The sequence below is a fragment of the Lactuca serriola genome, chromosome 6 (genome assembly GCF_051521515.1).
Source record: "Lactuca serriola cultivar US96UC23 chromosome 6, Lser_US96UC23_V15, whole genome shotgun sequence".
In the NCBI taxonomy this organism is placed as follows: Eukaryota; Viridiplantae; Streptophyta; class Magnoliopsida; order Asterales; family Asteraceae; genus Lactuca; species Lactuca serriola.
In genome coordinates, this window is record NC_136413.1 from 176,561,331 (window position 1) to 176,627,564 (window position 66,234).

The following is a 66,234-nucleotide window of genomic DNA, read 5'->3' on the forward strand; positions in this document are numbered from 1 at the left end:
TCCCAAAGGCCATTAAAAGAAGTCCATGACTTTCTATGAAATATTGAGTGTAAAATCGTATGTAATTAATAAATTGGTTTTCGACAGAGTTGATCTACCAAATAGTTAATAGAAATTTATATTTTGTTACTATTATTTAATTTATTAGTAATCTTGTGATAATGATAGGTAATAATAATATACTTCAAAAAAATAAAAGACGACAACAAAAAAAAACATAACGAACTAAAAACAACAAAAAAAAAAAACAATTCTTTTTAACAAAATAACAAAAAAAAAACATAAAAAACTCTCCTATTTGATTTCTCTTTTAATATTAGATCTCCTCGAAACTAACACATTTAATATAAAAATATTTCTCTAAAGTATCCAAATCATTATATTCAATTGAATCCCATCATCACAAAACATTAAAACTATTTCGTTATACCACTAACAATCATCATCAAGGTCTATCAAATAATCTTCTAAAAGATACCCACTTGTTACCCATATCGATCTATCTTTATGCCCACGAATCACCAATATCTGCTTGTCATACATATCAAACTGTGGTAATTTGGTAGATATTGATTTGCCTAATGTTACATAACTGAATGTCATTGTAGTGATGACTATTGCGAGTTGCCACAACTTGGAGAGGTTATGCCTTAATCTGTGTAAGTTGTTGAATGATATCGAGATATAGTGGATTGCAATTAGGTGCCTAAATTTGAGGGTTTTATGTTGAAAGCTTTGTTGTGGTGTTGGTGATGTAATCATGTCTTTGAGTTATAGCACATGCAAGTAGATAATGAGCTTGGATCTTTCTTACTTTTTGATATATGACAAGTCTCCTCTTTTTTATCTTACTGGGTTACATTTTTTGTTATATTTCTTATGGTTCATGCATTTTATAGTTATATTTTCTTCTAGTTCATGTATTTTTGTATCTTTTTGTGAAGTATTTCTTCTAGTTTGTTTTATCTTGTCAAATGAAACATTTTCTTATTTGCATTGACATAATGTAAAGGTTCTTTATAGATTTTAATATTTAGTTAATTAAAAACACACCTTGAATCTAAATTTCATTTTGTTTTATGATGTGTGAGAAGAAATGAGAATGCATCTTTGAGTTCCATGTTATTAAGGAATTGATATGCTACCTATAAAGTGGAAAATGATTTGTAGTTATGGGTCTCTTGTACTTACTTATGGTTCCCTTAGAGAATAACAAAGTTGATTCCTTGATGATATCTTTGTAGAAAATTCCAGGGGTTATGACTTATGAGAGTTTCCTTGGTGAATACTTGTCATGTGATGCTCAAAATTAACCTTTTCAATAAGAATACACTTTCTTTTATTATGATTTGTGGTTGTTTGATACAACAATAAATTATCATTTTTTCTTGTTTGTACAAATCTTCTACATATCACCAAAATATGTTTACCTTTGCTTTTGAAATTACGATACCTCAATTATTTGGTTTTATAAGGAAGCTCTGCTATCAATAATGAAAGTATGGTATCCCCCAGACAAGGGTGGACGTCACTTAAGGTATTTATTCTCAAGAAAATATGGACTTTTTTAACTCATTCAAGAAACTAGTAAATACATGTGTTGTGTATACTCATGAAAAATGTTAAAAATTTCGTATTATGAGAATGTTACCCATGTAGGAGTGTCTTCATTAACAACCAACACAAGTTGTGTATACATCATTAACTTAACATACGAGTCAACATTAATTTCTGCACTAATTTATTTAGGGTTATCTCATACATTCCACTAAAAATAACACTTCAACTATATGTCAAGTCAAAGACATACATAGGGAGTAATGACAATGAATTTTTGTATACAAGTGTAACTTCTTTTAAGAAACTTAGGCCCATATTTCTTTTTTTTTTCTCTCTCATAAACTAATTTCTAGATTAATCTGCAAAAGCATCAATTCCTTTTCAACTCGTTCTTTTAGCATAAGTAGAAAAGTAACACACATATATAGCTTAACAATAAGTAATGTTCGCATTGAATCAAACAAATTCTAACATGTGGGCCATGTAACTTTTTTTTTCTTTTTTAAAGACTACAAAAGCTTTCTCAATTGCAATCCATCCAGTTAGATGGTTTCTAGGTCACATGTTCGTGACTCAAAAGCATTGGAAATTGGTATGTATCACTTAAGGAGTTAAGCTTAAGTAAGTGTTTGGGGGTGATAGCCAATGATCTTTCATCAATTGTAATGAAACCTGCCGATCTGAAAAGATAGACACCACACGCTGTAGAAAGAAACATTTATCATGTTCTGATTGCCCACATCACAAAATCATGCAAGTCCCTCGTTTATTTGAATATGGGGTCGTGCACCCTTGTTCCCTCACAAGCTTTCTTTCTGATAAGGCAAAGTTTTTTTTTCAGGAGCTTGACATTACAATTAATGTAGTTGATGACAAAGGTATGTTTTTTTCATCCTCTTCCATTAATCAAATTGATAAGAGTGTTGTATGTATAAATGATGTTGAAAGATATTTGAGAAAATAACTGAAATGGGGAAAGCGAAATGGAATGAGGGAATTTTTTTGAGGAAAGTATGTTTTTTTACTAGATAAATGATGTTTAAAAACATATTTAGGAAAAATAATGACACATTTACGAAAAATAAAATGGAATGAAGGAAATTTTATTAGAAGTTAGGACTCTAAGAGGAAAGCCTCATATTACTGACATACTTTTTCTATTTGAATAAAAATGTAAATACCATATGTAGCTTAAGATATTTAGTCTGTCCCCATTAAGTTAAAAGGAATCAACTTAATAGTTGCTTTTGGTTGCTCCACCCTTGAAATGATCAATATTTCATATTGTGAAAACATTACAAATAGCTCGTTGATATTTTTGTGCAACTATTGGAAGCTAAGTATGAATGTATGTCGAGGATGTTTTCGTACTAAATCTTTAGGGCTAAAGGCCATTTCCATTGGATGCAAGAAAATCACAGAGATAGACATCAATCAATGTTGCAATGTAGATAACTCTTGTATGGTTCCACATGCTTGTTTTTCACAAAACCTAATAGGTAACCAAATTAGCCCTCACATACTTGTATATATCATGCACATTGTGATTGATTCATACAAGTATCATTTATGTTGTTCCTAATGCATACTTGCATATTTGGTCATTTTGGTGTTATCCATATTCATTTTTTGTATACCTTAGTGCAGAAGTTGGGCTGACATACATCGGTAGCTTCCAGAGTTTACAATTATAAAGATTTTTCATATTGAAAGGTTGACTCCGGTTGGACTTGTGTTTGTATTGTAGATCTATAGAAACCTAGTGGATGTGGAGCTTCAACATTGGTTTGAAACTCTGCTATTGAGATCAGCTCTTAAGATCTTAGAAGTCCGTGTTTGTGTTATTCAATGGAAACATCAAGTCTATGATAACTCATTTTCATCCACAATTTCTTTCATCAAGAACAAAAAGCATGTTTTAAAATTCATTTGATGACATATGCTTAGGTGTTGTTTCTTTCATCACTTAACGAACTTAATGGGGTTGAAAGTATAAAATAAACCTATTCCAATCTTAAAACTTGAAGAAGAAAAAGTAGGTTGCTGTACTAAAATAACCTGCTTTGTGCAGGATAAATTTATACATGTCTGTAGCCTAATTTATATTGCGAATCCATTTTGTAAGTTGCATAATCCTTTGGAAAAAATTTATTTTAACTTCTTTTTCTTGTATTTATATTTTTAAAGGAAATTTCCATCAAACATTTAACCATGTTTTTTAATACGTGAAGGTCTTTTTTGCTAATATGAATTATATAAACAATCACATATGGCCTTGTTTCCTTTTTCCATATTTTTTTTTCATTTGTTCCATAGTCAGTTATTTTTTCAGGGAGTGCAGAGATTTCAAGAACATCTTTCTCCTTCAAGGTTGTCATGAACTTTGTCTCACTATTCTTGAGACTTTTTTTAAGTTTCAAAGTTGTAGGATTTGGGACCTAATTCTATTTATCTCCAAGGGTACATTGTGGATTATTGAACCCTTAGTGATATGCATGGTATTATCTCTCTCAAATGACTAAGTTCATACATTTTCTATGAAATTCCTATAAAGTTTTCTTACATAGAGCGTTTCCTCTTCACTATTCAACGTGATGCCTCCCATATGCTTAGCCATAGCTTCTTGGTTGGCCACCAAATTCTCAAACTCTAGAAGAGATCGACGAACCATACTTGACAAAGTTTCTATATTTTAGCCTCTATCTGTGGATGTTGATCCTCTCAATTCAAGCTTTTACAATGAGGGATTTTGCATCTAGTTCATTGATCTTCTGACATATCGACTTGACCTAGTGGAAATATCGAGAAATTGTCATGTCACATTGTAACATTGACAGTAACTCATTCTCCAAAAGTTGTAGTCGCGAATCATTTTTCTTTGAGAAAATTGTCTTAAACGTGTCCTAAGCTTCTTTTGCTGTCATCTCACCTTGAATATGCTCTAATATCTCTTCTTCAACTGTGGTATTCTAGAAAAACATCAATTTGCTTGTTGTGATTCTCCATTTACACAAGAGGCCACTAACATCTTCCTATGGTGGCATAGTTTTGCTTCGGTCAATGACCTCTCATAGGTCTTATCCTTGTATGTAGGACATCACACATGTTGCCCACGTATCTTCGTTGTTGTTGAGTTTCTTGATCTTTCTGATGACTTGGAAATCACTCGTCGTGTTGGTCGTACCTCAGTAATACCAAACAAGTTGGTTTCGACACAAACTTGAAGAATCACAAGCTACTCACGATACAAATATAATCACTCATTAACACAATCAAGAAACCTTATGCTACTGCTAGATTGTTAAGCATAACTCTTTATGCTGGAAACACTAATACTTTTTATTAAGACCACTTAAGAAGACCATACACTTTGAGAGACTACTACACTTTTCTTTCTCGAGGTGTTTCTTGGATAGTTTGGAGCAAATGAGCTCCACACCTATTATAGGTGTTTCTATCTACTATTGGGAAGTTTCTAGATACTACTATACACTTACTACTTACAAGATACCTCTAGAAATTTATATTATGTCGTAGAGAAGTCTATGATGTTTCCATGCCTTCAAAAATCTTCTTCCATGCTACTCTAAAATATTTTAGATTCTCTTGGTATGTTCTGGAATCCATAGTCTTTCACAATGTTCTAAAATTTTCCATTGCATTTTATTAGGCTAGCGATGATCCTTCAACTGAACGCGACTTCAAATTGGTATTCAATTACTAAATGATTAAGATTAAAGAATCTCTCAACTATGCTTACCCATTCTGGATCCTTACCATCGAAGGTCGACATTACTAATTTTCTACCTTTAATTGCAAAAAATCAAGTAGGATCTGCATTACCTTTACCGATTGATTAATCTTTGAAGTTACGACTTTCTGCTACACCAACACTAGTTGGAGTCTTGATTATTTTATATATTAAAACAAATTGGCTTGTGAAAAGTGTAGTTTTATCGTTTTAAACTTTGGCCACAAAAGTTTCTTATCTTAAATTTTGGCTATAAAGTATAGTTTTAAGGTTTTAGACTTTGGCAACAAAAGTTTGTTATTTTAGACATTGATCACAACTGACCTTAAAATTTGGCCACAAAAATTTCTTATTTTAAACTTTGGCCACAAAACTTTCTTATGTTGATAGATGTGGTCCTTAGTCTTTTATAGGTTCATATTTCCCACGCTTTTAGTTTGTAGAATGCCACTTTTCACCACTACTTTGTACAATGTCACTTTTACCCCTAAAAGTTCAACATCGACGTTTTCCATCCCTTTACCTTTCGTATATTTGAATGTTTGCAGGTTTGACATACAAGAACATTCCTTGTAATTTAAGGAATAGGTCCATGTGTAGAATTATATTTACAAGAATGATGCATATGTTTTAAAAAAACTACATAAGTGCCCCTTCTCAATAACAAATTTACAAAAGCTAGGTTTGGTCCCTACTTAGAAAATAAAATATCACAAATGGTCCTTATAATTTACAGTAAAGGTCCATGTGTAGTTTTTTTTTATAGAAAAGGTCCATGTGCTTAAGAATTTTGTATGTTGATAGGTTTGGTCCCTATGTAGAAAATAAATTACAAAAATTGTCCCTATAATTTACAGAAAAGGTCCCTATTCATATTGTTTTAAAAAAAAATGGTCCATGTGTTTAAAAAAATTACAAAAATAGTTCCATTCTAATACAAAATTTACAGATTACACCCCCACAAGGCGGAGGCAATATCGCTATAACTATTGACTATTGGAGGTAATTCAATTATTTTATTTAGTAATTGTTCCACCGCCTTCTTTAAGGATCCAATTTACGCATGATATGTTACCAATTTTTGACTGCAAACTTCCTCTTAGTGGACATATCTCCAGTTGTAACGATCACAATATGTTTGGTTCCATGTCATTAACACAATAAATTTTGCTCAGATGTAGAATACATTGTCACCATTGAGAGAAACTAAACTTACGTTGGTATCAATTTGCTATAATCTAGAGTGTTATAATAGGAATTGACTAGCTAATAGTCGAATGATTATGAATCAAAGGATTACATAGTGACTTCTAATCACCAAAGTCCAGTCAACAAGAATTAGCTACTCATAACTAACTCATAAACTATTTTGAACAGGGTTAGCTAAAAATATATAACATTTTATCAAATAGACACCCTGATTAGTTATTCATTTTTTTATTGGATGAAATTGCATTACTTTCCGAAAAAACTAATTATTAGTAGTTAATCATAGCCTGAATTTTGATAAAGGATGCCCATGAAGTATCTATTTAGCAACAATTACAATCACTAATTTGGGAGAAGTCGAAGGGTCTCCGTCGCCGAAACCCATCACAAGAATGACATGAGGTTAGAAACAAAAAGAAACCTAATGGTGGTAAACTTATAGACAATGCTACAACCTTCTTCATCTCTAATCTTCTACAAGTATGTTCAAACTCATTGCTTTGGAAGGTTTTTAGGTCATTTGGAACCTTAGTAGATGCCTATGTTGCTTTAAAGAAAGATAGGGTTGGGCACAAATTTGCTTCCATCCTTTTTTTAAATGCGAAAGAAAAGAAGTCATTGGAGGAAAAACTTTGCAATGTCAGGACTGATGGTGCGAAGATTACTGCTACTGTAGCCAAATTTGGTAGGAACAAGAAGATGATTCAACCCAACCAAAGGGATAGCAAGTTGGTGGTGTATGATTTTAACAGTGCAGGTGGAAGTTATCTCCCTCCTTGCTCCCACCGGGCAAACTCCAACATATCTTTTAAGGATGTTACTGCTGGTAAAAAATCTCAGTCTACTGAGATTAAGTTTAACATCCCAGCAATAAGGTATTTCCAAAATTAACTCTTAAGTATGAAGGTTTATGATTTTTAGCCCTTGGGTATGAGAAAGTTTGCTAAATGGTCCATAGTGGCATTTTCGTAAAATGAAGCCAGGGATTGGTACGTTGGGCGTACGTTGTTTACGTTGGGTGTACGTTGTATACAATGGGGCATATGCGCGTGGGCCTTAGTATGTTGGGTGTACACCAGAGTAAGGGGTGGCGAAAGTAACAGTGTTTGTGGATGGAGTCATGTGTGAAGTTGCGCCAGAGTCCATATACCAATCTGGATTGCCTTGCATAACATGACACTGGGAGTGAAATGCTTGTGCCAAGTTTGCATCAGTAGTGTTGGAGTTTGTAGCATAGGTGTGAAGATTAGGACAATAGGAGGCGTAATGGCCATTAGTGCGACATAACTGACAGTTTGGAGGACGACGACCCCTACGACCACGACCACCACCTCTTGAACTACCCCCTCCTCGAGAAAAGGAGCGTCCCTTGCCTTGAGTACTACCGTGAGAACGATTCTGTGAAAAGAAGGAAGCAGGCGGAGTGGCAGCACCATGGAGAGATTTTAGAAACAGTTCATGACTCTCTGCTTGTGACAAGAGATCATGAAAAGTAGGGGAGGATTTGTTGGTACGAATAGTTGTGGAGAAGGTCTCAAACGATGGACCTAAGCCACAGAGAAACCAGTGAATCTTGTCCATGTCATCCACTGGTTGGCCGATTGCAGCCAGTTGATCACATACACCTTTAAAAATTCGACCATATTCAGAGATGGTGGAGGTATCTTTTGACATGGTGCGGAGAGAGTGAACTCGTTCAATGGACGAGTTGCTGTAAGCACTTTCAAGAGCAATCCATATGGATCGAGCGGTAGTGAGACCAAGCACTTTAGAAGCGGCTTCTTCTGTTAAAGATGAATTGAGAAGGATTAAGGCCTTCTGATCAAGATCGAGCCAGGTGGTATACAGTGGATTTGTGGTCATCTTGTTATCAACCTCAATAGTCTCGGATGGCTTTTTAAAGGTACCATCAATATGAGAAGATAACTTTTGATATGAGACGAGAGGGAGCATCTGGTTTCTCCAGAGAAAATAATTGGTGGAACTCAGTTTGATTGGGATCATATGAAGAAGGGTATTCATAGGGAAGGTTCCATCATTAGAGGTGGACATCGTGTAGGTACCAGGAAAGAAAACAAAGCAGAGGTTCTATAGGGTTTTAGAGAAGAGAACGAGAGAAATAGAGGGAGGAAAATGAGATTCGAAATTTTAGGCTGATACCATGTGCGAATGATATTGAATGAACCACAAAATAATGATGTGTGTTGTGTATATTTTTATTAAAAGATTACAATTGTATCTCCTAAAATAATGAAGAGATAATACACAATAATACATTTGAATATAATTCTAGATTATTATCTAATAGGATGTATCAATTCGATTCGATCCTTTTCAAGTGAATCCAAATTAATTTTGGTTTTCAAAACATGAATCTAAATAGTCCGATCTAAACATAACATTGTTTATTAGGATGAAAGGTATATCTTTTTCATTCATCCTAATCAATTTGTCACATTCTCATCCCACAAGATATCCAAACCTATATTTCTCATCCCTCAAAATGCAATCATTTTATTTTATTATTTATTTTTTTCAAAATTAACTTTTACTAATTTAAAATTAAAAATATTAAAATAAAATTAAAAATAACATTTAATTAAAAAAAAACACACTACAACAAAAAGTAAGGTAAATCCTAAAATGAAAAATAAATGAAAAGAGGTACTTTGAACATGCTAAACAACAAAATCAAATCTAACTACAATCACTATTTTTTTTTAAACATAGGGTGATTTTTTAAAATATTCTAGATCACCTTGTAACAAAAATCGTTAATGCTATAGTATTTGTGACACTCATTTTTTGTTGCGTTTAAAACTTATTCGTCGAAAACGATGAGCTCCCGGGTAATCATCTTGTGAGTGAAAATAACATTAAACTCCTTAGTTTTTTCTTGCATATTCCATTTGATGTGTTGTACGATCTAAACCCTCAAATTGTTGTGCAAAATGATCCCTATATGTTCCAAAAAAATGACAATCTTTATGGATTTATCTGGTTATTTTCAAAATTGTCGATGTAAGCTTTCGTCAACGCCCCTTGTTATTGTTCATACCATTCTATGCATCTTTCGACCTATGAATAACATTTGTTTCAAATCAAATTTAATTGAAATTGGAGAAAGTGAGAAAAATTTAAGATAATTGGAATTGAATGGAAGAGGTGTGGTTTTGAAATGATATAAATTTCTTTCAGTTAACTATTTTAATTCTTTTTTTGGGATTAATTCTTTTTTATTGGAATATTACTTTTAATTTATTGTTTTATATAATAAATTATAACCAAACTTCTAATGGCCATATCCAAGTCCAAGAAGGTGCTCTTAACCATAAAGTTTCCAACTTTATGGTTATGCCTGCATCATTAAGACCCAAAACCAACTTCCTCGTTGGTCTTAACCATTAAGGACCTCCACACTTTGCATCCAAGCACTAAATAAGTCAAGAAAAGCATTTTTTATGACTTAACACAACTCAAATCTTCTGAAAAGTTAGCTCTTTTGTCTTAGAGCAACATTTACTCATTAAGACCAAGAAAAGGGGACAAACCTCATAAAACTCCATATGGCTAGATCTCTAAGGAATACAAGTAAAGTTCAAGACTTTATACCTTCTGGAGCTTCCCAAAGAGACGAAGATCTCAGATCTACAAGCTTGAATCCCACACCAAAGCTTCTCAAAGAATCCTTTCTTCTTTCTTCAACACTAAGAACACACACATACACACACACACACTCAAGCTCAATACACACAAGGACTAGGGCTTGCAAAATCGACTCAAAGAGGGTGGAGGTTGAAAGGGTGAGGGAAATAAGGTTATAAGGGGGATTATATAGGGCTCAACCCTAAGAATTAGGGTTTTCAATGTCTGATGAGTATGCCCCGCGTACGTATACGTACGCCCCACGTACTAGGGCGCGCCCTAGTACGCTAAGCGTACACACGTACGCATGGCGTACTCTCATTCCTTCCAAATTATGATTTTGCCATTAGGGCTTCTCTTATAGGGACCAAAACGACATAAATTAAAACCATAAGGATAAATTTGAAAGTACCTAAATACCGGGTTGTTACATTGATACAGTTGAATATTTATTAGAAATTAATTTTAATAATTATTCATAAACTCTTATAATTAATTGAAAATTATTTATTTGATGGAAATAAAAATTTTCAATGGCAAGTAAAATAATATATATTATTTATTAGAAATTGATTTTAATAAATATTCCTTCTAAAAACCGTAGACATGTTAGAGGAGTTGGGATGACCTTTTGATTTGTCTAATAAAAAACATGCCTCTTGAAAGCATGCTTGGACCATATGATGGAGTATGAGTGACTAGGGACATGGTAGGTCTTAAAGTGCTAAGATCTTATGGTTAATAAGATTAGCTTAAAGACTTAGATAAGGCTTTCATTCATTCACTCTTGCATGCTCAAAACTATAGACTTTCTTCCTCACTCTCTCATTCCTCTCTTGCATGAAGTGTTAGAGCTTTGGTTAGTTGCTTTTGCTCTCTTTGAGTCATACTTGGGTTTGACTTAAAGCTTAAGAGTTTACAAGACTAACATCTTCTTCAAGTTGGCTTCTTATCGACGTCCACTAAGGAAATGATTTTATCCATATTCTTCTACAGCTTTCATGCCTCCCCTTGAGGAACCAAAGAACTACAAAGGTTGCTATTTTCTTATAACTTCTATGGTGGTTGTTTTTCTTTCTCTTCCTTGCAAGATGATCCTTGGTGGGTGTAAACTTGTTTATGTTTATTTTGAAATTTCAAGTCTTTTGTTGTTATTATCTTGAGTTTTTAAAACTATTTTTAAATAAAAACCCAACAGGACCATCTAAAAAGAGAGGGGATAAAAGAGATATATAGTAGACAATACGAAATCGGAGAAAAAATGGATGACAGTAGAGAGGATGAGATGGGAGAGAAGAGAATATTAATGAAGCGATGGAATCAAGAAGATTATTAAAGCAATCCAAGCAGAGTGATCATAAATTTTGAGGAGTCGCTAGCGGAGGCGTGACAACCGGTGGTGGCGGAGGCGTGATGTGTCGTCGACGAATGTGGAGGAAAGGCTGGCAAGGTGGTGTGTAGAAGCTAAAGTCGTGATGAGTGAAAGGATTAAAGGTGTTTTTTTTTTAAATTTAGAAAATTCCTGCTAAATTTATAAGTGATTTTCTATTTATTCTATAAGAAAAGGACATCCAAACCTTTTTAGGTTTGTAATTCTTTTTTAAACAAACAGTTTTGATTAAAAGGTTTGTCCTCCCTACAAAGAGTAGACCTGACAATTTGATATACGACACGATTAACACAACACGAACACGATACGAGTTTTCCGTGTATGTGTTTTAGAAATTTGTGTTTCGTGTCTTACACGAGTCAAACACGAATTTACCTATTTAAACACATACAAGACACGATATAAATTCGTGTTGACACGTGAGACGTACAAACACGTATATACACATATATACTTTAGGGTTGAATTTTATATTTATAATATATTAGGGACCAATTTCGTAAAAGTCAATAATTAGTTTATAGCACTAGCTTAAAAAAATTAAATACATGTCTATTCAAGTTTTTTCGTGTTTTCGTATAACACGGCTAAAAAATGTGTCTATTTGTGTCGTGTCACGTGTCACACGAATTTTTTACGTGTCGTTTTCGTGTTTGATACCCCAAACACGTTTTATAATTTGTGTCGTATTCGTATTTAAATAATACGTGTCGTATAAATTCGTGTCTAACATGAATACACGACACGCATACATGGATTGTTAGGTCTAACAAAGAGGTTAAAAAGAGATTTTGAAAAAAAAAAAACACCAACATGATGAGGGAGATAGAGGTGGAGGCATATATTTGTTTTTTAATATTATAAATAATAAACCTAGAATAAATTAATTTAAATTAATGTCTTAAGGGTAAATAGTATTTTTCATATATGATTGGAGAGTTGATCTATACACAACAAATTTTCTTCATACACAACAATTGATGTTTTAAAATGTTGTATTGTATAACTATATAATGCATGAATTGTTGTGTATGACAAAATTCTGTTGTGTACGAATCACTTCCCGTATGATTGAGATAAAAAAGAAACGCAATAAAAACAAACAATACGAATGATGTTAAAATAGTTTAGTAACCAAATACATATATTATCAAAAACAACAAGGAACATTTGTGTAATTTACTTAAAAAAATGGGGAAAAGGTATTGATTTTCCTTTTATAAAATTAACCACAAGAACAATAACTTAGTAAATATATTACTTTTATGAAAAATGAATAAATCATTCTTAATAAATGAAGATTTTTTTTTGTCACATGTCAATCTCTCATGAGTTTTGACACTTATTATTTTGTGGTATTTTTGAAATAAATATTTTGCATTTGTCAATTTTTGATTTGTTTCAATTTTTAAAATTATAGTCATATATTCATATATACAAAGTATTAAATATCATATATATATATATATACATATATATATATATACATATATATATATATATATATATATGATATTAAATTGCAATAAATATATTTTTCCTTTTTTATTTTAAAATTGTTCATTAAAAAATATTTTATGTTTACATTTTAATTTAATGTTTAATTTTCTTTTTAAATCAACCCGTATAATACACGGTTCTCACACCTACTTCTAGATATTAAAAAATAAAAAAAATAAAAAAAAAACTTTTACTTAATTTAATGGAGTAAAAACGGATAGATATACGATTTTTGAATTTTGATTAAGCCCTATGATTTTCGTACGGAAAAAATGGATTTACAATTTATATTTGACCTTACCGTTTACAAAATTTGCGTGTTGCACAAACCAAACCTTATTCTTATATATTTAGTACAGCCGCATACAAACCTTGGCTCTCAAGTTTCAACCCTCGTTTCAGTGAGTCACTGAGTCAGTCCCAAGTTTTGGTTATCGATCGTCGCTGTCTTCCCACACCGTAGAGAAACCATCAATATCTTCTTGGTTCTCCATAGTGGCTGCTGTCCTTCGCCTCAGAAAGAGATATATAGAGATGGCAGAGAGAAAGGTTTTGAATAAATACTATCCGGCTGATTTTGATCCTGCGAAGATTCCGAGAAGGAGAATTCCGATTAACCAACAAATTAATGTTAGAATGATGCTTCCGATGAGCATTCAGTGCAAGAATTGTGGGAACTACATGTCCAGAGGCACCAAGTTCAACTCGCGTAAAGAAGAAGTCAAAGGAGAGACGTATCTTGGGATGAAGATATTCAGATTGTATTTCAAGTGCTCCAAATGCTCAGCCGAGATTACGATAAAGACAGACCCACAAAACTCAGATTATTTTGTGGAGTCTGGAGCCCATAGAAATTTTGAGCCAATTGAGAAGAAGCAACAATGCACCAAGTCCTTGGAGAATAAAAGGCAGATGGAGATTCTCTCTGGACTTGAGGAAATGAAGTCACTGAAGTCAAGACATGCAAGTGTGAGTGTAGATGCAATGCTTGAAGCTTTGCAACAACGATCAACTCCTATGGTACAGCAGGAGGAAAAGCTTGAAGAGGAGGTTATTAAATCCATCTTTCAAAAGAGGAGGAAGGTTTCTCAACATGTTTCTGATCATAGCCCAACCTTCCAGTACTTTAAAAAATCGAAAACAAAAACAAAAACAGTGTCGGATAGTAGAGTTGATGTTCCCAAGTCTTTGACCATGAAGTTGTTGTGTTTCTGGAACAAGCAATCAGAGGCTGACTATGATCAAGGGACCAGTAATGGATTACAAGTGTTATGCCAACACTATGACAATGGACAAGAAGAAGAAGAAAAAGAGTAATCGTATCGGGTTCAAAGTTGAAAACTAATACTACTATTTTATTATACTTTTATCCCTAGTAGATTAATGTATGTATATATAATTGATTGTTATTGATTTTAGAGTTGGGAAGACAAATCTACTATGGTTTGTGAACACATATACATCTCATTTAGGGCTGCATGTTTGTTTGGAATTGGATGGAATGAATTGCAATGTAGTTAGTTGTGTTCTTGATCGGTTTTTGCTTTTAATTACTTTTTCAATTTATTATTTTGTTTTTGGGTTTTTAAAGGTTTAAAGAAAGCAAGGGTGTGTGGTGCAGTTTGGTGCGGTTTAGAGTCAAAACCACAAACAACACCGGTTTGATAATTTTACCAGGGGTGTCAATTTATGACACGATACGGCAAAAATATACGGCACGAAACGAAATTGGGACGAAATCAAAATACGAATTCGTTTTCGTGTCATGTTCGTGTCAAGTATAAAAAACACGATGTCGTGTTCGTGTTTACAAATCCACACGATTGAGCATGTGTTTGTCGTGTTTTTCGTGTTTTTCGTTTTTATCGTGTTATATATGATTAAATATGAATTAAATAAACTAATAGTTATGTAATATTATCTTTGTCGTGTCGTGTCGTATTGTCGTTTTTTAATTGGTTCGTTTTTGTGTTAGTGAAAAAAACACGACATCGTGTCATGTCGTGTTCGTGTTACAAAAATCATTGTCGTATCGTGTTGTGTCAGACAAAAACACGACACGACGGTCCGATTTGACAGGTCTAAATTTTACTTTCATTGTGTATTTGGCTATGGCATTTAGTTTCTTGTGATATTATCACCGGCATGCATCAAAGCATAATTATTAAAAAAAAAAAAAAAAAAAAAAAAAAAAAAGCAACTATCATACTTGAAAAAATTAAAACAATTGAAATAGATGTTGAAACTATTTGAAAAACAAGTAAAAGAATAATAGATTAAATAAATGGTGCAATAACGACTATAGTTGAAATTTTAACTGGTATTTGATAGTTTTTATTGGATTTACTATATGGCAATGTTTATTTTTATCATAAAAATGTTATACATATAATTAATTAACCAATATTAATATCCCGTCTGACAACGCTCCAGTATTTATGGGTAGAAATGTAAATTGGTCCGGAACCGGAATCGAAAAAACCGAAACCGATTAAGTCGTAAACTAAGAATCGAAAATTAGATCAAATATCACTAACCAGTAATCAATTCTAGTTCTGGTATGGTACCAATTGGGTTCGGTTCTACTAAAAAATGTGCTATCTAAGAAGGTGTTTGGAATTGGAACTAACCCGATCAGGATCGAAACCAAAAAATCGAAAATCAAATAAGCCGTAAACTAAAAACCGATAATCAGACCTCATACCATCAACCGATTCCAACTGGTTCCGGATGATATTATGTGATTATGTGTCAAAAGATTGTATTTGGTTTATGTAGCAACAATGGCAATAGAAATACCCTAATTTTAACCGTGTGTAACATTAGTCCGGAATGACCGTACATTCCAGACAAAGATTCGAAATACAGTTTTCCAGTTCGAAATGTACGAGTCAGATTCCAGACAAATCTTCTACCAACCACCGCCTACTCCGAAATGACCATGGTCGTGTTCGGCACGGAGCGTTACTCTCAAACGCTCCGTTTTGAACAGAAAACCTCGTTTGACACTACAAGCTGTTAACGTTTAGTTTAAACAAAACGCTCCAAATCTAAATGCTACTTTACGTGACATTTAACAAAACGCTACCAGCTACAAACTACCGGTAGCTAGGTTTGCCGAACATGCCCCATAACTACTCCTGAATACGGCATTCCGGATTAAGTGGTCATTTTTCAAAAACTTTAAAAAGGTGATTATTTTCTTCAAATACTTCACTTATAATGGTTAGTTTAATAAATTTCTCTTATAAATATTATTTTTTAAAGTTTCTTGATACTATGCGAACTGCAAAATGTATATTAATATCACCTTTGCATAGTATTAATACCAATATTAATGTGCCTAATGAAATCCTCATCTAGTACACTTAGATAACCCATAAAATATTTTGATGATATGATAATGATGGGTCTCCTATTAATTGTACCTCTTAAAGTTTTAAGAATGGTCATCTTTGTCCAAACTCTTGCTAAACTTTAGAGAAGACTTTGCAAAGTGCGGTGACTTGATAAGATAAAAAAAAAATTGAAAAATATAAAAAGTTCAATTTTCTTGTTTCATGCAGAACTACATGTATATAATAGCTAGTCAAAGAATTAGAAGCACCCAAACCATCTCTTTAGTTGTGCCCCATTGTGGTAAACATAACAACCCAACACGACAGTTGCAACAAATGTCGGACACGCATTTTCAGGAATGAAGTTGATAAAGACCGATGTGTGTAACAAAATAGATGATCAACTTTTAAGTAATAGTTTAGTGTCATATATTAAAATAAACGTTTTCTATCGATAATTGATACAATTATTAAAATATTTCATGATAAAAATCACACCGGGTACAATTGTAAAAACTTTAATATAACTATTGAAAAATAAGAGATGGAAATACAAAAAGGAAAACAGTGAAATACCGGATTTGAGAGGTGAAATGAAAAAATTCATAGTAAGTTTATAAAACAAAATGGAAAAAATCAGAGTTTTGAGCAAAAAAGATGGGTCGTAAGAAGAAAGATAATTAAGTCATTTTGAAAGTTTAAAACACTTTCATACTTTTCTTGTTTCCCCTAATTTGATTTAGCTTATTCCATCCTAACTTTTCAATTTAATTTTATTCTTTGAGTTTGATCCACTAAAAGTCTATAATATATAACATATTTATAAAATATATATATATATATATATATATATATATATATATATATATATATATATATATATATATATATATATATATTAAACGGGTCATATTTGAGTCATCTTCGAGTTGAAAGTCTTGACCAAGGTTGTAAACGAACTGAAAGTTCAACGAACTGTTCGTGAACCGTTCGACGAGATGTTCATTTATTTAATAAATGAACGCACATGAACACATTTTCACGTTCGTTTAGTTAAACGAACGAACGTGAGACGTTCAGTTATGTTGGTGAACGTTCGTTTATGTTGTTCGTTTAAGTTCATTTTATGTTCGTAGGTTTTCAATTTTATTTGATTATATTACTATATTATATGTTCATTTATATTCATATATGTTCAGTTATGTTTGTTTATCCCCGTTCATTTATGTTCGTTTAGGTTGTTCATGAACAAACCCTCAATCGTGTTCGTCGGCCTTAGTATCGACCCTAACCCAACCCGTTTAATTTTTGTGTTATGTCGTGTCAGCCCGTTACTTAAACGTGTTGAAATCATTTATCCAAACCCGTTAATTTCGTGTCGGGTTGTCATGTCATGTTATATCATGTTTTGTCACGTCTAATATAAACCGACCCGCCATTAGTATTTTTTGCTTTTTTTTAGTTTCAGTTAAATAGAAAACACATGATTTTTTGTTCTAAATTTGTCATTACATTCTTTCTGGATTTGCTCCAAGAATTACGAATACAGATAGATACAAGAATTTTTTTGATATAACTTGCAAGGAGCACTACCTTTTATTCTTTTCAGAGGTCAATATTAGGTTCATTAACTTAATATGGCCGATCGAAATCTCTAAGGTCAACCAATTTCTATAATTTGTTTTACTCAAAAATTAAAATTATTATTTTACTAATACAGATTTGACTGGATTTAACTAAAACTAAACCTAAAAAAAGTTCCCCCGAATGCAAATACAAATCCTTCACAAAAGCATCTCTCATTTTTTTTATCAGTACATACACTTGTAAGTTGTACCCTATAATTATAATACATAAACCCGAAGCAAGTTACTTAAAACACCAATTAGAACAAAACTTTGGTATATTAAAAAAAAAAAAAGATCAAATTAATCACGTTATAAAAACCCAAATCTAATGCTTCCTTCCATTAAAGAAATCAACACCCATACAACCTGTAAGCGAACTAAAAAACTGTATAGCCCGATTCAAATACGTAACCGGGTGGTCCCACAAGCTCCATATATTCAAAAACCGTGTCCTTCGGGCATATCGGGCAGATGTCACAATGAACGGGTAGGTCAGATAAACTGACCGGAAAACAACAAATACAGTCGCCAGAAATAGATACGTCTCTTGCCGGAGTAAATTTTCCGGCGACTTTGCCCATGAAAACGGGCAGAATTCCGGCTCACTGCTGTTGTTACTTTTATTGTGCACAAATGTATCCATTTTGTCTAGAGATTTTTTATCCATTGATTCAGCTTTAACACCTATATACCCATTAAAAAAAATTATTACTTTTTCATAATTTTTTTTTTATTATGTTTTCTTTCAATTTGGAGAAAATAAGGAAGCTGAATATACCTGTAACATCCGTGTAGAAAGTCATAAGAGAACTCAAAGTCCGTGGGCCATGATAACGCACACGCATTGTTGAGTTTAGAATAAATAGTGTAGGAAACCCATTAACTCCATATTTCGAGAGTAAACTACACAAAAAAAAAATAATATATTTTAAGTATTATGTGTACTTTATTTGTTACATATTGTTGTTATCGATAAAGAAATGTAAATATGTTGCTATTTTGGGTGAAAAAAATGTAAGTACGTTGTTGTTATGTAATGGGTAAGATAATAAAGTAGAATGTTATTATAGGTGACAAACCTCGGCTTTACGCGGGATTCTTCGATTGCAAAATGAGGGATGGAAGGATAGAATGAAGACATCAATGATAAACTTGGTTTAAAGATTGTGGAGAATGGGCACCATGATGCATAGAAAAGTACAACTATGTAATTATGGGTGTTTGCATCAATCATACTCAATGCCTTTTGGATCGATGTGTCGTCTCCCTTCATAAAAAGACGTGAAAATCAAAATTAGTATCATTATCAGTATCAGAATCAGGTAATTAGGTAATTGGTTGATTAGAGAAAGGGATAAGTATGTAATGTTACATTATAAATTGATTTTGTTGTATAAAGTTGTGCTTACAACTTATTCTATGTATGTGTACTACCAAATTCACAAATTCTATGAATGTAAGCAAATCGCAAAACAGATGAGTATACTCATAGATATATCCAATTATGCATTGAGCACAACAAATTCATGAATTAATATGATGAAACTAAAAATCCCCAAATAAGAAGCAATGGTTATTAGTTATTACCCTAATTTTATATGAACATAGATTTTGACTTCTTCAAAGCCACTCAAGATTGACTTTACCTAGAGGATTGCTAGATTGAAACGCCTAGTTGATATAACTTCAAGAGCAATTATTACATGTAATCATAAGCGTGTAAATACCTCAATAACACCGATGGAATAACCAATTCCACTTGATGGACAGATGGAATCACCAATTCCAAGGATCGAAGCTTTGATCGATTTTGTAGGGCAGACAGGATTGGAAACCCTAGAGAGCTCATCGGCGCACGTTAGCCTACCAAGAATCGCCAATAGAATAAACCCAGTTCGCAAAACCCTCGTTGGACTCATAGTTATGGTTGATCTCGATATATACATACGGATACAAAGAGATCAATCAAATTCATAAAGAGATGAATCACGAATAAAAAAGCCCCAAAATTTGATGGATCGAGTGAGCCTGGGGCTCCGATAAACTGCAATTAATCTGCATATGAACAAATTTCTATAAAAAAATCTTAGCTTCTTCAGAACCCAGATCGGGAAGCCAAACAATTTGGACTTTAAAAGACTTTAGTTTGATGAACGCATAAAATTCGATGGTTTTACTTCCTTTTTTTTTGGTTTTCAGGAGTCCAAAGAGAAAGATGATGATTACACAGTGTTTTCTGTTTTTATGATAATCGACACCCACTATCTTAAGTTATCAGATAGGCCCCTCAACTTTACAAGAACAACTTTTCAGTCAAATTATGTTTTAATAGTATATATATAATTTTCAATATTTATCAAATTATAATTGAAATTTTCAATATCTTGTTATTTTCTCCCATTTTAGATATTTTTGTTTATATCCATTCATTTATATATTCATCGAACAATCATTGTCGTTTTTCTTTTGTTATGTATTTTAGTTTTTCTTGTTAGATTTTGATCATACCCATATCTAAAATCTAGAATGCTATAAAAGTCAAAATATAACAAATCGTTTGTTTTGTCCTTTATTAAGCATGTCATGTTCATACAATCGGTTATGGTAATGACGAATTTGGTTGATACAAGTCTCCATCGACAATTATTATGTTTGCAATATTTTGTTTTACACACAAACTTTAAACAAAGTTGTTTGATCATTGATGTTTATGAATATAAAATCCCATAGCTTAATTAAAACATGTTAACAATGAATTTATCTCGGTTTTGTCGCTAAGAGTGAATGTCTTGCATTCCTTTGTTAGTTTGGATATTGACGAATACAAAAAACAATAAGAAAAAGAACTTGGTATAATGGACCAAAGAAGAAAATATGCTTATAACGGAGAGACTGAAAAGAAATATACGTTTTTTTGTCTATGCAGAATAAACATTTTGATTTTGAATGTAGTTTTAACTTCTAATATAGCCTAATATATTCTTTAGTGATACAAAACTTTGAAAACTTATGAATAAAATCAACAATTACATATTGTTCAAAATAATCCTTAATGCTAGGTTTTTCTTTTGAACGTCAACAAACTTGTATAAAATAACCAGCAAGAAACTAATAAAAGAAATACAACATCAATCATTTTTAAAAGTCAAAATTAGGTTGGTAAATGAAGCTAACTAATCTAATTCATGTCCATGTGATGTGAGTCTAGTGGTTGAAATATAAATTTTTGTAAAATTATTCATGATTTAAACTTTGCATGCTCAAAATATTATTACTGCTAGACAGTTTACCCTTACATGATGGGTCGTGGATCGAGTTCGGTGTGAGTCGTCCAGATGGTGTTGTTTACTTTTTTCAAGTTAAGCAATTTAGTTCTAGTCGAACTTAATAATACATGAAAACAAATATTAAAATGTTATGAAAAAGAGCATCCTTCCTCGGTGAGAAGATGCGAGAAGAACCTTCTTTCGAAATCTTCAGAACACCCAAAAGAATAAGAAAGTAACATGCTTAGTATTGTGCAATTAATATGATGTCTTCATTTGATTTAATAATCAGATACTATTGTAATTGTGTGGTGTCGAAGAATTTTATACCACAACTCTATAGTAATGATACAATGAATAAATAAATTATCACTTTGTCTCAACCTCCAAATCACAAATACGACAAAGTGTGAAAACAATATCCATTCCACGATTCTTCAAGTTTTCTCACTTAGGCAAGTGATCCAAGTCGATTCTACATGCTAAATATAAACCTTTATTGGAGCTAGTTTTTTTAACATCTAAAACAACCAAATTCCCCAAAGATTGACAACTTAGTACATACGTCGTTGATTGAAGAAACATTAAACTCGTGAAAAAAATTAGTTAGGGTAGTGATATGTGTATTTTATTTACTTTTTTTTTATATAGTTTGTTTTAGCATATTTTATTTTATTTTGAGTTAATCACCATGCATATTTTTATTATATTTATTTTATATCCGTATCATAAACTTTCTAGAGTGTGTGTGCTTAATTTTAGGTTTTCGAAGACTATTGAGAGCGGGGATGATCAAGAGATTAGTTGGATTGAATTGGACTTGAAGATTTATGCATTTTGGGCTTGATGAAGTGGATTAATGGTTTCGGTTTATGAGAGTTGATGGAGGTGATTGGGTTAAATGTTAGGTCTTCTAAAAGGAATGTGTGCCTTTATACTCGGGTATGGAATGTTGGAACAAAGTGACAACAAAGATCTTGATGAAAAGGACATGTGTTGGAAGTCAAAAAGAAATCATACATATTCACTCGGTCCGCGTAAGAATCCAAATGGTTCGCGTTAAAGTTGTAGGGACCATTTTATTATTTCATGTTTGACAGCTATTGTGTGGATGGTTGGTGAGCTTCTTTAGATAACTTTGAACCATGCATAAAGGAGTATTCTCTTTGGAGTTTTTGAAATATTTGAAGAGGGTTTTGAAAGGTTTCTTTCATCTAGTTAATTGGATTGATGTTTGGTATTTTTGAACTTTTATTTTTAATCTTAATCATGCTTAGCTAAAGTAATATTTGGTTGATGTTGGTATAATCCACTAAGGTTTCTTATGAACTTGTGATGAACATTAATGAAAGTATTTTCTAGTTAAATATCTCTTCTATTCATATATCTTTATTCATGAGTTTAGATGTGTGAAAGTTTATTAGTTGATTAATTTCTTGATTAAGTAATAGATTTTCAAATTAACAAACAACAAATGTTTTTGGTGTTTGTGTTTGTGTTCATTTCATCTAAGTCATAAAAGTATTTTCTCCAACGTAGTAATGAAAGCATTTTGACTTGACTTGGATTTGGTGGCACTTAAATCTTAATGCTAGTTGATTTTTATAAATTACATATTTCATTGATTTATGAATTTAACTAATAAAATATGTTATGAGCTTCTCTAACATTTATACTAATTAAAAAGGGTCTAGGTGACTTAATCTTTTAAGTCACTATAGCGAAGTTAAAGTCACAAGTATTATACCATAACACCTAATGATAAATTAGTTAAATATTTATGGGATAAAATCCACTGTCAACCATTTCTTCTCTATTTATTTACATCAACCCTTACTTGTTTTTATTTAAATTTTCTAGTTCTTGTTTAACTTAGATTTTAAAACAACCAAAACCAAAAGTCCATATTTTTATTCTTATTGTCCTTTTACAAGTATCTTTATAAAGAGATTTATATAAGTTTACAAATTGAACAAATCCCCATTGATTCGATCTCTTTACCACTATACACTATCAAGTGTGTACGAGTTGAAGTTATTTATTTGTTGGCGTGGACAATCACCTGGTAACCACTTTTGTTTCATCTCTACCCCTTTGTAAAGGTCGAAAACCACTCTCAAACCCAATTTCCCACACTAAGACAATCAGATACCTAACATCCTTTAATAATCTCAAGAGTGCAAAGCCTATTAAACATCATAAATAATTATCACCAACCCTCCCAAAAACACATACCAGTATTCTAAAATTAATAAATATTAAATATAATGTAAAAACTAAATCATAATGGTAAAGAGTCTTTTCAATTTTGAGAGGGACCAATTTCAAAATAAAACTTGCTAAATATGGTCTTTCTCGAAAGACAAAACTGTAAATTTGGTCCTTGTGGTTTTCAAAAACCTTTGGATGGGGTCCAAAAAGTTTCCAACTTGCATAGAAGGTCCAAAATCAAGGTTTTTCTGGGTTTTTGGTCCAAAAAAACTTAAAAAGACGATTATGCCCTTTTATTTTCTTTTTTGTATTCTTTATAACTATTCTAATGTTGTTTTAATTAAAAAAATAAAGAAAAAAGAAAAAAAGTATCCCCACCCCACCCTCTCTCTCTCTCTCTGTCTCTCTCGCTTCGTCTCTTTCTCTCTCTCTCTCTCACGTCTTTGTTTCTATGGATCACTAACTTTCTCTTTCTGCACAATTAATATGGAAATAAATTATAATTAAGATTGTTCTGAAGTGTAATTCGTTCTTCAACTGGATCAAAATCAATTGTCGGTCCACTGAAGAAGGTTTGGGAAAAAGAAAAAAATACGATACCCACTTCTTCTTCTTAATCATATCATAAGTGGAAATCAAAATCAAACCTTCAACAAATCAAAATCAAACCTCACCATCCCACTGGTCAATACAACCACCAAAAATTTGTTGGCTCCACCTCGAGGTTCTTACCCACCTGCTCCAAGCCTTGAGGTGTTGATTTATAGTCCCGATCTGAACTGAAACAAAAGTTCATACAGAGGTCGTCGATCAAAGAGGAGAGATTCAAAAGGTGCTTGAAATTAAAGTGGATCGAATTTATAGATAAAACGAGCTCATATCTATTCTCTTTGTACCACCGGCGGCGACGCCTTGCGAGAGAAGATGAATACCACTGGTCGTCAGAGCTCTCAATACACTCAGATGCAGGTTTGAGGGCATAGATCTATGCCACACATTCTCCCCACGACCTTCAACGAGCACCTTTGATCGCGTTTTGTAACGAACACCCATTTCAGATGGAGAACGAGATGAGAGAGGGACAGGAAGAAAGTGGAGAAGATTAGAGTTGGAGTTTTGGGTGTCGGAAATGCAAATGTGTAGTGGTCGTTGAAGAGGGGTATAACGAAGATGAAATGCATCGATTAAGATGGAGTTACAGTTCCGAAAGTAGGGTTATTGACTGCTCCGGTGGTTTCGGTGGCGGCGAGAATGAATCCACAGGTGGTTCAATTTTGAATATCAATTTTCTTTTGAGAGATGGCGTTCAGGAGAGAGGGAGAGAGAGAGAGAGAGAGAGAGAGAGAGAGAGAGAAAGAAAGACAAAGAGAGAGAGAGAGAGAGAGAGACAGACAGACAGACAGAGAGGGTGGGGGTGGGGGATACTTTTTTCTTTTTTCTTTATTTTTAATTAAAACAACATTAGAATAGTTATAAAAAATACAAAAAAGAAAATAAAAGGGCATAATCGTCTTTTTAAGTTTTTTTGGACCAAAAACCTAGAAAAACCTTGATTTTGGACCTTCCATGCAAGTTGGAAACTTTTTGGACCCCATCCAAAGGTTTTTGAAAACCACAAGGACCAAATTTGCAGTTTTGTCTTTTCAAAAACATTTAAAAGTTTGGATTTGACTCCTGAAAAAAAAACGCAAACCATAAATAACATTTTTGTAGTAATAATCATCTAGATAGTTTTAACACCTCAAATTGACAAAGATACATACATTTTAAAATAAAAATGTACATATACCATGCATGTATGTGGACATTCTATGTTATGGATTCTTGCTTTTACCCTATTGGTTCTATGTTAAAATTGCATGAGAAATGTATTATTCCTTTGTCCACTCTTAAGAATTCGGTTAGTGATGGTAAAGATACTCGATTTTGGAGAGATGTGTGGATTGTTGTAACATCCAGTTTCGAGACGTCTCTTATTTTAGAATGGCAGACTTTAATTTAGCCATGGGAAGGTCTTGGTATTTAAAGGCATTGCTTCCAAGGTTTAGGTCATTTTCAACCCCAATCACCTCAAATAGCCTCCTTGGAGTAATCCCAGACCTCCATATTGTCCTTCTTTATTTGCTTGAAAGTTTTGATGATCTTTGAAGCTTTATTTGGAAGGTTATAGAAGAATAAAGATAATTTGGTGTTTGGCAGTTGTTTTCCCTAGAGTTCATCTTCACCCAATCAACTTCTAAACCTTGGTATGATACAAAGTTTCCACATTTATGCTTATTTGATGCTAGATCTAGGTTTTGGATTGTTTTATGGTGTCATATTGGTCCCTTTAATGGTGTTCTTGGAGTTTTGAGAACTTCATAACCATTTGAGCAAATTAATCAACTTCCCAACTTGCTTAGTGTTTGAAAAGTGTTTGTGAACGCTTGTCCTTAAACCATGCACTGATTTTTGGCGTTACAAGTAGACTCTTAGACTTAGGGCTTGAGACTTAGAGTTATTAAGCCCTTGGTATAGATAAAGTTGGAAACTTTATCCATTAAGTCATTGTGGAGTATTAGATCTAAGAATTATAACTTCTGAAGCAAAGGATTAAGATCCTAATAAGATAAGTTGTCTAGAAGAAAATCATGACACGACATCCTAAAGGTTACTATGAGATTTTGAGTGAATTCCTGACTATTTTGTCATTTAGTGCTTCACGACGCTACTAGTCAAGGTCCATGGAGTGATTGGTCGTTGATGTGTATTTTAACGCACTAGTTTTTCATTTATAATCCTAGTATATCTCATCTAAACCAACACCTTATAGGCAGTGAACATAACCGAGTGTAGTATAGTTTTGATAAGAAAGGGTGTCAAACTCAAGGGAAACAGTAGTGAATTAACATTATAGGTTATACTAAATAACATGAAGCATTGAAAGGGGGTTTTTATTATAATATCCCAAACAAATCAATAACTAAACTAACTAGATAAAGTGATTGGAAACGAATCACTTTAGGTACTTTGATTCAAATAGGATTACATCTCAAAATCATGGATAATTACTTTAGTGCAATAGTCATTTATTCATTATTCACCAATTCCTAAATTGATTTATGTATTTGGTCCATACACAAATGCTAATGACTCTAAGGACTTTTAATGCCATCGTCATGCTATTAATTATCCCTAAAATCATTGTTTACGCAAAATTCGATTTTTATCAATCCTAATGATTATTAGAATTAAATCATGTTAAGAATGGTCATCTAAAACATGCACACACATTAAAGTTCATAACTTTATTAACATAACCCTAGGTTTTGATCCAACACTAGTTTCTATTATTTTACTATAATAAACCAACTATGATTCAAGAATATATAATTAGATTGGTCTTCTAATCACATAGACTTGGCAATAGGTAATAAAGTAACGACCATTAATACATAGGGATCTTCAATCAAACTTGACACAATAAATTAAATAGGAATAAACAAACCAAATTTAATTTTGACCTATAATCTCATGATCCATCTATTCTTAAACTCAAAGCAAAAGGTTTTAACACCTAAATTCAAAAAGTATAAAAAATAGAAAGTCAATTGGATTACTAATCATGATTAGAAAAGTGAACCGAATTATTCCTGGCATGAATCCGCTCTCGAATCCTTCAAATCTTTTCTTCATATCATCTTAATGGCCTTCCGGTTGCCTTCTAGACTCTCAAAATCGCAAATCTGAGGTTTATTTTTGTAGAAAACGAAGTGGATAAAAGATCTCTCTTTAGGGTTAATTTCCGGCTTTATTTATAGGTTTCAGCATTGCCACAGAGTGGTAATGCATGTTCCGCAACATTGTATTAGGTTTCCATATCGCAAAGAAGTTGTAAGCTCCCTTGGAAAAAAAGAGAAAATATCATAATTTTAAACCGGCGTGACATGGCTTTTGAGCTTGATTCATGGATGTTGTTGTTTCAGCTATGTTTTCTTCCTTTTTCATCCCAGCTCTGTATGGGGACTAAGGGTTTGCTTTCTTTGAAATCAGATATGTTATATTCATGTTGATTGTCCCAGGTGACCAGGAGGGGTAATGTAAAGGCCAACAACCATCGTTGTCATTGGTATGTTTTAGTTATGTTAATGATGCCTTTTGTATTCTAAGGATTCCCGTGATGATTTATTTGATGGGATCTATGGACAATTTGTGCGGTTAAACCAACAGTTGTTAGCTAAAGAATTGGTGTTATGATGAGTCTTCCAATCTTATTTCTTGAGCATCAGCAGAATGTTATTGAAGTGTTGAGGAGGGAGAGGTCATATGCCAATTCTTTGGGTGCAAGTTTTTGTTGCGCAAATTTTGATTTTCGGATACCTCATCAATCAAAACAGTATCTTGGTCAGCCCTGTCAAGATCGAGGCAACGGTGCAGTGGGAAGTTCCAAGGTCTCCATCTGAGATTTTAAGTTTCCTTAGGGTCGGTTAGTTGTTATCGGAAGGTTTGTCTTTTCCATTTTATGCACTTTGGAAATCAATGATTTTATGTATAAGTTGGGTAGGTTTGGGACTCCAATTATTGTGGACGACATTTGGTGGTAATTCGAACCATAAGTGGGACAGAACCGGTATAATTAGAGGTTCATGGATTGACTTTGCGTCACAGTTCAGAAGAATCTACAGCTTGGGCATGTGGGGTTATTGGTTCATTATTATTGTTGAATGAAGGGTGACATGCTTTCGTTAGAGTGTACACGGTTACAAATTTTTCTTGTTAGGTTTCTTTTGTATTAGTCAAATTTTCTTCGGGTGATAGCAAGAACTCATGGATTGGTTAGGTCGTGGATACGACATGGGTAGCTATCAGGTTTATGTCTTTAGGAAAGTATGAGTTGTCCTCGCATCAGGGAGTTTCTGGATAAGGAATTCACAATGGCATGAAGTTTCCTTTCGCAGCATCAAACATGTTCGTAAGAAAGAACTAGATCACCTAGGATGGGTATTGGGTTTCACGGACATGGTTAACTAACAAATGATATATGTTATCAGTTATCAAGGACCAGCATATGATGAGTAGTTCTGAGTGGGGTATGAGTGATGTACTCATATGGGCTCGTTCAGGTTATCCTCAATTGTGAGAGTAAGAAAAAGGGTTGTCGGGAAGGCAACCTTCGAGATGGATTGTGGTTGTTAAGGTAAGATTAATAACTTTTGGGGATGCTTAAGTCAGTAGTATATGGGACTTATGGATTTTAATGGTTGACTCATTTTCAATTGTTTTTTACTATTATAGTTTTCTTTGTCACTGAGGTTGTTTAAGAATCTTCATCGGGAATCAATGGAGGTTCAGGTTAGGTGATAGATTTTTACCAAATTTGGCCGGTTATGTTCATCTAGGCTCTTGGATTAGTGTACCCTCGATTTTTTTATTGTGGAATTGATGCTTCTAGCGATTAGCATTTGGTTGTTGTTTTGAAGTAATAGAAGCTCATATGTAGAGTGACGCTTGTCAAAGTTTCTTATGCGTGACGTTGTGTTTTCATGACGTACAATGTTGAGATGTCACGCCATCGGGGCAGAAGTTTGGGTCGATCCGACCTAGGGTTTAGTCTGCATTATGATAGGTAACTTTGGAGTTTTTCCTTCGAATTTGGGGATTTCTATGAGTTAGTTAGGAATTTTTGGAAACATGTTTAGATTGTCCAAAGTTTGAAATCTTATTTCGGTTGTCTGTGAGAATAGTTTGAAATCTTACCGGATTGAGTTGTGCTTCAGTCTCTGGGTAGAATGCAAAGGCAGGAAATGCTAAGGATCATCGTGATAGGTGTATTTTCTTAGTGAAATATATTGTGGAGGCATGTGAAATGATAGAATATGTAAAAAGGGTCATGGTCAGTCCTTGCTAACTGCCTGGATGTCAGGATGTCTGGGATAGCTTCCAAGATATGTTGGATAATTGGTAGGATGTGTTCGGTTATTTGGCAAGGGTAGTAAAGGATGTTGACTAGGTTCCTATAGGTCAGTAAGATGAAGGTCGAGTGCCTATAGGTCCACTGATTTGATGGTCGTAAGTCTTTAGGCCCATGGAGGAATGATGGCAAGATCAATGTTACATCGTGAGTTTATCATTCCAATGTTTAGATGATGTCATGACATATCGTGTGTAACATCCATAAAATTTTGAAATTTTTAAAACTTTTATATAAATCCAAACACCATCATTTATTACATATTGTTTTCAAAATAGGTTTCACAACAGAGTTTTTCCCATAAATCATAACATAAAATACGAGGAGGTGCACGATCAAGCCTTCGCCTTTCCACGATCATTTGAAGTCCCTGAAACACAACCAAACACTTTAAGCCAAAAGCTTAGTGAGTCTTCCCCAAAATACCAACACATAAACATAACCAACAATAACATGCACATACGAGCCTTCAGCCTGATCGGACCGTCTCACAAGCCTTCAACCTATTTGGACCGCTTACGAGCCTTCGACATGACTGGACCGCCAAATAGGGCCTACAACTTATCTTGCCCGCTCGTTGAGCCTTCAGCCTGACTGGACCACCTCGCAGGCCTACAGTCTATCCAAGATTCCCTAGGTCTGTTGGCCTTCAGCACAAAGCAGGACCGCCTCAACCCAACCACACATACACACTTCGACATATACATAACTCATAAACACATAATCAATCAACAGGCAAGCACATATCATACATATCAATAATCATAACATCATCCTATCTACTAGGATACCAATCTAACAGATCGTAACAACATATTAGCATCCTAAGATAACCAGGATAACAATCCAAAATGGTCACCATTGGTGCCTTCCACCTATAAGTATAGTGAGGAAACTCACCTCACAAGCAGCACTGACTGATAAGATGCAAATCTCAAATCTCAGCTCCTGACTCGAATGCCTATAAACAACATGTGAGCAATCTATCAAAACCCCAAAATACCCAAAATGCCCCCAAAGTCAAGATTGGTCAACCATGGTCAAAGTCAAAGTCAACGGTCAAGATCAACAGTCCATGTTGACCCAACTCGTCGAGTGCACCTAGAAACTCGTTGAGTTCCCTCAGAACTTAGAAAGTTGGGAAAACCCTAGCCAACTCGTCGAGTTGGCTAGACAACTCGACGAGTTTTCCCCCTGTTAAACACATTCAAATGATCCTTTGATTCCAGGGACTCTAAGGCTCATATCTGAACTCCAAATGTGTCTTAAAGGATAAAGTTTCCAACTTTATCCTTTGGGACTACCCCAAATGCTCAAAAAGCTCCTATCAAGGCTTGGAACTCAAAGGCTTAACCATTAAGCCCAAAACCCTAGAGCTCTAAGACCCATCCTTTCCAGAAGAGATCCTCACTTCAAAAACATCCCAAAGATTGATGCTTTATAGACATGCATGTCCAATGCATGTCTTGAAGCCAAAATGGGGCAAAAAGGGAAAATATGCCGTAAAATCCATGCATGGCATCAAAGCTTGACAAAAACCCAGATCTAGCCCACTATGGGGCCATCTTGCCCTAGAGATTCTTAAAGTTGCAACCTTTATGATGCCTATGCATGCAACAACCAAGAATAAAGAGGAAAAAGGACAAAACTTAAGATCTAGCTACACATATAGATAAAAATCGGATCTTGAATACTCACAATAGTCCACAAGAGTGCCAAGTTGGAAACTAAAGGCTTTACTTGCTAGATCCTTGCTTCTTTCACACAATCTTCTCCTTCTTTTCTCCAAAATGCTACATTAAGTCATACTATGAGAAGAAATGAAGATTAAAGCTCATAAGGTCGATATTAGGGTTTGGGAGGCTGATAAGAGATCAGCATCAAAGACTTAAGGAGGTTATATAGGGTGCAAACCCTAAAATTTAGGGTTTCTCATCCAGCCTCCAACTCGTCGAGTTCTTCCATACTAACTCGTCGAGTTGGTCCAAAAAAGTTTGCGGCACAATAGCTTTCTACATGTCAAGTTAAGGCCATCAACTCGGCAAGTTCCAAGGGGATTTTGCCTTTCAAGAAATAAATCATATACCTGGAAGTCGGGATGTTACCTCGTGAGCTAGTGTGTGTATGCCTTATACGGGTTGGACCATGTAACAATTAGTAAAATAAGTCAACAATTGTCTATCTGTCGCGGTGAACGTTACTATAATTATACATATTGTACAATATATCAATGTTTATTAAGCAAATTTAAGTGGTATTATACTTAATTGTTTAAGAAGTAATTTATTTTGAACTCAAATACTTTTGATTATCATACGAGTTCATTTTAAATGTTATTCTATTCTGGAATTTCAAACCTTAGAATCTAATGATACAAAACCATGTCATGTTGTCTCCTATCAACATCGGTGTCTGACTAGTGCCAACATAAAGATCCGTTATATTGGTAGTTAGTTTTCGGATCTGTTATCTTAGGAATATCGGATATTCTATTATTTACATAGATTAAGTGAGATCCCAGGAATGTAGGGATTCTCAAAATATTGCTTTACTATAAAACCATGTACCAGGGTTCATATCATTTGTTCATTGTCAAACCCTAAAAAGCTTTGTGCTTGTTCTCTTTGTGAGAACATTTTATTAGTGAAAAAACCTTTGTGATATATCTTTATGTTTTTTTAGTTATCTTTTCTATTAATTGATGACAATCAAGGGAACCTACAACTGGTATCAAAGCAGGTTACTTTGATCAATTAACAATGTCTTCTTCATCTTCATCAAATCTCTCTAAAACTACTTTTGGCCACAAAATCCCATGGTTTGATGAGAATAGCTTCATCATATGGAAGTCAAAGGTTATGATGGTGTTTGAAACCATGGACTATTCCATGTTGGGCATTATCAATGATGGTTCTCACGTTCCTATGCACCAGCCCATGAAGAAAAATATCAAGGATGGTAATCCAATAGAAAAACATGCTCATGAATTCAATGATGAAGATAGGAGTCTTGTTGCTCTTGATGTCATAGCACTATAGGAAACTCTCTTCCCTATGATATTTAACACTTTGTTTAGAACTGTCGATCAGCTAAGGGGATGATGGATACGCCGATTGTTGCCTATGAGGATACTGATGAAGTAAAGTTTGTTAACAAGCAGGGTCGGTCCAAACGTATATGGGGGCCGGGGCAAAAAAAAAAGACCCCTCAAATACAAATATAATAAAGTTTCAAAAAAATATCATTTATTCTTCATTATAGACGTCTTCAATTAACAATAACAAGCAATCCAAATTGTTTATCTTTTGAGCTAATTTGAACTTGAACCAACTTTAGGCCCTAACAATCATTTAGACAATAATTATATATATATATATATATATATATATATATATATATATATATATATATATATATATATTAACCAAGGAACCAATCTTTTTTTCAACTTTTAGAACTTATTTTTTATCAAAAAAAAACGAAAAATAGAGAAATTCATAACTTTTTATCCTTTTTCCAATGATATAAAATTCGAAATTTTTTTTTACGTCAAATTCACAATGTGAATCTTCGAAAATTCATGTAACGCCTGTGTTTCCGGGCTTGCCATTTTTAGCAATGTAATAGTCTAGGTTAACCTTTGTAACCCGTTTTGAAATAATAGAAGTGTATTATTTGAGTATTATGTGTTTTGTGCTTAATTGCTTAATTATGTGGTTTGATTAATTAAGAATAAAAATAAGCGTCAAAATTAAAGTGTAAAATAAACTTGATATCTTTGGTTAATGTTGTAGTAGTTGAAACGAGGTTTCCGAATATATATAGAACGCCCAAATCTGACTTCGTATGAGAAAGTTATGATTTATCGAAGTTTCGGCTTAGCTGTGTGCAGCCCGAAATACTCGATTTGAGATCGAGCGGTTTTTAGCCGAAGCAATCTAAACGAGGATCGAAGGTCTCGTTGTTGGTATCGAAGCGATAAAAAGTTAGGCAAGAACGGACGTCAAACGAAGAAGTTATGAATTTATAACGAAGTTTTTCTGTCCCGGCCTATTAAAACTAATTAATAAAAAATAAAGTTAAAATTAGCCGACGGAGTCTAAACGAAAGTTGTAGAGCGTAGTCTCACCTTCGCGTGGATATAAAGAACGTCGAAAACGGAGTTCGTATGAAGAAGATATCAATTTCCGAAGTTTATTAAATATTTTGTATTTAAATTAAATCTTTAATTCGGATGTATATCCAAAGGAGTCACCGATCTGATCCGAAGTACACCCCGCGTACAGCAAAGCATGACGCACCTCGCACTCGAGTTCTTCGGATGACGAACGCCATGACGTTTCGGAGTAGTACGCCCCGCGTACTCTGAGGCTCCAGCCTCCTATAAATAGGATGCGAGGGCAGCCGAGTACTTTTGCTATTTTCTCTCTTCTCTCTCCCGTTTTGCATCGATTTGCGTGCCATAAATACTCCGAAGCCCCGATATTATTCTCGAGCCCCGAGGCAAGTCCCGAGATCCCGAAGATCCCGAGAAGTGCGGTTCCCGAGCCGAAGCTCTGCCCGCGAGAAGTTCGATTTTTGTGAAGATCTTCCAGATCTGCTGAGGATTACTACTTTTGCAAGTCGTAGTGTTGTCCGATCATCTTCTGATCAAGTGAGTGTATACTACCTTTCATAAACACGATAATAATACAGGTATGGTTTGAGTGTATTAAGTAGATTGTTGTTTATATGTGTGAATGTGTATTCACTTTCTTCTATCTCATAGATATGATTATTCTCTATGAAATACGTGTTATGTGTGTGTGTGTCTCATCTGTTATGTGAAATAGGTATTGATTAAAGCATGCTATACAGGTTTTTAAACTATGTATAAAAATGTATATTTTTATCTACTAATATGTTGGGTAGAACATGGGTAGATAGGTTGTGTGTAATAAACAGATGAGAGGCCTCGTTGTTGTTTGATTTAGTCATCTAGCGGAGTTTAGATGACGACCACGGACTTTTCTAGACAGTCTTGTGGAAACATTAGCAGGTTCGCCACCTGTAGGTGTTAATGAACTTGGGTGTTCATTCGCTGTACTCCATCCCCCTCATGGTTGCCTTATTTGACTTATATTGCTGAGGAACCCCCAAAGCATGTGTTGTCGCCCCGATGAAATATTCTTAGACTAGGTCCCTTATGTTAGTTGTTTTAGGGACATAAAGTGAGAATAACGGGAATGGGTAATTGGGTTATTGTTGGTTGGTGGAAATTAAATATGATTATTTATTGTGGGTTGAAAACCCTATATGCTCACCAGGCTCCCAAGCCTGACCCACTCAGTTTTAATTTGTATTACAGGAAGTGGCGTGAGGGCATAAGATGGATGAACCATCAAGTTGTTTTGTTTACAAGTCTGTATATGTATATATTTGTTGAATGACTTGTAATGTTATCGTTTATGCTTATTGGTCTGTATCGGAACATGACACCCCGAGTTTTGATTATATAATGAAAAATACATTTCTTTTATGAAATGCTTTGGTAAACATTGTTTTATCATGTTTTGTTTTTGGGAACAAATTCCGCAACTCTTTCAAATCAAAAGGATTTACTCTGAAATTATTTTAAAAGCATAAATGAAAATCGGTCTTTTTCTGGCCGAGATTTTGGGGATGTCACAGTTGGTATCAGAGCATTAGTTTAAGCGAACTAGGAATTTGTAGGATTTCCAGACTTAAACTTAGAATGCTAAGTGAAATTTTGAGATGTGTGTCTGTTATGTTTTAGACACGAGCACTAGTTTATTTTAGGAAAGTTGCCTAAAATGCTTTTATGTGCTAAATGTTATATGTTTCCATATATGATATTATTTGTTCGGATCTATGGTCTGTTGCCAACCGGATCTAGAAACCTTATGTGTGTAGGATTCTAAGCGTACGTCTACGATATTAGAACTAGCATGTAAGCGTTTCGGAGTGATAAGGATGATTTGAATATCTATCATGATTGAGGATCTAATTTCACCTTATTCGGTGTGCAAATCAAAATGGTGAGAACAAGAAGTGGAGTTGGAAATGCTGATGAAAACAGGAATCAACCACCAGTGATTGAACAAGTACCTGTCGTAGCAGCAGCACCTGAGCCAATAACCATGGCTGGTGTGCAAATGATGATTCAGACGATGTTGGATCGTCAGATGGATGAAACTAGACGGTTGCTTCAACAAAATCGTGAAGAACTGTCAATTCGTGTGGAAGAGCCTGAATTAAATGAAGGGCACTCGGAAGGTGGAAACTTCAGTGGGTCTGTTGGTCAAGCCAACCCACCGATAGTTAGGCAAAACAACCATGATGGAAGGAATGACGGAATGGGATGCAAGTATAAAGACTTTCTAACTTGCAAACCATCGACCTTCAATGGAAAGGAGGATCCGATTAGAGTTATGGATTGGATCTCCGAAATGGAGTTAGCCTTCTTGACTTGTGGCTGCAGAGGCAAGTTGCGGACTATCTATGCAGTGCGTCAATTCCGAGGTGGAGCCGTTCGTTGGTGGAACACTCTAGGGAAGACGTTGAGCCCTAATGAGCCGCTGCAGTTGTCATGGGCAGAGTTCTTGGTGCAGTTCAAGCGCAGGTTCTGCTCGGCTCAAAATCTGTTGGAACTAGAGAACAAGTTTCTGACATTGAAGAAAGGCAGCATGTCAGTTGATGAATACACCAATAACTTCACCGATAAGATGGAGTTTGCCTTGCGTATCGTTCCAGATGAGCTGACAAAGGGGGACCGGTATGCGAAGGGACTCCCATGGGAGTATGAGGTGCCAGTACGTCAGGCACATACTCTAGAGGCAGCTATTTAGGCTGCCAAGTCTGTTGAGAACATGATTAAGGGAAGAACCACCGACAAGGTTGAGGTTGGTGAGAAAAGAAAGTTTGAGGGAACAGCTAGTTCCGGTAAGAAAAGCAAATTTTCAAAATCTGATTCGAAAAAGTTTGGAGGAAAAGGAGGCGAAGCAAAGTGGTGTGATAAGTGTAAGAAAAAGCACTTTGGGAAATGTAGCGAGGATGTAACCTGCTACAAATGTGGAAAAGCTGGACATTTTGCCAATGAGTGTCCGAACAACAAAAGGATGTGTTTTGGTTGCAATGAAGAGGGGCACATTTTGAAAGACTGTCCGAAGAAGAAGGAGGCAGCTAGGCCCAACATTCCACCAAAGCCGAAGGCGAGAGCCTTCCAGATGACACTTGAGGCTGCGAAAGATGAAGTTGATGTCGCTTCAGGTACCTTTCTCGTAAACGAATTACCTGCTCAAATTTTGTTTGATTCTGGAGCCAACTACTCCTTTATTTCGCATGAGTTTGGTAGAAAGCTAGCTTTGCCTGTTGATAGACTAGATAATGCTTTATTAGTCGAAGTTGCTAGTGGAAAGTTTGTACCTGTTAGCCATCGTATGAAAAACATCTTAATCGACCTTAATGGGAATAAGTTTCACGAGGAATTATTGCCTATCGAGCTTAATGGTTTCGACATCGTGTTGGGAATGGATTGGCTTAGCGCCAATGATGCCGAAATTTTATGCAAGAAGAAGATAGTTAAAGTAAACCCGCCTGGGAAGGATTCATTTATGGTGTATGGGGACAAACGCAGAGTAAATTCTGGAATCATTTCTCTAATGAAAGCCAGAAAGTGTTTGACCAAGGGATGTACATCATATTTAGCATTCATGATCGATGCTAAGAAGGAAAAGAAGGTGATGCAGAGTATTCCAGTGGTGTGTGAGTATCCAGAAGTATTTCCCGAAGATCTTCCTGGATTACCACCTGATAGACAAGTGGAGTTCAGAATAGACTTGTTACCAGGAACCACGCCAATAGCAAAAGCACCTTACCGATTAGCACCGACGGAGATGAAGGAGCTGATGATGCAACTTCAGGAGTTATTGGACAAAGGTTTCATTAGACCTAGTTCATCGCCCTGGGGAGCTCCGGTGTTATTCGTGAAGAAGAAAGATGGAAGTATGAGAATGTGCATCGATTACAGAGAGCTGAACAAGGCAACAATAAAGAATAGATATCCGTTGCCGAGGATTGATGACCTATTTGATCAATTGCAAGGTTCGAGCTATTTCTCGAAGATCGATCTTAGGTCAGGATATCATCAGCTAAAAGTAAGAGAGCAAGATATCGAGAAGACTGCATTCAGAACTAGATATGGACACTACGAGTTCTTGGTTATGTCGTTTGGACTAACCAATGCTCCGACAGCATTCATGGATTTAATGAATAGGGTTTGTAATCCGTTCCTTGATAAATCCATGATAGTGTTCATAGACGACATTCTGATTTACTCGAAAAGCCAGGAGGAACATGGCAGACACTTGCGAGAGGTGTTAGAAGTTTTGAAGAAGGAGAAGCTGTATGCAAAGTTCTCCAAATGTTATTTTTGGATTCGTGAAGTCCAATTCTTGGGTCACGTGGTCAACCAAGAAGGGATAATGGTTGATCCGACAAAGATTGAAGCTGTGGCAAAGTGGGAGCAACCGAAAAGTCCCACGGAGATTCGAAGCTTTTTAGGATTAGCCGGATATTACCGAAGGTTTATCCAAGGTTTTTCTTCGATTTCTACTCCATTAACAGCTTTGACCTACAAAGGAGCTACTTATGCTTGGATTGATAAGCATAAAGAGGCATTCGAGAAGCTAAAGAAGAAGCTATGCGAGGCACCGATACTTTCTCTACCCGATGGAGTTGAAGACTTCGCTGTTTATAGCGATGCGTCTGGTGTTGGATTGGGTTGTGTTTTGACCCAAAGAGAAAAGGTGATAGCATATGTGTCTCGACAGTTGAAGGAGCATGAAAAGAATTACCCGACTCATGATTTGGAGTTGGCAGCGGTAGTTTTCACTCTGAAAATATGGAGGCATTACCTCTATGGAACAAAGTGCAAACTTTTTACTGATCATAAGAGTCTCCAATATCTCTTTAATCAGAAAGAATTGAATATGAGGCAACGACGCTGGCTAGAGTTACTCAAGGACTACGACTGTGAGATACTTTACCATCCCGGTAAAGTTAATGTTGTTGCTGATGCTCTCAGTCGAAAAGTCAATCTTGAAAGGAAAAGGCCAAGAGCGTTGAGAATTGAAGTTGTGTCAACCATTTTGGAAAGTATAAAGAAAGCTCAAGGCGAAGCTTCTGAAAAGAATGACCGAAAGGAGGAACGTTTGGGCAAAACTTGGTGTTCGGTGTAATTAGTCATGGACTGAAGGTGTTCCAAGATCGGATTTGGATACCTAAGACAGGAGGAGTCAGAGATCTTCTGATGGAAGAAGCTCACAAGACCATGTACTCGATTCATCCCGGTAGCACTAAAATGTATAGGGACCTGAAACCCTACTACTGGTGGCCGACGATGAAGCTTGATGTTGCAAAGTATGTGGCCGAGTGTGTGACTTGTGCGAGAGTCAAGACACAACATCAGAAACCATACGGGAGTTTAGAACCATTGCCTGTGCCTATGGGTAAGTGGGAAGACATTGCTATGGATTTTGTCACTAAACTGCCCAGAACAAAAAATGGTCACGACATGATTTGGGTGGTCGTTGATCGATTCACTAAGAGTGCGCATTTCATAGTAGCCAAGGAGAAATGGTCTATGGAGAAGCTTGCGAATTCTTACGTGAAGGAAATTGTGAGGCTTCACGGTGTTCCGTTAACGATTGTGTCGGATCGTGATAGTCGTTTCACCTCGAGGTTTTGGAAAAGTCTACAAGAGGAATTGGGTACCAAGTTGTGTTTAAGTACAGCTTACCATCCGCAGACTGATGGTCAGAGTGAAAGAACGATACAAACACTTGAAGATATGCTAAGAGCATGTACCTTGGAATTCCTAGGTAATTGGGATGAACATTTACCTTTGGTAGAATTTTCCTATAATAATAGTTTTCACTCGAGCATTAAGATGGCACCTTATCAAGCTTTGTATGGACAGAAGTGTCGTACGCCGTCTTGTTGGCTTGAGGCTGGGGAAAAGCAGTTTATGGGACCGGAGATGGTCCATCAGACTGCTGAGAAGTTGAAAATAATTAGGGAAAGAATGTTAGCATCACAAGATCGTCAAAAGAGCTATGCTGACAAGAAGCGAAGACCGATGACTTTTGAGGTTGGAGATTCGGTTTTGCTTAAAGTCTCGCCGTGGAAGGGACTTATAAGATTTGGTAAAAGGGGAAAGTTGAGTCCAAGGTTTATTAGACCGTTTAAAGTTCTTCAGAGGATTGGGAACCAAGCTTACAAGCTCGAATTACCGAAGAACTGAATGGAATTCACAACACTTTTCATGTGTGTTATTTGAGGAAGTTCACGGGAGAAGTTCCCGACATAATTCCAATTTCTGAATTGAGAATTGATGAGAACAAAAGGTTGATTGAAGAACCAGAGGCAATTGTTGACCGAAAGACTAAGAAGTTGCGACGCAAAATGGTTGGGTTAGTGCTTGTCCGATGGAAACACACGAATGGGCCGAATCTCACCTGGGAGACGGAGAGTGACATGTTGAGTCGCTATCCGCATTTGTTTGTTGATGTGTGATTCCGGGGACGGAATCATTCTAAGGTGGAGAGAATTGTAACGCCTGTGTTTCCAGGCTTGCCATTTTTAACAATGTAATAGTCTAGGTTAACCTTTGTAACCCGTTTTGAAATAATAGAAGTGTATTATTTGAGTATTATGTGTTTTGTGCTTAATTGCTTAATTATGTGGTTTGATTAATTAAGAATAAAAATAAGCGTCAAAATTGAAGTGTAAAATAAACTTGATATCTTTGGTTAATGTTGTAGTAGTTGAAACGAGGTTTCCGAATATATAGAACGCCCAAATCTGACTTCGTATGAGAAAGTTATGATTTATCGAAGTTTCGGCTTAGCGGTGTGCAGCCCGAAATACTCGATTTGAGATCGAGCGGTTTTTAGTCGAAGCAATCTAAACGAGGATCGAAGGTCTCGTTGTTGGTATCGAAGCGATAAAAAGTTAGGCGAGAACGGACGTCAAACGAAGAAGTTATGAATTTATAACGAAGTTTTTCTATCCCGGCCTATTAAAAATAATTAATAAAAAATAAAGTTAAAATTAGCCGACGGAGTCTAAACGAAAGTTGTAGAGCGTAGTCTCACCTTCGCGTAGATATAAAGAACGTCGAAAACGGAGTTCGTATGAAGAAGATATGAATTTCCGAAGTTTATTAAATATTTTGTATTTAAATTAAATCTTTAATTCGGATGTATATCCGAAGGAGTCACCGATCTGATCCGAAGTAAGCCCCACGTACTCGTGTACGCCCCACGTACAGCGAAGCATGACGCACCTCGCACTCGAGTTCTTCGGATGACGAACGCCATGACGTTTCGGAGCAGTAGGCCCCGCGTACTCCGAGGCTCCAGCCTCCTATAAATAGGATGCGAGGGCAGCCGAGTTCTTTTGCTATTTTCTCTCTTCTCTCTCCCGTTTTGCATCGATTTGCGTGCCAGAAATACCACGAAGCCCCGGTATTATTCTCGAGCCCCGAGGCAAGTCCCGAGATCCCGAAGATCCCGAGAAGTGCGGTTCCCGAGCCGAAGCTCTGCCTGCGAGAAGTTCGATTTTTGTGAAGATCTTCCAGATCTGCTGAGGATTACTACTTCTGCAAGTCGTAGTGTTGTCCGATCATCTTCTGATCAAGTGAGTGTATACTACCTTTCATAAACACGATAATAATACAAGTATGGTTTGAGTGTATTAAGTATATTGTTGTTTATATGTGTGAATGTGTATTCACTTTCTTCTATCTCATAGATATGATTATTCTCTATGAAATACGTGTTATGTGTGTGTGTGCCTCATCTGTTATGTGAAATAGGTATTGATTAAAGCATGCTATACAGGTTTTTAAACTATGTATAAAAATGTATATTTTTATCTACTAATATGTTGGGTAGAACATGGGTAGATAGGCTGTGTGTAATAAACAGATGAGAGGCCTCGTTGTTGTTTGATTTAGTCATCTAGCGGAGTTTAGATGACGACCACGGACTTTTCTAGACAGTCTTGTGGAAACATTAGCATGTTCGCCACCTGTAGGTGTTAATGAACTTGGGTGTTCATTCGCTGTACTCCATCCCCCTCATGGTTGCCTTATTTGACTTATATTGCTAAGGAACCCCCGAAGCATGTGTTGTCGCCCGATGAAATATTCTTAGACTATGTCCCTTATGTTAGTTGTTTTAGGGACATAAAGTGAGAATAACGGGAATGGGTAATTGGGTTATTGTTGGTTGGTGGAAATTAAATATGATTATTTATTGTGGGTTGAAAACCCTATATGCTCACCAGGCTCCCAAGCCTGACCCACTCAGTTTTAATTTGTATTACAGGAAGTGGCGCGAGGGCATAAGATGGATGAACCATCAAGTTGTTTTGTTTACAAGTCTGTATATGTATATATTTGTTGAATGACTTGTAATGTTATCGTTTATGCTTATTGGTCTGTATCGGAACATGACACCCCGAGTTTTGATTATATAATGAAAAATACATTTCTTTTATGAAATGCTTTGGTAAACATTGTTTTATCATGTTTTGTTTTTGGGAACAAATTCCGCAACTCTTTCAAATCAAAAGGATTTACTCTGAAATTATTTTAAAAGCATAAATGAAAATCGGTCTTTTTCTGGCCGAGATTTAGGGGATGTCACAATTCACAACGTGAATCCGAAAAATATTTTTCACATTCACAAGGTAAATATATGAATTTAGATATTTTTAGATTTTTTTTCGATAAAGAATAAGCTCTAGAAATTGAAAAAAAGATTTGGTTCCTTGAAGAACCCATAATTATGGTTCTCTATTGAACTTTTCCCTATATATATATATATATATATATATATATATATATATATATATATATATATATATATATATATATATATAGCCCAGAAAATTTGAGCCCCGACCGGCCCTGTTAACAAGAACAATCTAAATCAACGACCTGAGCATTTTTTTTCAGCAAAAGAATGAGACTTTTAATCGGATCTTCAATCTTTTTAATTGATTAGTGAAGGATATGTGTCGACTTAATATGAACAAGACTGGAAACTCCTTGGTTCTCCAGTTTCTTGATTCATTGAACAATAGTTGGGAACATCATGTATATGTTTTGAAGAACAGTGGGACAATCATAACCATGGATTTAGCTTCTTTATTTGGCAATCTTCGTAATCATGAAGAGAAAAATATTCTGAAAAAGGAAATCATGAGAGATACTCATGGGGATAGATATGTGGCACTCTATTCCAAGAAGTCCCCTCAAAATAGTGATATCGACTTCTCTGATGAATTTGAAGGTGAATCCTTGATAGTTAAGTGTTATATTAGCCGAACTGATAAGAAACTATATGGACCCGTAAGGTTTTAATCAATGTTGGACCCATCAGTGTTGAAGGGCTATGACGCTGGAAAAAAAATATGTTGGTGAAAAGAAAGATGGTCCTAAGCAATGTTTTAAAACCCGGGTCGACCCGGCCGGTTCAACCGGTTGGACCGTGACCCGAGGTAGAAGGCGGGTCAATTGAAACCGGTTTTTTGTAAAAATGCGAACCGGATCGAACCGGCCGGGTTTCCCCTAAACCGCGGTTCGACCGCTTATGTTGAACCGGTTAAACCGGGTTGACCCGTTTCAATAGAGTTTGGATAGTTGGATACAAGTAGCGAACGCCAAAACAACGAGCCGTTTGCAATTTCTTTAATGTTTTTCAATGTTTAAACTTTGTGGACATCAAATTATTAGTTTTATATGTTTATGCATTATGCATGAAAGTAAAAATATATAGAAATAGAGAAAGACCATAAACCGGGTTGACCCGGCGGTTCAACCGGTTCAACCGGTTGACCCGTGAACCGGTCATCACACCGGGTCAACTAAAAACCCGGGTTTTAAAACATTGGTCCTAAGTGTTTCAACTGTGGAGGGGCTGCTCATTTTATCAAGGAATGTAAGTCTAAGATGGTAGACACTAATGAAGATTATTAGGTGAGGTACAAAATGTTTTTTGCCTCTCTAAAGAGATATAATATTGATGTGAAGATCCTGGTATTTGAAGTTGAGAAGTTGGTTGATAATGAAGAATCGTCTTATGAGGATTAAGGAAATGACAAGTCTTTAATGGTACACATTGATACGCTTTTCACTGATGAAGAAAGCAGAAAATTGAGTTCCTTTAAAGCCGATATAGCTAAATTTGATAAGCATTTAAAAAATGATGGGCTGGGACTCAAAATCTGTGTATCAAGTAAGTAAATTTGCCAACTATTCTCATAATGAGAAATGCATGATGTTTGATTTCTTCTTTCTTAAAATGTCTAACGTTAACCAAGAAAAACACTCTCTCAGACTAAAAATTTAATTTCTTACAAATAAATTGAGTGACACTGAGGAAAATCTTGCTCAAGTAAACATCAAGGTCGCTAATTTGTCTTTTACCAATATTTCCCTTCACTCTAAAAAGGATACCGCTAAACTGCATGCAAATAAATTACAAGGCATTGTAAAAAATTGGGCTCGCTCTTATTATACGCTAAATAAGATAATAGATGCCTAAATTCCATATCAGTGTGAGAAGATTCTCGATAGAAACATAGATGATGTTGTAGAAATCTATAAACATGTTGAAACTAAACCAAATTTCTTCACTCCCAGTGAACTTGAAGAAGATTTTAAGTCAAGGTTTGTCAGTACTACTTACATAAATCAATCTCTCATTGATAAACATTGCACAACCTATCCTGATGGTCTCACTAAATGTACCACCTGTTTAACTACTTTGGATACCACCATTATACATGTACCTTAAATTTCCCATTTCAAATGGTGAATTTCATTCCACACATGAAACACTTAGGGTTTCTCCAAATTGTACTGTTAGAAGTCATGTTACTGATGACTCTTCCTCTAACACTAAGGAATCTTCATGTACATCAGCGTGTCGTCCCTTTATTTCCACACCCTGTCACGATAATAGATCATTTGTTGCTAAAGCTGTTTCAAAAATTCACAAGATACATGAATATATCTCAACTCCCTGGAAACCTAAGTGTTTAAAAAATATCAATAAAAGTAAAAAACATGGGTTAAGGGTCTGTTATCATTTTGGAGATACTTATTATAAGTTCAGTAACTATACTTTTGGATAAAACACTAAAAGAGCTTAAAATATTCACATAAAAAAAATGAGAAAATGGACTAAAAAGAATAACTTATTAAATTGTCTTCCTACTACTTGTTGTGATGTTTTTTCTTTATTGAAAATACCCATTGAAAAATGGGTCAATGTGTTCTAATTAATTTTCTCAACACTTCAGGGTTAGGAGCACGTATGGTATCTCTCCTGAGTGATTTTGTTGAGAAGGATGGCCATGCAGTTTTTGGAGAGAACCACAAAGAACTTAAGTGCGTTTGGTACAGAGAAAGAGAATTGAAGCAAGAAACGGAAATGCAGAGAAAGAGAATTAAGTTGGAGAAAGAGTAATGAATCCATTGTTTGGTATAGCAGAGAATTCATTAGATAAATGACATTGAGAATCAATTCTCTTGTTCGGTTGACTTTAGCAATGAAATGAAAATGAACTTTGTTTACAATATTTATCATTTTCAAACAACTTTATTTCATAATAATCTGATTATGTACTTTCTATATTTCAAATTAATTATTTTATCATTTCCTTTTTACAAATTATTGTAACTATCAATCAACATTTTATATATGTAACTTTAATTTTTTTAAAATATATTGTATCGGAAAACATGATTCTCATAAAAAAAAGATAATCTACAAAAAAATAAAAAATAACTATAAATAATTCTCAACATTATATTTTTAAAAGAAATACTTCATATTCCTACTTCTCTGATTCCATCTTGAGACTTTCAAGCACCTCATTTATAATTGCCATTCCACAAGCATTATCCATATGAGCATAGTATGGTCTCTTTGCCCAAGGAGGGTCCTCAAAGTCAAGATGCTATCCTGTTTACAAATTAGATATATAAAAAAAGTTAAAAACAGCCAAACAGATTGAAATAAAATGGACGAAAATGACATAGCCATGCTAGGTTCACACACAAAACCATTCTTTGGTTGTTCATTTTCCCAAACAATTTATTGTTTTTTCAAGTACAGAAAGTATAAAAGGAATGGATTAATCAAAAATTGAGTAAAACAAGTATACATCATCATTCAATTCCAAAAACATTCAGTGGCATTTCATCAAACACCTTATAGGCTATAAAATTGTCTATCAAAAAATTATGAGGAACCATTTCAGTACAACCAATCCTTCCCTCAACTAGTTCTTATTATCTTCCATCATATACTTCATAATTTTATTTATCATCGAAAGATTCAGGAACATCAAATCCCACACTATATAATCGCAAAACTAATGATCTTTTGTTCATCAATCTTGTTGGCTGCCAAATCATATAAGAATATGTAAAAACAATTGCAGGTGATGAGTGTTTCAATTGGTATATGTTATCTGTTGTATCAATAAGTAAAAAGCAATTGTGATCGATAATTAAAAAGAAATTTCACTTGATGATTGTTCACCTTTTGAGAGGAAAGAGTTGTATGAGAATCGATAATATTCCTAAATCGATTTTCCCTTTCAAAATCAACAAAGTAATCACCAAATCGTAGGAATACTGAAGCGAAATGCGATGAGAGATGGAGTAGAGAGAAAGGTTCGAACTTGGAACGTGAACGAGATTGCAATCTTCAATTTAAATCTCCGCTTTTTTTTTTCTAATTCTCGGATGTTGATAATTATCTTTTCTCCTCATTTCTTCACAAAATTTAGAGAATTAAATAGGTTGAAAGGGAATCAACTTTTTTCTCGTTTCTCACTTTTCAGTTGTAAACCAAACAAGAGAAGCGGAAATGATTCCAATTCTCTCCCTTCAATTCTCTATACCAAACAGCCCAAGGTTATATTTTCATAGTTATTATTAAAATATAAATATTTTTACTAAATTACGAATTTCGTTACATATGATATCATAATTGATTTTCAGATTTAAGAATCGTTTTTATTTTGAAATTATGTATCATATTGATTTTGTAGCTTATTAACTTTATGGAAATTGTTGGTTGCATGTTGGTTGGAACCTATAAATGGGTATAAAAGCAATCGTTATGCTGACCAAATGTCGTCACGACAAACAATAAATTTCTAAAATATGTTAAGTCTCGTGAATCCAAAATGCTAAAAGAATGCAAACAATAATTATTCCTAAAAAAAAGAATCATATGTGTTTACTAAACTTATAATGGAACGTTTATGACTAGGATGCCTAAACACATTGTTAGGATCTAACACACACGGATTTTCATATATGAGTTATGGTCATTTCTTAAAGCTATACGAGCTAGGTTCATTTCATAAGCTATATGAGTTGTGTTCGCTTCTCAAAATAAGATCGTAAAGCTTAGCAAAAAACCTCTATTTTATAATCGTTAATTTGTATGGAACGTGGAATGACATGTATAAGATCGGTTGTATAGATTTATACGGGTAGACATCCCACCAATGATTACTAGCTACAACCATCATGTGACGAGTCAAATTGGGTGTTGTCGTTCCTACACTACTTAATCCACAACATTGATAAAACTTTGTTGTGGACTTTCAGCATGCTCTCTTTTGTGGTGGTGCAGAGGTCTCATGTCATAGGTCGGTTATGAGCTCATAATAGACCCCGATGTTTTCCCTATTGTCGTATAGAATTGAAATATGACTCATATGAGGAATGCTCACTCTTACAAGTTAGGATTTTAAATTGTAAGTGGTGGGAGGATTTTTGCTCTACTAATTAAGTGTGGTTTCTAAATTAAGTAATATAATACTTAATAATCAATACGACACGAAAACACAGTGTTTATGTAGGAGGATTTTTCGCTGCTGATTAGGTGTCGGTTCCCAAATTAAGTAAGATAACACTTAGCAAATACTACGACACAACCATACAAAGTTTATAAACTCAAAATTTATGAGTTATACATATAAACAATACAATCAGTAGTACGAAATTACAAGAGTGAATTTGGTTATTTTATTATTTTTACAAGGGAACTCTTGTTGTTTGATTCTGTCTATCGACTAATGGGTAAATTCGTAATGGATTGCATTGAGTTGGTCTTTTGTATTTTAATCGAGATAGATTTCGAGGACGAAATCCAGTTTAAGTGGGGAAGAATTGTTACATTTGGTTTTAGGACATTTCTTATTTCAGAATAATGGACTTAATTAAAAGAATGACATTTTAGGCTAAAAGTAAAAGGATTTTGATTTAAAGGGTTAGTTTTAGACCGGGAATGATTTGGGCTTATATTGATTGGGCCTCATTGGACCAAAATAATCAGGGCACGACACATAGAGTGTCACGACGTGAATGTTGGTGCAATCCAAGCCCATGATTTTAGGGTTGACCCCATATTTAAAGGCATTTCTTCTGAGTTTTAGGTAATTTTCAGGCCACATCTCCTAAAAGAGCATCCTTGGAGTAAACCCTAGCCTCCATATTGTCCTTCTTTCCTTCCTTGAAGGTTTTGATGATTTTGGAAGATTATGAAAGAAGAAATATCATTTGGTGTTTGGGAATTGTTTTTCCTTAGAGTCAATGATGTGTATTTATATACCACTTAGTTTTAAATTTATAATCCTAACCTACTTGGCTACTTAAATAACTAATTGCACTTAGGGGTCGTTTGATAGTTGTTAACTGGGTTAGAGCTGACTAGGTTAGAAGCTGACTGAGTTAGAACTTCTGACTGAGTTAACTTCTGACTAAAAGTTGTTTGATTTTGTATCTGATTGACTATGCAAAATGACTATATTACCCTCAAATACCATTTTTTTATAATAATTCATTGGGTTAATGGCTCAGGTAAACCACAAATGAAAAAAGATAATTCTCTCAAAAACCCTTCCAAAAAAACAAAACAAATCAACAACACACCAATTAACTTCTAGACGTTCCATATTGCAACTGTAACTGTTTACAAAAGAAGAAGACTATAACTTCATATATACCATGAGCCTGACCATGTCTTTGCTTTATATAAACATCTCCCCCTTTACATGCCTTCAACACCATACCCACCGTTCACCATTCTCGACTTCATACTCAATTTAACAAACCAAATTTACAAGTAAATAAATAACTATTTTCATGATGGCAAATTATACTAAATTTAGGAACTTTTGGGCTCTAACTTGAAAAACATGGTAAGAATGCCAACAGCTTTTTGAGATGGCTCATCAGGCTCTGTAGCAACAACCATAGCAGGTTTCGGTTCCCCATTGCACTTCACTAGGTTTCTTCATTTCTTCATACTTTGACAAAACTTTCTAGAATTCATCATTCACACTCAATTTAACAAACTTTCTGAAAGCCAACAATAACAAAAAATAATAGCACTCATCATCCACTCATATAAACCATCTTACAAAAAAATTAACAGGAACAACAAACAAATAACAAAACATGAACAAAAAAAAGCAACAACAAAAGCTTTTGTTGGAATGGAAAAAACGGGAATGGAAATCTCAGTTGGAGAAAATCAGAGAAATAACAAACCTCATCAAAAACGCAGAAAAAATCAATACCAATAGAAAATCTCAATTGGAATGAAAAAAAACAGGAACAAAATTGGAAGAAACACGCACCTGGTCTTTGGAAGTGTGTTGTCTCAGGTTGCTTCATCGGAGGAAGAAGACAACTATATGCGAAAGGCGATAGCAGTGAGCAGCCCAACAATTTCAATTTGGCTATTCTTCGGTGGAGGCTTGACAAAAGAATAGGGCAATATGGGAATTGAATACTTTTCTTTCTGGTCCATCAATAAAAAGAGGGGACCGAATCTGATGAAAACCTTGGACCAACTCCACATTTTGGACTAAGTCCTTGACTTTCAAATCCTTATTAAACATGCCAATTGGCTTTTTTGGAGCTAATCTTTTTTCGACCCAGTTAAAACCTATATCAAACGACCCCTTAGGCAGTATACCTAGTCAAATTTATAGAATAGTTTAGGTAAGTCAGTTATCGAACATAGGGAATGGATTTAGCTAATAAGATAATTACTAAAAATTAATCTAAATTCAATAAGTAAAGAGGGGGTTTTATCTGATTTTGCAAGTTTAGATTAACTTAAAACTAAGCAAACACTTTAACTAAAAAAGAATTGTAATCAAGATTAAGAAGACACTCACGTTTAGTTTCGAATCCCCCTTTTTCCTATGTCTAGTTTCTAAGTATGGATTTATTCGGTTGGTTACCAATTTTAATATAATTAACAATCTTGATCCAATCTTTTAATATTTTCACCAATTCACGAATTACTATGTAATGATCATACACAGGCAAACACAAAATTGGTTATTAATGATAATTGAGTTGTGTAGGATATATCCAATATAATTATCTATGATCAAGACAAATTATCAAACACATTATGATCAAATTATGTTCTCCAACAGAGTTAAAGTTGTTACATTTATCATTTAATCTAAGATGTGATTAAATCCTAGCTCTTTTAATGATCATAAACTACTATGTAAACAAGTTCATGCAATTCAAATGGTCATTAAACTACACTTAACTTGAATCAAAGCAACAAAGATCTAAACTTTAACATGCTAGGTAATGATAATCAAGCACAAGCATTAACCAACTTCATAAAATCCATAGAAAAGCAAGAAACTAACACATAATATTAGGTTTCATCTACACCAAACAAAAGCTTAATATTTAGCTACTCGTGCTAGAAAATAAGCACACAAAAACATAAGATTTAGACGTGATTGATCTAATTCAAACCGAATGTGATGTATAATCTTCAAAATCTTTATCTTCAATCTTCTTCTCTTCCAAAGGGTTGTTTTTCGCTCTTTTTTTTATCTCTAAAATCGAATATCTCTACAGAATATCAATCCAACTCTCTTATTTCGAATGTATCATAGGACATTTATAGTTTCCATAAAACGTATCTCACATCGTGAGAATTAGGGTCTCACGTCGTGCGATTAGTATAATTCGTGTCTGATAAGGAAACTGCTTCTTTGCGTAATTATCTTCTGGAACTTCCCTTCTCACGACGTGATATTATAGTGCTCACGTCATGAGCTTCAATGTTACGTACATAATCAAGATTCTTCCACTTGCCACACCATGGAACTCTGAAGCCACTCCATGGGACTTGTATTTTCATGGTTTTTCTTCCTTTTAAGCTCCGTTAAGCTCACGGCTTCAGCTCCTGTCCTTTCAGGTTCCAATTTTTGTCATTTTTGGTCATTTTCCTTCAAGAATGTCCTATTTGGATGAAAAAATAATTTAACTCTATAAGTACCATATATCCTTTCAATTAACCAAATATTAGCTTAAAACGTATTTAAATAATGCCTAAATATATGTATAAATATAGCAATACCATTCAACTTCACCCAATCAACTTCTGCACCTTGGTATGATGCAAAACTTCCACCTTATGTTTATTTGATGCTAGATCCAGGTTTTGGATTGTTTTATGGTGTCATATTGGTCCCTTTAATGGTGTTCTTGGAGTTTGGAGAACTTCAAAACCATTTGAGCGAATTAACCAACTTATGGACTTTCTTAGTGTTGGAAAAATGTTTGTACATGCTTGCCCTTAAACCATACATTGAGTTTTGGCATTATAGGTGGATTCTTGGACTTAGGGCTTGATATATAGAGTTATTAAGCCCTTAGGATGGATAAAGTTGGAAACTTTATCCATTAAGTCGTTATGGAGTATCATATATGAATTGGAACTTATGAAGTAAATGATTAAGAGTTTAATGAGTTAAGTTTTCTAGAAGGAAATCACATCACGATTTTGAGTGACTTCCTGATTATTTTGTCATTTAGTGTTTTACGGCCCGACTGGTCAAGGTTCACATCATGATTGGTCGTTGACCGTTGACTTTGACTTTGACCATTGAGTTTTGACTTCTTGACATGTTTGACATTTGGGTCAAACTTGGAGGTTTTGATCTATTGGATGAGGTTTAGCTTGTAACTGGTTTAAGTGGTTCATCTAACTGATTCTTTTGGACTTCAAGTAGTCAAATTCATCTCTAAGATTTACGTGAGTCTTCTCACTATACTATAGGACACTAGGTATCATTGTGTGCTTGTTTTAAAGTTAACATCTTTTGTTGGAGATTAATTTTGTTAAATAATTAATTTAAATCATTTTCCTACTAAGGACAATATGGCAGCCGTATGTATTGATGTTCCATGTGTTTTATGTTCGATCTGTTCGAATGAAGTGGAAATTGTGAATCATATTTTCTTCTATTATGAGGTTGCTAAGCAGCTGATGGTGAGGGTTGCTACTTGGTGTGATGTTTATCTCTCCTCCAAAACTTCCATTGGTGTTTTTTATTGTGTTATGGATTCGGTGAAGCACTTGAGTAAGAGCAAAATAGTTATAGCGGCTATCATTAGCATTTCGTGGTGGTTGATTTGGAGATTCTGAAATAAATGTATGTTCGATCAGGTGAAACCCAGGAAAGATATGTTTTTTTAGGATATTGTTGTTTTTTCTTTTAATTAGGTGATCCATAAAAAACATAAACTCCAAATAGCTTGGAATTTATGACTCCAAAACCCTATTCTTAACATTATTATTTAATGTGTGGTCTCTAGCTCCTTGCTAGGTTTTTTTTATTTTTATTGTTTTGTTTTTTATTTAAATTTAGCCGTTCTAAAAAAATTTATTAAATAAACAAACCTTCAAAATATAATTGTGCAAAGAGACATAACTACAATTAATTAGTTAAAGACAATGGCACGAGACTAAAGGGTGTCATGTCACTGGTAGTATTTGCCATCTAGACTGATAGAGACATATTTGCCATTTTTGCCCTTTTTAAAAATGGGTAAGGTGTGGTGTATATGTTTACCACTGGCAAAACAAAAAGAATGAGAGGATAAATTTAAACGGGAGAGAGAGAGAGAGAGAGAGAGAGAGAGAGAGAGAGAGAGAGAGAGAGAGAGAGAGAGAGAGAGAGAGAGAGAGAGAGAGAGAGAGAGAGAGAGAGAGAGAGAGAGCAAAAAACCGCTGGCAAAAAATATGTCACGAACATGCCACATTGGTTTACCGGTGGCAAAAAGACTACGATACCGTTTAGCCTAAATATGTGATATGATATAAGAAACAATTTGACAAATAGATTTATATCTCGACTAATATTGATAATTTTATGTTGAATGAGTTGATTATAAATAAACAAAATGATGTAAATTGAAATAGATATAAACGTACACATAACTAATACGATTTTTTTTGTTTAAATACATGAAAAAATATGAAACTATAAAGACTTCTCCAAAATATGAAACTACCACTTTAAATTTTCGTTTTTTTATTTGTTTATCATAATTAACCTTAATACATTTTGATCTATTAATATTCATCCAATCGGATTAAAACGTCTACTTTACCTCTTTCACCCTATAAAGATGTTTGAGCCATCACCTTTAGCACTATCATTAAAATTTCTTAGGATAAAAAGTAAAAAGTGGCTCTTATATTCTATGGCCTTTTGAACTTTTGTTTCAAACTAGTAATAAGATATAATTACATTATTATTTTATTTTGCAATAATACATGTAAATAGAACCAAAAACACTGGTTAATTTTTCTTAAGATGTGGTGCTATTGACATCACATATCTAGCATTGGAACGTCTTGTGGTCACCAGATCACTACATTTCTATACCAATACAGATCCATGTGGTGAAGGCCCCATAAAATAACAATATTTTCAATGAATAATTGATTTTGTTGTCTTCTTAACTTTTCATTTTAATATTATTCCACTGTCAATTTCACATATCATACCTTACTCCTTCGAATCCATTATGGTTATAGTTAAGGACAAAATAAACAAAAATATATTGCTTTATTTGAAAATCATTAAAATAATATATCTATTTTAAAACAAGTATAATATGATATAGCTGTTTGGCATTTGAGAGAAAATATATGGTTCTTAAAATGTTATTTGAATGATTGTGATTGAATTGTATGTAGACAATTAAGTCATTTAGGAATTTTTAGGTGACATTTCTAGGTTTGTGTTTTTCTTTATTATTTATATTACCTAAAAGTTAAGATATAATTATATTAAATATTTATTAGTGAAATAATAAGTATTCAAACATTGAGAGCTAACATAAAGTCCTGTTTTATTAGCAGCAGTTATTTAAAAGCTAGGACGATAATTTATGGCACTGCACGACAACAATATACAATACAAAACAAAATGAAACTTGAATGAAATTAAATTTCAAATTCGTGTTCGTATCAAGCCTAAAAAATATAATGTTGTGTTCATGTTCAAAATTTGACACAATATTAACACATGTTTGTTGTGTTTATCGTGTTTTGTGTGATTAACTGTGAATTAAATAAACTGAAGTTTTTTTCCGCATTTATTGTGTTGATCGTTTTTATCATGTTTTTGTTAGGTCTTTTTTGTGTTGCTAAAAGAAGTAAAAGATGATTTCATGTCATGCAGGCCCATCTCAGGGGATAGTGGATGGACGATAGGAATGACCTTTCAAGACCCATCTTTTTAAGGACCTAAAATTTTTATGAATTTTATTAATGGATGTTAGATAATATCGATTTTGAAGATATCATTAACAATTTTGCATCTCAAAAAGTTAGAAGAAGTATATATATATATATATATATATATATATATATATATATATATATATATATATATATATATATATATTCTAATCGAAAATGTTATATTTAAAAGTCGGAATAAATGTCTTTTTATTCAATTATTTAGTTATTATAAAAAGTTGATCAATTTATGTGTTCTAAAAATCTTTTTTTTCTTCTCTCCTCCTAGCCCTAAAATGTATGTTTGAAACGATCATGACGTAATGTTCGTATCATATAAAAAATTACTGTGTCATATGATGTAAGTTTAAAACAAAAGATAGTGCGGTTTACCACACCTATTTTATTTTTTGTTATGGAATTACAAATGAAATATGTTTTTAATTTTTTTATCGATTAATCCGCCATGCTTCATGAAAAATAAAAGAAATAAATTTAATGACTGAAAAACAATTAATAATAATTCCATATTTAATAAACAAAAAGAGAATCAAATCAATTAATCAAACGTTCGAGAGCCGTGTATGATGCGTGTACAACTTTTTTGGATTATGCTTAACCATGATAATAATCTTTAAATTTGTTACGATATATTCTTAACGGATAAAAATAATAATATATAGCTTTACGTATTTTTATCTTATTGAGAAAAGATAACCTTGTATATAAAACCGATTGGCTGATAACGTATTTTTATCAAAGGGTGTTGCCCTCTCTCCAAGAAGTTAAAGGTTCAAGTTTCATTGGAAACATATGTTATATTAAAAGTAGCTTAGGATTAATGTAGATTTGTCGTCCTAAAAAAAGATAACGTATTTTTGAATTAAGAAACAAAAAATAATTGTTTTCATTGGGAAAATTAGTGAAAACAAAAGACTGGCCGGTTTACCGCATCTTTTTCATTTATACCAAGTACAAATATGAATATATCACTCAACTCATCCTGCTTTTAGTAGATGAGAATTGCTTTTTTTTCTATTACTTTTAATGGAAAGTGACTTATAATAACTTATAAGAATAATTATGTTTGAAAATCGTTCAAAAACATCATTCAAGTTTAATTTGTTCAAAAAACACTACCCCGGTAAGGCTCATGTACATTGTTCAAAAAACACCACTCGGGTAAGGCTCATGTACAAAAAACACCAACCCAATACATAATTTGTTCAAATTTCATTTTATGGTAATCGATATTTACCGGTAAAAATTTATTAAGGGAAAAAAACAAAAGAAATTGACTCAAGAGAGTAACTATGTTTCAAAATCGTTCAAAACACACCTTCAAAGTAAGATTTTTGTACAAAAAACACCAACAAACTTACATTTTGTTCGGATGTTACCCACTAGTAACTAGCTCTTATAGGTTACATTATAGGATGCCTTAGTCTAGTTATTGGTGACATGACATTAGTTGATATATTCATCTTTTAAAAATTGATTTAGTGCTTCTTCATGAATGAAGAATTTGTGAAAACATGAGGATAAATGTCCATAAGTAACTTAAGGGATGAAATTTGTGAAAACTAGAAGATGCATGAGATTTTGCAATCCATTATAGTTTAGTTATGACCTGTAGTTAGGTAAGATGCAAACAAGTAGATTTCACCACACTACAAATTGACATAAATATTCATCAAGGCATTGTTGTAATCACATTATAAATTGGCATACATATTCAAAAATATTGCTCAAGATTGTTATACTACCCATAGCAAATTGGCATACATTATTGTAACATAGCATGATAATTAGTGACATGACATTGATTAATATATTTATCCTTTATAAATCGATTTAGGGCTTCTTCTCCTTTTATTGCTTATTATTCTACTAAATCAAGGATCTCTAACTCAAGCTCACGCATTTAAAAGACACATAAGATATTTGATGATAAAAACTCTTGTGGCTGTAAGCATCTTCTCCAATTTATACATCAACCACGAAGATTAATCCTGATAAAAACATTAAGGTTTGTCCCAACCGAATGTTAACTTTATCGAAATCTTTATCATGTCATGTCACCAATAATTACATCAAATCATCTTTTAACATAAAAGAGCTAGTTACCATTTACCAATGGTAACATATGAACAAAACATATAGTTTGTTGGTGTTCTTTTTGTACAAAAACCTTATTTGGATGGTGTTTTTTTAACAGATCAACTTTGATGATGTTTTTTAAACGATTTTGAAACATAGTTATCTTTCTAAGTCATTTTCTCTTGTTTTTTCCCTTAATTGATTTTTACCGGTAAATATCGGTTACCACAAGGTGAAATTTGAACAAAATATGTAGTTCGTTGGTGTTTTTGTACAGAGAACTTACTTGGATGGTATTTTTTGAACATACCAAACTAGGTATAATTTATAATTTTATATATTCATTAAAACTGAATTTCAGTTATTATACGTTATATTTTTTATTAACTTGCTAATTGATATTTGAAATTTGTTGTAAAGATATCAGATAGACCTGGTAAATTTCAGAAAACAAAAATTGTATGCTTACTATTTATCTATAAAAACATATATTCGAATAATGCACGAATAAATCGTTGGTTAATGAACTTATCACATCAAATATTAAGTTTCGTCGATATACACAACAAGTGGGCCATCGTGTCCTCCCTTCATATATGATGAATCACTTCTCATTGTTTCTTCCGCCCTAAACCGCCGCTCCCACAACGTACACCACCACCGCAGCTGGCAAGCTTCTCGACAGAAGCTCTAATTATTCATCACTCTGGCCGCCGTCACGGTGGTGAACCCTGGTTATTCTTCCAAAAGACTTGGCGGCGACGCGTCTGAAACCACCGCTTTTTCAATCTCCGGCAACCGTCTTTTTCTCTTTTCACCATATTCACCTCTATCTCTTCTTCGCCAATTGCCGATCGATTATGGCTAATATTGATTGATTCTATATCGAATTTATTCCTCCATCAAACATAAATCTGTTTTTCTTCTGGGATTCTTTTTATTGTTTAATTGCTCTCTCTCTCTCTCTCTCTCTCTCTCTCTCTCTCTCTCTCAATAAAAATCCATGCCGATTATCTGTTGCTTTCCTTCGTTAACAGGGAGGAATAAGAAAAACAAGGTTAGATTTTATTTATTCAATTCTTATTTTTGTTGAAATTAAATTGTTTTTTAATATCTAATCATCGTTTTCTTGGTAGGTTACAAACTTTCAATCTAAATTCTGTAATTTGACTATAGTTTTGACTTTTATTGACTTTGTATGTTCTTTGTGTTCTTAGGAGGAGAATGATAATAATAAAATTATGCAAGTGAAATTACAACACTTGGGGAAGCCTGTAGATATAAAGGATTTTGACCAAAAGTCAAAGTCAAAGTCAACTTTCAGTGTAGATGTACCCTTCTCTGTACCAAAGACTTCAACCTGCAACGTGAAGGTTGTCAGCCATGAAAGCCCTGTAAAAGCTCAGCTTCAAGAAGAAGAAGAAGAAGCATATGAAGGGGAAGATGAATACGAAAGGGATTATTTTAACTCCGATCACCATCGCAGCTGCGAAATTTCCATCTGTAAAACGCCGATTCAAGAACCAGAAGAATACAGAGACACGGATATCGATAATCATCAAAACAATTCATCGGATATAGAGATGGATGAAGATGGACATTTAAGTGATCCTGGAGCTTCTAAAACGCCATTTTTAGCGTCTCCGAAGCTGAAACGATCGTGTTCGAATCTAGAAACGAAAAGGGTATTGCCGATGAATCGGATCGCTCCTTGCGAGTCGTTTGAAGATTTGCAGAAATTGGGAGACGGTTGTATAAGTCCTGTTTCGGTAACGAGTAATTACAGCGCAGATAAAGTGATTTTACGAAAGTGTTCTTCAAGTCAGATCTTACCATCGAAAAGCAGAAAGCTATGGTGGAAGTTGTTATTATGGAGTCACCGGAATCTTCATGAACCGATTAAAGGCGTTCAAAACATGCTTCTCCTAACCAATCAACAAGGTGGATACTCATCGGATCTGGAACCAAACAGACGACTCGAAAAGTCAAAATCAAAGCTTCCAAAATCAGAAAATATCAACAACGTCGGAGATCTCCGGTGGAATTCGTTTCATCAAGGCTCTGGTTTCTGGCCGCAGAACCAGTGGATGGCGTTTCCGGCGGGATCACCATCATCGTCATTGACGAGAGTAGATGAATGGGTTCAGGAAATTCCAACAGAGCCTGGTAACAAAGAAGAAGAAGAGAATGAAATTACCTTTCCACCCTCGCCGGAAAACGGAAAAGCACCAGCGACATCCAGAAACAACGATCTTCCTGAAGAGATTGCATATGCGAACAGAGTGATACAGTCTTTAAATTCTTCTTCAACAGTCGCTTACATTTCTGGTATAGGATTAAAAGTGATCCCAACAATTTCCGGATTTTCATCTCTCCGATCAGTCAACTTATCTGGGAATTCAATAGGTTTATAAATTATACTCCATTATCCACCCAAAAAAAAAAAAAAAAATCTTTTAGTTCTTTATATCATCTTATAGTTAATCTTCTTTAATCTTCTTGCAGTTCATATAACACCAGGATCCTTACCAAAGGGTCTTCACATTCTTGATATTTCAAGAAACAAGATCAGTGCCATTGAAGGCCTTCGAGAGGTAACACGTTTGAGGATTCTTGATTTGAGCTACAATCGGATTTCACGAATTGGACAAGGTAAGTAACTCATTTAATCCAAATATTCTATAATTCAATAGATTTTATAAAACAAATAAATGATCGGATGTTGCTATTTCTTGATAGTTGTTGATTGAGTCAACATCTGATTGAGTCAGATACATATTGATTGTGGTATTAAACAGTCTGAATCTGACTAAGACCGGTCAATAAAAAAATGGAATTGAAAAAACAATGTTGCAATAGAAGGAAATGGAAGTACGTTTTTATTTGTTATTAATAATAATTATGCATGTTTTTAGGGTTATCGAATTGTACATTGATTAAGGAGTTGTACCTTGCGGGAAACAAGATAAGCAATGTGGAGGGGCTACATAGGCTAAGGAAGCTAACGATTGTGGACTTGAGCTTCAACAAAATAACAACATCAAAAGCACTTGGACAACTTGTGGCAAATTATAACTCATTGCAAGCTTTGAATCTATTAGGGAACCCAAGTCAAAGCAATATGAGTGATGATCAAATGAGAAAAACACTTTGTGGGCTTCTTCCAAAACTAGCGTACCTCAACAAACAGCCCGTGAATCCACAAAAGGCGAGGGAAGTTGCTAGAGAAGCTGTTGTGAAAGCTGCACTTGGGAATGGTAGTTTGAGTGGTCGGAGAAGATCTGTGAAGAGAATTGGTAGTGTTGGATCGTCTTCTTCGTTTAGCAGGCATCGGGGTGGTGGTGGCGGTGGTGGTGGTGGTGGTCAGAAAGGAAGTGGGCGGCATGGGGTGAAACCATCTAGGGGTCGCCACCGGTCTACAAAGTAAATGATGATCGGTGTAACCATCGAGCTTTTTGTATGTTTTGGATTGTGAAATGTGAATAATTCATTGTTGCTTTGAAAAATATTTAGATAATTGGAGAGGGAAAGATAGATGTTTCATTTATTTTCCACTAATAAGTATATTCAAAATGTTTCTAGGGTTTCATGATATCGGGTTTTTATGAGAACCAACAATCATTAGGCCATCCGTTATACCCACCACTAACCACTATAGTGGTGGGTGCCACGTCATCACCACTAACCACCACTAAAAGGTTGGTATACTCACCACTATATCTCTTATTTTTTGATTTTAAATAAAAATATATATATATATACATTTTATTGAAGAGAGAGATAGAGACAAGAAGAGAGAAAAAATGAGAAGAAGAAATTTGATTGGGCGTGCTCTTCCGTTCTTCCCACCACAAAGAACAACGACCACTAAGAACCACAAAGGTCCGGGGTGGTGTGCACTAACCACGGTCGTGGCCACCTAGACCACGACCCATTTCGTGGTATGCATACCAGAGGGTCTTAGAAACAAAGAACATATGAGAAATGGAACAAGATCTATGAGAGCTCAAGGCAAAACAATTGTATGGTATATCCTATCAAGTCATTATCTTTTTTAAAAAGTTGTGAAACTTTGAGATTGTTGAAAGATTGGATACGAGTTCACAAATAACAATCGATTTTGATATTTTCAACGACATATTTACATTTTCAAACAAATATTGATAGTAAGATTAGGTGTTTGTTTGTTAGTATATATACTATATAATGTGGAAAGGTATCATATGAAAGAAACATGTTAAAGAAAGTAATGTCTTTTACGAATATGCTCTTTTTATTACATTATTATATAATATAAAAGAAATGATGTTAAATATTACAACTTAACCATTAACCATTAAGAAAACCCAAAAAAAATACAAGAAATTTCATTCAATGATCAAAGAGAAGGGGGTTTTGAACATTTTAACCATGAAAAATAGAATTTTGTAGAATGACCATGACTTCCGCATAAGGGGCTTTGCAGAAGCCTTAAACATTCCGAGGAATGTGAATAGCAATGAGAAATTGAGGTGGTAGGTGATAAAGACAAAAAAAAAAAAAAGAAGAAGAAGTAACTTTCATACTTCAACAGAAGCGGCTCTGCGGCAATGGTGTTGTCTCTGCAGATCATTAATCTCTCTGAGCAAATTGTTGCTGAAGAAATTAAATTGATTCTTGACAGTTTCGCAGAGGACTCGATTCTTCCGCAGAAGTGTCATCTGCGGATCTTTTTTTCTAATATACAACTCTCTGAGGAACTGTTCTTCAGACCATCCATGAGAAAAAAATCTGGATTTGCTTACTGTTTCTTATCAATTGAACTAAGATATACTCTAATATACAACTCTCTGACGAATATGCTCTTTTTATTACATTATTATATAATATAAAAGAAATGATGTTAAATATTACAACTTAACCGTTAACCATTAAGAAAACCCAAAAAAAATACAAGAAATTTCATCCAATGATCAAAGAGAAGGGGGTTTTGAACATTTTAACCATGAAAAATAGAATTTTGTAGAATGACCATGACTTCCGCATAAGGGGCTTTGCAGAAGCCTTAAACATTCCGAGGAATGTGAATAGCAATGAGAAATTGAGGTGGTAGGTGATAAAGACAAAAAAAAAAAAAAGAAGAAGTAACTTTCATACTTCAACAGAAGCGGCTCTGCGGCAATGGTGTTGTCTCTGCAGATCATTAATCTCTCTGAGCAAATTGTTGCTGAAGAAATTAAATTGATTCTTGACAGTTTCGCAGAGGACTCGATTCTTCCGCAGAAGTGTCATCTGCGGATCTTTTTTTCTAATATACAACTCTCTGAGGAACTGTTCTTCAGACCATCCATGAGAAAAAAATCTGGATTTGCTTACTGTTTCTTATCAATTGAACTAAGATATACTCTAATATACAACTCTCTGACGAATATGCTCTTTTTATTACATTATTATATAATATAAAAGAAATGATGTTAAATATTACAACTTAACCGTTAACCATTAAGAAAACCCAAAAAAAATACAAGAAATTTCATCCAATGATCAAAGAGAAGGGGGTTTTGAACATTTTAACCATGAAAAATAGAATTTTGTAGAATGACCATGACTTCCGCATAAGGGGCTTTGCAGAAGCCTTAAACATTCCGAGGAATGTGAATAGCAATGAGAAATTGAGGTGGTAGGTGATAAAGACAAAAAAAAAAAAAAGAAGAAGTAACTTTCATACTTCAACAGAAGCGGCTCTGCGGCAATGGTGTTGTCTCTGCAGATCATTAATCTCTCTGAGCAAATTGTTGCTGAAGAAATTAAATTGATTCTTGACAGTTTCGCAGAGGACTCGATTCTTCCGCAGAAGTGTCATCTGCGGATCTTTTTTTCTAATATACAACTCTCTGAGGAACTGTTCTTCAGACCATCCATGAGAAAAAAATCTGGATTTGCTTACTGTTTCTTATCAATTGAACTAAGATATACTCTAATATACAACTCTCTGACGAATATGCTCTTTTTATTACATTATTATATAATATAAAAGAAATGATGTTAAATATTACAACTTAACCGTTAACCATTAAGAAAACCCAAAAAAAATACAAGAAATTTCATCCAATGATCAAAGAGAAGGGGGTTTTGAACATTTTAACCATGAAAAATAGAATTTTGTAGAATGACCATGACTTCCGCATAAGGGGCTTTGCAGAAGCCTTAAACATTCCGAGGAATGTGAATAGCAATGAGAAATTGAGGTGGTAGGTGATAAAGACAAAAAAAAAAAAAAAAAGAAGTAACTTTCATACTTCAACAGAAGCGGCTCTGCGGCAATGGTGTTGTCTCTGCAGATCATTAATCTCTCTGAGCAAATTGTTGCTGAAGAAATTAAATTGATTCTTGACAGTTTCGCAGAGGACTCGATTCTTCCGCAGAAGTGTCATCTGCGGATCTTTTTTTCTAATATACAACTCTCTGAGGAACTGTTCTTCAGACCATCCATGAGAAAAAAATCTGGATTTGCTTACTGTTTCTTATCAATTGAACTAAGATATACTCTAATATACAACTCTCTGACGAATATGCTCTTTTTATTACATTATTATATAATATAAAAGAAATGATGTTAAATATTACAACTTAACCATTAACCATTAAGAAAACCCAAAAAAAATACAAGAAATTTCATCCAATGATCAAAGAGAAGGGGGTTTTGAACATTTTAACCATGAAAAATAGAATTTTGTAGAATGACCATGACTTCCGCATAAGGGGCTTTGCAGAAGCCTTAAACATTCCGAGGAATGTGAATAGCAATGAGAAATTGAGGTGGTAGGTGATAAAGACAAAAAAAAAAAAAAAAAAGAAGAAGAAGAAGTAACTTTCATACTTCAACAGAAGCGGCTCTGCGGCAATGGTGTTGTCTCTGCAGATCATTAATCTCTCTGAGCAAATTGTTGCTGAAGAAATTAAATTGATTCTTGACAGTTTCGCAGAGGACTCGATTCTTCCGCAGAAGTGTCATCTGCGGATCTTTTTTTCTAATATACAACTCTCTGAGGAACTGTTCTTCAGACCATCCATGGGAAAAAAATCTGGATTTGCTTACTGTTTCTTATCAATTGAACTAAGATATACTCTAATATACAACTCTCTGACGAATATGCTCTTTTTATTACATTATTATATAATATAAAAAGAAATGATGTTAAATATTACAACTTAACCATTAACCATTAAGAAAACCCAAAAAAAATACAAGAAATTTCATCCAATGATCAAAGAGAAGGGGGTTTTGAACATTTTAACCATGAAAAATAGAATTTTGTAGAATGACCATGACTTCCGCATAAGGGGCTTTGCAGAAGCCTTAAACATTCCGAGGAATGTGAATAGCAATGAGAAATTGAGGTGGTAGGTGATAAAGACAAAAAAAAAAAAAGAAGAAGAAGTAACTTTCATACTTCAACAGAAGCGGCTCTGCGGCAATGGTGTTGTCTCTGCAGATCATTAATCTCTCTGAGCAAATTGTTGCTGAAGAAATTAAATTGATTCTTGACAGTTTCGCAGAGGACTCGATTCTTCCGCAGAAGTGTCATCTGCGGATCTTTTTTTCTAATATACAACTCTCTGAGGAACTGTTCTTCAGACCATCCATGAGAAAAAAATCTGGATTTGCTTACTGTTTCTTATCAATTGAACTAAGATATACTCTAATATACAACTCTCTGACGAATATGCTCTTTTTATTACATTATTATATAATATAAAAGAAATGATGTTAAATATTACAACTTAACCATTAACCATTAAGAAAACCCAAAAAAAATACAAGAAATTTCATCCAATGATCAAAGAGAAGGGGGTTTTGAACATTTTAACCATGAAAAATAGAATTTTGTAGAATGACCATGACTTCCGCATAAGGGGCTTTGCAGAAGCCTTAAACATTCCGAGGAATGTGAATAGCAATGAGAAATTGAGGTGGTAGGTGATAAAGACAAAAAAAAAAAAAAAAGAAGAAGAAGAAGTAACTTTCATACTTCAACAGAAGCGGCTCTGCGGCAATGGTGTTGTCTCTGCAGATCATTAATCTCTCTGAGCAAATTGTTGCTGAAGAAATTAAATTGATTCTTGACAGTTTCGCAGAGGACTCGATTCTTCCGCAGAAGTGTCATCTGCGGATCTTTTTTTCTAATATACAACTCTCTGAGGAACTGTTCTTCAGACCATCCATGGGAAAAAAATCTGGATTTGCTTACTGTTTCTTATCAATTGAACTAAGATATACTCTAATATACAACTCTCTGACGAATATGCTCTTTTTATTACATTATTATATAATATAAAAAGAAATGATGTTAAATATTACAACTTAACCATTAACCATTAAGAAAACCCAAAAAAAATACAAGAAATTTCATCCAATGATCAAAGAGAAGGGGGTTTTGAACATTTTAACCATGAAAAATAGAATTTTGTAGAATGACCATGACTTCCGCATAAGGGGCTTTGCAGAAGCCTTAAACATTCCGAGGAATGTGAATAGCAATGAGAAATTGAGGTGGTAGGTGATAAAGACAAAAAAAAAAAAAAAAAAAAAAAAAAGAAGTAACTTTCATACTTCAACAGAAGCGGCTCTGCGGCAATGGTGTTGTCTCTGCAAATCATTAATCTCTCTGAGCAAATTGTTGCTGAAGAAATTAAATTGATTCTTGACAGTTTCGCAGAGGACTCGATTCTTCCGCAGAAGTGTCATCTGCGGATCTTTTTTTCTAATATACAACTCTCTGAGGAACTGTTCTTCAGACCATCCATGGGAAAAAAATCTGGATTTGCTTACTGTTTCTTATCAATTGAACTAAGATATACTCTAATATACAACTCTCTGACGAATATGCTCTTTTTATTACATTATTATATAATATAAAAAGAAATGATGTTAAATATTACAACTTAACCATTAACCATTAAGAAAACCCAAAAAAAATACAAGAAATTTCATCCAATGATCAAAGAGAAGGGGGTTTTGAACATTTTAACCATGAAAAATAGAATTTTGTAGAATGACCATGACTTCCGCATAAGGGGCTTTGCAGAAGCCTTAAACATTCCGAGGAATGTGAATAGCAATGAGAAATTGAGGTGGTAGGTGATAAAGACAAAAAAAAAAAAAAGAAGAAGTAACTTTCATACTTCAACAGAAGCGGCTCTGCGGCAATGGTGTTGTCTCTGCAGATCATTAATCTCTCTGAGCAAATTGTTGCTGAAGAAATTAAATTGATTCTTGACAGTTTCGCAGAGGACTCGATTCTTCCGCAGAAGTGTCATCTGCGGATCTTTTTTTCTAATATACAACTCTCTGAGGAACTGTTCTTCAGACCATCCATGAGAAAAAAATCTGGATTTGCTTACTGTTTCTTATCAATTGAACTAAGATATACTCTAATATACAACTCTTTGACGAATATGCTCTTTTTATTACATTATTATATAATATAAAAGAAATGATGTTAAATATTACAACTTAACCATTAACCATTAAGAAAACCCAAAAAAAATACAAGAAATTTCATCCAATGATCAAAGAGAAGGGGGTTTTGAACATTTTAACCATGAAAAATAGAATTTTGTAGAATGACCATGACTTCCGCATAAGGGGCTTTGCAGAAGCCTTAAACATTCCGAGGAATGTGAATAGCAATGAGAAATTGAGGTGGTAGGTGATAAAGACAAAAAAAAAAAAAAGAAGAAGAAGAAGTAACTTTCATACTTCAACAGAAGCGGCTCTGCGGCAATGGTGTTGTCTCTGCAGATCATTAATCTCTCTGAGCAAATTGTTGCTGAAGAAATTAAATTGATTCTTGACAGTTTCGCAGAGGACTCGATTCTTCCGCAGAAGTGTCATCTGCGGATCTTTTTTTCTAATATACAACTCTCTGAGGAACTGTTCTTCAGACCATCCATGGGAAAAAAATCTGGATTTGCTTACTGTTTCTTATCAATTGAACTAAGATATACTCTAATATACAACTCT

General features: G+C 34.2%; 2 protein-coding genes and 2 pseudogenes across 2 annotated transcripts; 3 read left to right on the plus strand and 1 right to left on the minus strand.

The window, feature by feature from the left end:
• Positions 1-316: 316 nt before the first annotated feature.
• Positions 317-7,411, plus strand: LOC145060430 (F-box/LRR-repeat protein 3-like; annotated as a pseudogene).
• A 6,063-nt stretch (positions 7,412-13,474) lies between these two features.
• LOC145057431 (uncharacterized) lies at positions 13,475-14,476 on the plus strand (annotated as a pseudogene).
• Positions 14,477-18,176: 3,700 nt separating this feature from the next.
• LOC145057429 (5'-adenylylsulfate reductase-like 4) lies at positions 18,177-20,250 on the minus strand. Its single transcript, XM_079005274.1, has 4 exons — positions 19,749-20,250; positions 19,101-19,288; positions 18,800-18,924; positions 18,177-18,705 (listed from the first exon to the last, which is right to left on the minus strand). Exons 1-4 carry the CDS (start codon positions 19,965-19,967, stop codon positions 18,347-18,349), a joined length of 891 nt encoding a protein of 296 aa, XP_078861400.1. The 5' UTR covers positions 19,968-20,250; the 3' UTR covers positions 18,177-18,346.
• A 36,524-nt stretch (positions 20,251-56,774) lies between these two features.
• Positions 56,775-59,853, plus strand: LOC145057427 (Outer arm dynein light chain 1 protein). The gene is made up of 4 exons (XM_079005270.1): positions 56,775-57,285; positions 57,446-58,634; positions 58,734-58,880; positions 59,144-59,853. The coding sequence occupies exons 1-4, from the start codon at positions 57,232-57,234 to the stop codon at positions 59,653-59,655; spliced, it is 1,902 nt and encodes a 633-aa protein (XP_078861396.1). The 5' UTR covers positions 56,775-57,231; the 3' UTR covers positions 59,656-59,853.
• Positions 59,854-66,234: the final 6,381 nt, after the last annotated feature.

Bases quoted from the DNA above. Each gene is read 5' to 3' on its own strand.
- LOC145057429 (XM_079005274.1), bottom strand. From the start codon at position 19,967: ATGTATATATCGAGATCAACCATAACTATGAGTCCAACGAGGGTTTTG. The intron at 18,925-19,100 runs GTTTGTCACCTA...TTTTTTGTGTAG, and splicing joins GAATCCCGCGTAAAGCCGAG to TTTACTCTCGAAATATGGAG. The intron at 18,706-18,799 runs GTATATTCAGCT...ATGGGTATATAG, and splicing joins TTTCTACACGGATGTTACAG to GTGTTAAAGCTGAATCAATG.
- LOC145057427 (XM_079005270.1), top strand. From the start codon at position 57,232: ATGCCGATTATCTGTTGCTTTCCTTCGTTAACAGGGAGGAATAAGAAA. The intron at 57,286-57,445 runs GTTAGATTTTAT...TTGTGTTCTTAG, and splicing joins GGAGGAATAAGAAAAACAAG to GAGGAGAATGATAATAATAA. The intron at 58,635-58,733 runs GTTTATAAATTA...ATCTTCTTGCAG, and splicing joins CTTATCTGGGAATTCAATAG to TTCATATAACACCAGGATCC.